The sequence below is a fragment of the Mytilus edulis genome, chromosome 4 (genome assembly GCF_963676685.1).
Source record: "Mytilus edulis chromosome 4, xbMytEdul2.2, whole genome shotgun sequence".
In the NCBI taxonomy this organism is placed as follows: Eukaryota; Metazoa; Mollusca; class Bivalvia; order Mytilida; family Mytilidae; genus Mytilus; species Mytilus edulis.
The window spans coordinates 23,925,670-23,997,758 of NC_092347.1; the positions used below are offsets into that span (position 1 = coordinate 23,925,670).

The 72,089-nt window shown below is 31.6% G+C and overlaps 1 protein-coding gene and 1 long non-coding RNA gene across 3 annotated transcripts; both read right to left on the reverse strand.

Annotated features, from left to right (window-relative positions):
- Window positions 1-19,445: 19,445 nt before the first annotated feature.
- LOC139519263 (uncharacterized) lies at window positions 19,446-23,540 on the reverse strand. The gene is made up of 2 exons (XR_011663547.1): window positions 23,372-23,540; window positions 19,446-19,887 (listed from the first exon to the last, which is right to left on the reverse strand). It is a non-coding gene; the product is annotated as an uncharacterized lncRNA (long non-coding RNA).
- A 531-nt stretch (window positions 23,541-24,071) lies between these two features.
- Window positions 24,072-42,661, reverse strand: LOC139519265 (photoreceptor-specific nuclear receptor-like). 2 transcript variants are annotated; one of them, XM_071311226.1, is made up of 8 exons: window positions 42,561-42,661; window positions 28,248-28,650; window positions 27,769-27,872; window positions 27,317-27,535; window positions 26,230-26,429; window positions 25,560-25,794; window positions 24,806-24,911; window positions 24,072-24,274 (listed from the first exon to the last, which is right to left on the reverse strand). In XM_071311226.1, exons 1-8 carry the CDS (start codon window positions 42,607-42,609, stop codon window positions 24,142-24,144), a joined length of 1,449 nt encoding a protein of 482 aa, XP_071167327.1. In that variant the 5' UTR covers window positions 42,610-42,661; the 3' UTR covers window positions 24,072-24,141. The 2 variants fall into 2 exon arrangements, with proteins under 2 accessions (XP_071167327.1, XP_071167328.1); XM_071311227.1 differs by lacking the exon at window positions 27,317-27,535.
- Window positions 42,662-72,089: the final 29,428 nt, after the last annotated feature.

Sequence of the window (72,089 nt, forward strand, 5' to 3'; positions counted from 1 at the left end):
TATACCCTTTATGACCCCCGAACACGATGAGTAGATACCAAATAATGTCAACTCGCCCCTGTGGCCAATTGGCTCACACTATATCGCCACTTTATAAAAAAATTCGCCCCCTCTTGTTTACCGACTCGCCCCACTTTTGAAAAAGTGTACAATCAAATTCAACAATCAGTCGGACAACTCACTTATTGACAAAAAGGGTTTAAACCCCACTGAATAAAGGTCTGCTAACTCGCCCCATTTATGAAAATATCTTGCTTTCTTTAAGTATGTTAATTTTCTGATAATTCGTATCCAGTCGTCCTGGTGTAGGGGTATGTGTCGTGGCTTAAAATACTTAAAGTCTTGAGTTCGAATCCCTGGATTTCTACGTAAATTGTGATAGATAGGCTTTTCCGTATAATTAATCATAAGTTTTATAGTGGATTTGACATTCCCGCCAAAATGTTACAGAACAAAGGAAAGCATGCATAACAAAGAAACTCAAACTGGGGTGATCCGGCTCAGATCACCCCTGTTAGAAAAAAATAAAATCACAAAAATACTGAACTTAGAGGAAAATCAATTCGGAAAGTCCATAATCACATGGCAAAATCAAATAACAAAACGTATCAAAAACGAATGGACAAGAACTGTCATATTCCTGACTTGGTACAGGCATTTTCGACATTTTTGACATATCATTACATTTCTCACTACAGATAAAGGAAAAACATAGATTTTTATCTATTTAAAGAAGGAGACAATATTTTGTTAAAGTTTGAATTTCGTAAAACGATTAGGAAGAGACAAATCTAGTGAGAAAAATAAAATCGAGAGAATTTCATACTATAAATATGGTGAGGGTCTCCTGTATCACTATAAGAGGTAAACAACGAAAGAATGGGATGTAAATTATAAGATACCGTTATCGTTGTCTGATATCTAACTATACCGATTGAGTCCTATTACCGATTGCGGTATTTTTACTTGGTGTAACTGTGGATGTCGAGTGATACAGGAGACCCTCACCATATTTATAGTATGAAATTCTCTCGATTTTATTTTTCTCACTAGATTTGTCTCTTCCTAATCGTTTTACGAAATTCAAACTTTAACAAAATATTGTCTCCTTCTTTTTAATAGATAGAAATCTATGTTTTTCCTTTATCTGTAGTGAGAAATGTAATGATATGTCAAACGGATTTACAAAAAAAACAAAAAACAAGAGCAAACGACAAACAACAGTATAAAAGACCAAACACAGAAAACCTTACGAACCCCATCAAGATTAAAGATGACGTGCTGTAGTTTTTGACAATGCCAACATTCTAGTCGTCTTCTGTGAAAAGGATATTACATAATGGCCAAACAACTCATAATGTGGTAAGTATAATTTGATCGTACAATCTCTTGTGAACGGATGCCAGCAATCAACTGTGGTATACCTATGCAATAACTATCGATAAAGTTATAATGATAAATTTGAACCTTCTGTAGGGAAGAAAAAATGTTAGCATCCCACTTATTCATCATTATTTTTTCGTTTATTCTGAGTAATATTGATTGCAGATTTCGTTTGATCATATAAAACGCAGATCATATGATTTGTTTGCATTATTAAGTTACCATGTAGAAATGAACTATTGTATTGTTTATTTGTGTATTTCTTTCTCTGTCCTGAATGTTCTTGCATTTATTTGTACTGTATTCCTGTCATGAAATGTTGTAATTTTAGTGTTATATCTAACATTGACATAAAAGCGCGAGGTTTGGCTAGCCACAAAACCGGGTTCCATTTACCTTTTTTTTTTAAATGTCCTGTACCAAGTCAGGAAAATGGAAGATGTTATGTTATAGTTCTTTTCTGCGTGTGTTGCATTGTCGGTTTTTTCTTTCTTTCTTTCGTTGTTTCCCTCTTATAGTTGATGTGTTTCCCTCTGTTTTAATTTGTAGCCCGGATTTGTTTTCTTTCTGTCAATCGTTTTGTTATTTTCTATTTATTATTTTATTTTTATTATGTGAATGTTTCATATTGTTCCTCGTTATGGATTCCTCCTTCTCAAATTTGCTGGATCCGTGCTTGGATCGGGATGGTAACAAGTTATTATTGTACCAAGTATATCAACGATACTTATTGTATTCTTTTGAGATTGTCCCTTGTATATATGTCTCAACTATAGACGCTCGACTTTCAATTGTCAACAATAGTTAGTATCTAACATATTTATTTATTGTCCTTGGCCTCGACTAAAGCATATACCTTTATCTGTGATAAGACATAGGTTTACTTTGTATTTCACATATGGCGCATATACATATTAAAAATATTATTTAATTTACAGTTTAACTTAACTTTGTAATAATGAAATGGATTCAAATGAATACAATTGGGAATAAAATATAATAACTTATAAAACGTTAATGTTGTGTAATTAATTTCATACGATGGCGGACATTGATATTGATAATCTCTGGATTTAAACAGGGAATTTTGGAAGATATAACAAGGAACAGCTTTCGTGTATGCTACTTCAATGATTGGACCAACTTATTCTATTCTAGTATATATGTTTGCAGGTAATTGTATCCTATATTCAATTGTATTTAATTATCAAATATTCAAATATTCGGAATTTACACAAACTTTGGAGTTTATTTTAACAAAATCATATGTATATAAACGCCTAAGAAGTGTACAAAACAACACCAATATTAAAAAAAGAAAACATTAACTGTAATTATCTTTAAATATTTCAATCTTAATTTTTAACAATGACGTAGGTTATAAAGCTACAAGTGTTTAAAACAGAAACTGCATAGATATGCTTCAAATAAAAAAAGTTGTGTGCTATATGAAGTGGTACAATTTCAAAGGTGGCGACAGTTAAGATGTTACAACAATGACTGTGTGTTACAACAACGACAGTCTTTTTGGTATCGTTAATGTTATTAGACCTTTGCAGAAAATATCGTACGCTTACGTTTAGGATTACAATTACACTTTCAGGTAGCATTTTAATCTTGGGTCGTTTCAAAGTGTAAATATAAACCGTCGGTTCAAAACAAAGACTAAGTTCTATAATGTTTTTTTCTATAGTTAAACAAAGGTATTTGAAAGAAATGTCAGTACCCAAAATGGACGTTTGGCGTCAACTTCATTCAAATCTATACTGTGGTTTGTCAAGTTATCTTAATTTGTCAGAGGTCTCAAATATTTTAAACGTCATCGTTGTAATAGGAAAAAATATACCATGATTCGTCAAAATCAGTTAATTTTTAAATCGTCATGGAAAAATAAACTCGATGTTTCCTTGTGAAGTTTTTGTTGACTTTGGTTTGTATTTTCTTCCCTTTTTTTAACATGGTGGAGTCCGACTTATGGATTATAAACTCCCCTTTGTATCGTTTCCTAGTTTAAAAAAAATAAAAGTAACTTAAAGTCATATGAAAGATCAAATTGAAAAAAATATGCATTTGTTTTTTATAACTAAATGGATAGTTTTCATTATATAACTTATGTACATATACTTTTTTCTGAAGAAATTCTTTTAATTTGTCCACATTAAGAAGGAGTTTACTTTTTTTTTATTTCAGGCTACCAGGAAGCAATTCGCCGACAAATTTTCCGTGTGCATAGTGACCTTAGCGTGACCCTCCTCGTAAAAATTCGGTGATCGCAATACACATGGATCTGTCATTAAAATAAACAATTATCTGATTGTACATGTTAAACACGTGCTTAATACCCAGGTTTTTTGTTGATTGATTACTATAAGGTGACAATCGGTAAACTTCGGCTTCAAAACACGGCATTTAGTGAGCTGCCATATTTGTTAAAACTTAACAGACCGAGAGAGAAAAAATTGACGATTATACGATATAATGCGTAAAAAAATGATACAATCGTGTACAGAAGACTAAGTTTATGATATCTACATGCATTGGTTCAAGAATTGGATAAACATTTTTTCACCTGTCACTCGTTTCATATATGAGTTTAAGTTGCATTCTACATATACATGCATTACATAAATCAAGCAACTTTGTTTGAATATTCCAAATGCAGTCAGGCTGGTTTTTTTTAAAGTACAAGGATGTTTGACAACCTTATTTCAGATTAAATGCAATCAAACAATTGTTAGTAAACGATGATCTTTTGTTTTTATCTTTCTAAAGAAATAAATTTGTTGTATAATATCAAATAAAACTATATTACACCCTTTTGAATTAAAATGCGCTTTGTTTGTATACATATTTGAATGCCCACGAATATCAATTGGATTTCAATCAAACACATAACACGTCATGTATATCGCAATGTTTGTATTTTGTATGTCTTATTCGGAATATATGATGAACTGATAGTCTAAAAACATCACCAACACGAAATTTACTACATGTATCGTTAACGTCATAACCAGTAAAAAAAATACCGTATACATCATTTAGCGAGATTTAAACGTTATTGTTATAAAATCACACAATATTTATGTCGGTTCATGAGCAGTTGCGGATATAAATGTATAATCGTATAAAAATGTATGACTCCTACTATATACCATCCGCTTGTTTAAAACGAGTGGAACTCTAAGTACCAATTCTAGGCCTGGTTTTCCTAGCTTGACCACCGACGAACTAATTATTAATAATCAAGGAAATGTCCTAGCCAAATTTCAACAACTAAGGATGTACACATACATATTTACCTACTCCAAGAAACGCATATCAGTCTTATTCATTTGCCTTCTTTGAATGATTTGCAGACATGGTCAAAATTTCCGTTGGTAGTACGGCTATCGACGGATAGTTTGTGCCCGATAACGGATCAATAAGAACAGTTTTTCTCAGGACACATACATTGTCGTTCCTCCATTGACACTCAAGTTGTAATATTGAACGAAGACGGGATAAAATATGTTGATTGCGGTATTCTTAGGCTCCAGTAACAAATATTGATGGTAAATATAGGATAAAAATTAACTTTCCCGACTGAGCTTTTTTTTTTGCTGTGTGGCAAACTATATCCGAATATTTTTTCAGTATTAACACTTTACATAAGACAAAACTTGGAATATGCAGAGAAAGTGTAGAAAATTAAAAAGACATACTTCATACTATTGAGTACGGGTTGAGCACTTCATCGTAGAATTTTTTTTAAAAAACTGCATATGAGTGCCGTGTACTTAACTACTTACGTGATAAAAAAATGTATATTAGTATTACTTATTTTTTTTAGCATACCGTCCACCATTTAATTGCAAACTTCCAATCAATTGCTCCATACTGTTAAATAAAGGCAACAGTAGTATACCGCTGTTCAAAACTCATAAATCCATGGACAAAAAAACAAAATCGGGGTAACAAACTAAAACCGAGGGAAACGCATTAAATATAAGAGGAGAACAACGACATAACACCGAAACATAACACACACAGAAACGGACCAAGCATCAGACAAAACACCACGAGAATAACAAATATAACATGAAAACCAAATACATGAATTTGGGATAGACAAGTACCGTGCCACGTCTTATCTCAATTTCTCAAAAATAAGAGAAAACACAAACGACTCAACGTTAAAATGCAACACACACAGAAACGAACAATAATATAACAATGGCCATCTTCCTGACTTGGTACAGGACACTTTTAAAGGGGAATAAAAGTGGTGGGTTGAACCTGGTTTTGTGGCATGCCAAACCTCGCACTTTAATGGCAAAGTTAAATATAACATTGAAATGACAACATAATATTACAGGACTACAATACAAATTAATAGAACATATTAGACAAAGAAAAACATGATTAATAGATAACAAAAAGCATCAGGTTTAAAATTCAATACGCCAAAAACGCGCCTTGTCCACACAAGACTTACAAGTGACGCCCAGATATAAAAGATCGAAAGTGAAAAAAGTACAAAGTTGTACAACACTGAAGATCAAAAGTTGAAAAGGTTTCGCCAAATACGGCATTGTTTTTATGCCCGGGATAAGAACATTCTTATTATATAGAACAATTCATGCTATTGCAAACAGTAAATTTTATCAAATGAATATGAAAGAGATATACATAAAGAAACTGAAGTATTAACTAATTACAGAAAACTTAACCAGAATACATAACGCCCAGATATAAAAGATCGAAAGTGAAAAAGGTACAAAGTTGTACAGCACTGAAGATAAAAAGTTGAAAAGGTTTTGTCAAATACGGCATTGTTTTTATGCCCGGGATAAGAACATTCTTATTATATAGAACAATTCATGCTATTGCAAACAGTAAATTTTAACAAATGAATATGAAAGAGATATACATAATGAAACTGAAGTATTAACTAATTACAGAAAACTAAACCCGAATACATAATGCTATTAAAGTTTAACACAGAATAGACACACCCGAATCAGTCCAGGCGTCAACGTAATTAAAAAAATGTGACGTCACATACGATGGCGAAAAGGCACAAACGTTATGCCACATTTGAATTTGTGAAATTTAGAAACAGCATGACGTCACATATGAAAAACTATCAAAGTGAGATAGAATTAGGATTGATTTAAGATTATATTAGAACTAAATACTGATAATTCATTTAAACAAAATGCATATTGCAATACTTATTAATAACAATTAACTGTAATAAATATATGTCCAGTTTGTTATGAATCCAACTTCAAACGTAAATAATCGTACAAAATTTAATATAATTAATAAAGGCGGTGATTATTTTTTCTATCCGTAACACCTAAATATAATAAAAAGACGTCAACACATTTGACAAAATCCGATGAGAATTACAAATATAACATTAAACATGTAAACTAAATACATGAATTTGGGATCAACAAGTACAGAAACACGTCTTATAGTAATGCGAATTCACATTCAGCAAAACAGTCACAATCGGGAATAAGTCACGTTTGGTAATTAAAAGATTAGACGACATAATGACAAACCACAATCTACCATGTGATAAAAATGTCCTTAGCTAGTTTGGTTAAAGAGACATCATATGGATCCACCAATTCGTGATGGTGTCCATAAAATTTACGGAGTGTCAATTTTAATCTGTCCTCCTCATAACTTTGTTGGAGCAGTTTCTGCGTAAGGAGCACACTCCTGTATATGAAGTCCGTATAGTGTGAACAAGCACGTGAATAACGTATCAATTGTGATATGTAAACACCATACGAAGGGGCAGAGGGTATGTTACTGCTGAGAAATGGGAAATTGATAATTGGGAAGTTGAAATCGTCCCGTTTATCATAGATTTTCGTGTGAAGTCGTCCATCTACGTCAATATTGAGGAAAAGATCAAGGTATGAAGCAGTCCTTCTAGTATCAGTAGTATCCTTAATTTCAAGTTCACTGGGATATATGAGATGTAAGTATTGGCTGAAGTATGGGTTGTTCAATGATAAAACATCATCAATATATCGGAAAGTAAAATTAAAGAATTTCGCAAGGTGCTTTTTCTTTTTGTCTTTTAGAAGGTTCTGAATAAATTCTGCTTCATACGAATACAAAAACAAATAAGCCAGCAGGGGTGCACAATTAGTACCCATTGGAATACCGACTGTCTGTTGAAATATAAATCCTCCAAACTCAACAAATATATTGTCGATCAAAAAGTCCAGCATTTTAATAATATCATCTTCAGTATATTTTCTAGAAGATTCAGTGTGATTCTTAACAAAATATGAATTATTGTATCCCAAAACAAGAAATTTGTATCTACGATTCCCATTTTTATAGAGAAAGCTCTGTTTTATGAGATGGTGAAGTCGATCTTTCAACTGAGCATGGGGAATAGTAATATATAGCGTAGAAAAATCAAAAGTTTTTATGTTGCTGCAAAATTGCAAAGATTGTGATCGAAGGTTAAGCAGTAGATCTTTCGAATTTTTGAGAATCCACATCTGGTTAACACCACTGGTAGAATATATCTCCTCACAATATTTTTGAAGCCCATCTTTAACTGTAGAAAGAATAGTAGTCAATACTTTAGAAAGATGTTTAGTCGAACATTTTGAAGACCCAGCTATGTATCGTTCTTTATATGGAGTTTTGTGTAATTTAGGTATCCAGTATAATGAGGGCAAGTTTTCTTCGTTTTCTTTGATGTTGATACCAAAAGAAAGAAGGACAGATTTTGTAAAATTTCATCCTTGGTAAATGATGTTAAAGAATATGTAGGATTACCAGTAGTTTTATCAATTCCAAGCTCTGTAGTGAGACATTGCAAATAATGTTTTTTACATATGAAGACAATATTATTGGAGGCTTTATCTACCGGAACAACGACATATTTGTCATGCAAAGAGGATAAAGCATCCACAACCTCCGGATTCTTGAAAGGGTTAGAAACTCTAGTACTCATATTACATCTTAGTTTTTGTATGCGCCTCTGAATGCATGATCGAATAGCTTTGATCCATTCAGACAGAGTGTCCAGGTCGGGTTCGTCTGGTTCGCGCTTTATCCATTTTCTTGCATAGTCCTCAACTGCATCCATCAGTAACTTGAAATTCTTTTTCCAGTTGATGGGCTGGGGGATTCTATACTTTGGTCCCTTGGCTAGCAACTCTCTTAGTTGTTCATTGGTAACAATACCAAGGTCACCAGTAATAATATGACCAGCTGGACTATAATTGTATTGAGAAAATGTACATGAGCAATCCGGAGGCCTGGATTTTGTATCTTTGAGGTTAAAAGCCTCTAAAACTCTCTTGTGGTTGAAAATCTTTGATGCAATAGACTTGGTGTAAGTATAAGAAATAATAGGTGTAGCTTTATTTTTGAAGTAATCAGGTATAGTTTTTTGTACAGATTTTTGATGGAAAATATTGCCAATATTTACAGCATCTAAACCTTTATTGGCGAATTCTACCTAAAAAAAGTAACGGTTTTCCTCACTATTGGATGTAGTCAATACGGGTTTGAATAGTCTATGGTTAGCAATGTCCATGATAATTGCAACTAATCTATACAAAACAGAACGAGAATCAGTAACGGAAGTATTTTTGGCATCTTGAAATAGTAAAGAAAGTTCTGACAATGGAATGGAGTATAATTTAGTTCTAATATGATGAATTCCTAAAGGTTTTTGAACAGACGTTAATAGACTATCAATTATCACGGTGTGTACAGCAGGTGGTATATATTTTCTGTGACCATGACTTCTATTTCGTCTAGCAGAAGTATTAAATAATTTTAATGTATTGACAGTACTACACCTGGGACTAGATAAAATACCTACACCATCAATTTTGTCATTGCATCCATAGGGAATGGCTGTTTCCAACTCTATAATCCAAAAGTCTTCTCTTTGTAAACGATATGGTGTACTCAATATGGGGTCATTTGTTGGATGATATATTTTCTCTATAATCCGGACTTTCATTGAAACAATAGAATGGTCAGGCTGATTAAAATGTTTATAGAGAAATTTGTTGTTATTAGGATCATTAACATTAGACCGATGATCATTCATCCTAAAATTGAGTCTTTGTCGAGTTTCCCCGACGTAGATCAATCCACAAAGAGTACATTCAATACCGTAAACAATATTGGAGGCAGTGCAATTCAAATCATCATGGCTATGTGTATTGTAATTTTTGGTGGTTAAATTACTTTGAAAGTGGGTATCAGTTATAAGAATATCACAGGTTTTACAAATTTTACGGTTACATTTGGAAATAGAGCAATATTGATGGTTGTCATTGAAATCTAAAATATCTGAAAGTTGAACAGTACACGGCCGAATATATTCAAACTTGTCTGAATTTTTATAGTACAATGAGGATTCAGAAAACTGCACATGTGTCATTTTCATAACATCATTTAAGATGATCCTGGGGACACCTGATAAAATCGGTGTTGTTGTATCCTTGACAACAGCCGATTGACACCTTTTTATCCTGGGCGTCGTGTCATCCAGTATAATATTATTTGTTCTACTAGTTTTCATGCTGTTAGGCTACCGGACTGGTAGAATCCTCGGGGGCAGATTGTCCACCAGCAGAGATTCCTGTTAGCAAGAGGAACGTATGGAAATAAATCTAATCCACACCTTATTACAGACTCTTGTATAAAATAAGTGTATTAAATCATATGACAAATACATCATCAGACATGCTAGCACTCTTACCATGCTATTATGGATACACTTACGGCACCAATCAAATGACAATTGCAACTGAGATTTGTATAATCTACTTTTATCAAAACATGTTCCCTCTTTGGACAAAAGAGACAATAGGGGTGGTTTCACACAATTTGTATTTTTTCAAAAAACTTGTTTGTAAAATATAATTAAGGCAACAGTAGTTTACCGCTGTTCGATTTTACATTTTCCTTTACTGTAAATTCAAAAAGGAAGACCCGTACCTTACTAATAAGTTATTGTTGATATCAATAAGTCAACGTACTGACAAAATTATGCCATCTATATTTCTGTTGAAAAAATATCTGTAACAGAATTGTTTTGTTTATTGAACTACGAGACATCACGGCAAACACGGACGTAATTCATCAAGTGAACTGAGAAATGCACTCTCTTTAAACAGATACATGTACAACGCAACATCACTACCAAATAAATTAAATCTACCAACAGGAAAGGAAAGGTACTGAATTGGATGTCCATTTAAGAAATAATTCTTTCATGCCATTCTTTAAGCTCATGTTGTCATCGGTAGGCATTATATTTTTCAATATCTTTATACCAAGCGTAAGTATGGCAAAATCAAAACTTTTTTCTGCAAAACTACATTTGTAGTAACTTCGAAATAAGCAAAAATCTATGATAGATGTCCGTCCTTAAAATAAATCAAATGCAAACTTTTACAAATTATATAAATGATAATTCAATTCAAATATTGCGAGTTGTAAATATAATTATTTAATGACAGTGGGATCTAGTGAGTACCCATGAACGAGACGGGGAGCTGACAAAAGTCAGTTTCAACTACTGGACAAATAGTCGGAGGAGTCATTTTTACACACTTAGCAAACTTATATGGTAGGAAGAAAATATACGTGTCAATAGGAATAATGACGCTGTTGTCGACAACATTGATATCATTATCACCAAATTATTATGTTTATTTGTTGATAAAGTATTTTTTATCCGGCGCCCTTCTGCAGGTATGCATTGTATAGTGAATATTATGATGTATTGTTCCATTTGCGTATGATACTATACAATTACTGTCTTTTGGTGAAATAAATGTGTGGTTTTATTGACTTTTGAAAAACTGATATTCACTGAGGACAACGGCCAACGGATCGTTTTATTATTAGTAATATATTCAAAGGAAAAGAGAAACTACCAAAACATATACTGACACTAACACTGATCAAAGTAACAAAGAAAGGCAACGAATTGGACATTCATAATCATAAAATCGAAAATGAAATGACATTACCATTGCTTTACATGAAAAAGAGAAAATGACTAACAGACATACAGACATACAGAAAAACAACAGTACACAAAACACAACATAGAAAATAAAAGACTGAGCGACACAAAATCGACCAAAACTGAGGGTGATGGTGAGCAGATCCTGTTCCACATGTTGTTCCCGTCGTCTTACACCTGACTTCTCAAAGAAAGGCAAGCAAAACAAAGTACAACAAGCATGACTAACATATATGGTTTTACCACATTTACGTGCACACAATCCTCTTCTTTGTGTAGTGAAGAGACAAAATGAAAAACCAATGGGAAATCTTAATTCAGTTTAATATAATTTGTACTTTTAATAAAAGCCGTAGTTTACTTATTTTAATACATTTACCATTGAAACAGTTCGTCTAATTCTGATTACAAACTAGTAACATGTATTTATTATCTCTTGTTTAGGGTTTTTCATTAGCTATGTATGTCTATGTCTATGAGATGATTCCTATGACATTCCGAGTATACATGTGTGTATTTGATGGATTTTATTGGGCATTTAGTTCGACGACTTTGTCTCTCATTGGTTTCCTTCTCAGCTTCTATTCGTGGAGAATTTTACACTTAGCAACACGACTTGTGTGCATCATCAATTTGTCTACATATTGGTTATTTGATTCAATCATATAAATCGTTTTACAAATTACTTATATTTTAAATTCCAGCGATTGAATATTAAATTTTATATTGAACTTTTACCTGCACTTTTGGGGGTGTTTTTGTTAAAATTCTTATCAAAATGAAATTGAGAAATTGAGAAATAAGTATACGCTTAAAGTCTGATGTCTTTATTTCAATTGTAGTGAACAGAACAAATGAAGAAATTCATCAACAAAATAGCAATAAAAAATGATGCAGATATTGACAAGTTGCTCCAATCTTTGCAGAAATTCAAAACTGATAATATAGTGCAGTCTTCGTCGCAGAAATGTACGGAAGCAATACACGGCAATGACAGTAGTTTACAGTTATCGACAAAGTGTTGTAATGACAAGGTATATCCTAACAGTGCATTGAAATTGATTTGCAAGGAACGCAAATTAAATAACTGTAAACTGCAATCACCGATGACTTGTAGTGAAAACAAATAATATATTGACCATACCCTGCGATCATTGCATAACTTTACTAAAGGACATCAAGACGATGACAAATTACCACTGAGATGCAGTGAAAACAAAGTACATGTTGTAAATGTATTACAGTCATCACACAAGTGCATAGAGGGCATTGTTCCAAGTACATATGATAATGAATCTCAATATGAAATAGAAAATTCAGTCTTAAATATTGATATTGATACTGAGTTATTCAGTAATAATGAAACTTCTTTTACCCAAAGTACAGACCTTGAAGAAGGAATTTTAATTGAGGAAATCCCACATACAGTTTTAAATTTAAACGAATACCTGACTGTTTTTGACATCTTCAGGAACAAGACCCTGCTTGTTGTGACGATAGTTTGGATGTTTACATGGTTGCAACCTTCAAAAAGAAGATACCAAGAAGAATTCAAATATCGTCATGGCAATACCGTTGTCAAAAACAAAACACCACTTAAAGCCAACAGGTTCACAGAACACTAAATACAAAACGAAAGACTACGAAACACGAACTCTATCAAAAGCTGATGGCGATCTTATATTCTGAGGAGGATAATATATTATAACTTTTCTTTACGAACCGTCCTTTTAAGCATAAAGTTCCAAATATCAATACTTTGTTTTGAACATTCAATGTATAGAAAATGCTGACTTCCTTATGGTATTATTTAAAATGCCTGTCTAGATGATGCCCATAAAATGCAAGTACATATCTACTCATCACATGTTAAATTGAGTCTGTGTTAATGTAAACAAAAAATAGGAATACAACATCGTACAGATTTGTTTTTTTTAAGAATATGTATTAATGCTTTTCATCATATTGTATGAGAGCCAATGAGACAACTCTCCATCTAAGTCCCCATTTGTAAAAGTAAACCATTATAGATCAAAGTACGGTCTTCAACACGGAGCCTTGGCTCAGAGTTAAACAATAATAATTACACCTCCTTTGTCCTGTTTTCTTATCACCTATTGTCTGTCTGTCGTTGTCGTCCGTTAACTTATGCAGAATTTTTTTCTTCTGACACTACTCTTGAAACAATTGATTAATGGAATGAAACTTTAAATAGCAAATTTTACAGCAAGACTTAACAGTCGCCATATCCAAGTAGATTTTTTTGTCCATGAATGTCAATTTTTTACCTTTTTTGTGATGATGCAAAACACTTTAGAAGAAAGAGTTACTAACACTGTTGATAGAAAAAAAAGTATCAACAATACAATTCAAACCAAAAGAATCAACAATGAAAGATAAATAAACAGAGTTTTTGTAAATTTCAATGAAACATTGGTTGTGTATTTAGTTGATTCCAATAGTGATATTTCCGGCATATTTGAATAATATTTTAAAAGCTGTCATTATTTTTTCAGATTTATAAGTAGTTTGACCTATTACGGATTGCTGTTATCTTCTGTCCAAAGGGAAGGGAATAGATTCCTCAATTTTTTCATAAGTGGTATTTTAGACGTACCGTCAATCATTTTATATTGGATATTCATATCTAGGTAAGTTTTATTGTAATTTAACATCCACGTTTCCTCTGTTGTTTAAAAAAAATCGTTCAGAAGCGCCCGAAAGTATAGATTATACATTTTTTTAAACTTAAAAAGGATACAACCTCCTCTTTTTTCTTATTTTTAGACTAAACAGACGGAAGGTTTTAGTTATATTTCAACTGCTGGCAGGTGTATCTTTGTATTTTTCTGCATTATTGTTCTATCTGAATGGTGAGTATAAGTCATGAAAGTAGCAGCTCGTAATAGAACCAAATGTTTAGCAAATTTTTATCACGTCTTAGATTATGGTTTACTATTAACGACGTCTGGTCTTTTGAGAACCGAACATGATCTATTCCCGAATATGACTGTTTTGCTGAGTGTAAATTCGCGTTGCTATAAGACGTGGCACGGTATTTGTTTAACCAGCATTCCTGTATTTAGTTATAATGTTGTATTTGTAATTCTGATTGGAAATTGTTAAATGTCTTATCGTTTGTAGTTGTAATATTTTTTCTATTCGTATGTAAAAGTTAAGGTAATCAATCACCCATTCCTTTATATCATTTTATGATTTTAGTTTAAAACAAAAACATGTTCACCATTTATTTGTTTTACAGTTGTTGTTTTTTTTTTAAATACCGACATGGCTGAATAATACTATAGGGTTATTGCATGAATACTGGGGAATATTGTCCCGAGTAGAATTTTATATTGCACGAGCTTGCGAGTGCAATATACGTTCTACGAGGGACAATATTTCCCAATATTCATACAATAACCCTTTTATTGTATAGCAATATAATATTTGAAAGTAAAATTGGGTTTAAACTAAGATTTTGTCATTGATGACGTCATGGATTTTGAAGATTTATTGCACTAGTTCAATATTAGAATTTATTGCACGGTAACTTTTGGTTACTTTCTATGGGAAATATTATATTGCTATACAATAAAATTAATTATCAAATTAGTTGCACAGTTCTATATTTATGATCTTGTAGTTGTTATGAAATACATCAAATAACATAATTACAAACTTAATCTTCAATTATATCCAATTTTTAGAAATTACCGGTGACGTTAGTTTAATGGGTTGATACGATTCTGTGACGGATAGTTCGTGGTTCTGTTGGGCTGTTTTGTGTGGTGTCCTATGTTGTTTTATATGTTCGCATGACAAAATGAACTATTGCATTGTTATATGTGTATTTCTCTGTACTGAATGTTTTTGCATTTGTACTGTATTCCTGCCATGTATTGAAATTCTTTTATTCATTTGCATAAAGATTTAACAGCAAAAAAAGACCAAATAATCTGAAGTGAAAAACAACCAGATTGTAGAACTTGTAATTGGGTAAAATGGAAAACTTGATGAATGAAAAAGACACTCGTTTTGACAAATGCATGTAACGACAGTCAACAATTTAGGGTGCCATTATACATTTCAAAACTGTCTATAAGAGTATAGTAGTGTTAATCGTATCTCTTTTTCTAGGAAATTTGAGTTTTCCTCTAATAGTTGATATGTTTCCCCGGATTTGTTTTCTTTGTTTTGTATGACTTTTGAACAATTGTATACTACATTTGCCTTTATTTATCCTTCAACTGTATCTTTAGATATGAACAAGTTGTTCTAGTATGCTGCAGTGGCTTGTAGATACTTTGGAAAAGTAGGATTTGGTGCAGTTATGTTTATGTTATATGTCTACACACCAGAAACATATCATACTAACCTAAGGTAAGTCTCGCAACTCTCTCTTTATCCGTTTCCCTCAACTTCCAATAGACTTGTTGAATTGTTTCACAATGATTTGGAAATCTGTATAAATAACTATTTGGCGTCAACACGCGTATTCTTTAAATTCTTCTAATTGACCAAGGTAAAACAGAGGTAAAATAAACCATATAGAAAAAAATAATCATATATCGTTTTGCTATGATGTACAGTTAAAGGAGCAGAAATATGTGTCTAAAAATACCTTATTAGTAGAAAGTAAAATCACAAAAATACTGAACTCCGAGGAAAATTCAAAACGGAAAGTCTCTAATCAAATGGCAAAATCAAAAGCTCAAACACATCAAACGAATTGATAACAACTGTCATATTCCTGACACCGTACAGGCATTTTCTTATATAGAAAGTGGTGGATTGAACCTGGTTTTATAGTCAACTAAACCTATCATGGCAGTCAATCAAATTACATTATATTGACAACGATGCGTTAACAAAATAAACAGACGTGATAGGTAAATATGTCAAATATACATCAGTCAACAATGTTTAATAGTCTTAATCTATATCACTCAACAAAACTAAGTAACATGTAACAAAGAAGCACAAAATGGTATATATCAAACCTAACAACCTCACCCATCGCTTTTCCATTTTTGAATTTTGTCTATGAACGCCATAAACGACTAGAAGTCTTAAAGTACTGGCACCAAACGGTTAAACCAACACTAACTCTAACGTGGAAATATAGATTCTTACACTGCAACAAGTGTATTACGATATTTCTCCACTCGAGACAGTTAAATTTTATTATTTAAAGCGCGAGGCTTGCCGAGCCCTTTAAATAATAAAATTTAACTGTCGAGAGTGGAGAAATATCGTAATACACGAGTTATAGTGTCGGAATCTGTTTCTCTAATGCTTTTTATCGTTCTTTTTCAAAGATTTTCAGAAAATTGTGCTCTTTATATGCGACGTCATCAGGCAAGGTCGCCTTTTTTCATGACGTCACAATAGGAAAATTGAGAAGAAAACAAAACATTTTGACGTCATAATCAAATTTCGACTAATCATTTGCCGAGAACAGATTTTTCACTAGTGAGGAGAAATATTTTTCTCACACCGGTCAGGAAATGTGAAAATAGCACAAAAATTAGAGAATCGTGTGTTTGACGTCGGATTGTAACGTCACACAGGTAGAGATTTTTTTCGTTCAAAGAATGAAAAGATTGTAGTTTTTGTTCTTTAGGCATATCCTTTGCAGACTGTAAATTAGAAGTTTACCTTTCCTTCTTGCCGCTTATCTATATGCTTTATGTGTATTTCTTCTGAACAAAATTGTTGGCCATAGGTGTCTGACTAAGAATAATATGAATAAGATACCATATCAAATATGTGAACTTTACGAGATGACACAAACCAATGTTGAAGCTTACATGATATCAAATGATCATTTGAAATGGAATCATGCATGTATCCCCATTATGTTTTAGGTAAATTGTATAGTAAACGGGAGGTAACTCTAATTGAAATATGTTCAATCACCATTATTGGTAGCTCCTAACGTCGCAGAGTGACTTTGCAATGATAAGGTTTGAGCGTTCCTGGTAGTTAAAACAGCGAAAACAACTACCATTCAATTACATGCTTCTGACTTAGAACAGCATGACCAGGCACACACAGAATGTGTCAGTTTATTGTCGAATTATGAGTTTGATTGTCCCTCTGGTATCTTTCGTCCCTCTTTTAAACATGATGATAGCACCTATCCTTCCCTAACCTCGGATATGTACATTTGCGAAAAATTTCAAAATATGTTGAAAAAGGTTCCACTTATTTTTATATAGATACAAAGCAGGAAAAAATCTAACAAAATCACAAAAATAAACGATGTCTTCAAAGCATATCTGATAGATCTATTATACTCACATCATAAATTATATCTGTATTCTATGTCATTATTCTTGACGTCTCAACTTACCTTTTTTTTTTTAAAGATTATTTGATATCAATGTCGTAACGTAAATAAACTTTCTGGCCGATTCAATGATTTACATAATTAAGATATTGTTAACCATTTCCTTCATTTGCGTATAAAAAGGAAGATGTGGTATGATTGCCAATGAGACAACTCTCCACAAGAGACCAAAATGACACAGAAATTGACCTCTATAGGTCACCATACAACAATGAGCAAAGCCCATACCGCATAGTCAGCTATAAAAGACCCCGAGAGCCCCGTAGTCTTTTATGAGTTTACGAGGGCTCAAATCAGACTTCTATAATATGGCATGTTCCATTCTTTTTATTTAAGGAATACAGGTATAGGACTTGCAACATCAGCGGGTCACATATTGGTGGAAACCTTGCTCCTTTGTCGTCATTTTTCGTATGTATCTTATTGTTTTGATTCTTCTGTACAATAAAGTAGATATTTAAAAAGCAAGTTCTTTGGAATACTTCAATTGTAATCAACTGTTTTCGGTATACGACGCCATGCAATACTCATGAATGTCGGTGGAGTATGGCGATCATACAATGCAGTTCCACTTAAAATTTAAAAAGTTGTTTAGGTTTCAGAAAGAAATTATTATAAAACAAATTATACGCAATAAAATTTTAAGATTGATATGATAATCTTGAAAACAATTCCATTGTTCTATTGAAGTCAAAAGGCATTTTTTATGTTGTTTCTATTTCATTAGTAAATGATTGTAATTTGCAGGCTTTGCATGTTGATTGGGGTCCCGCTGTAGTATTTGGAGTGTGCTGTCTTGTCGTTTCATTTCTTAGCGTGTTTTACCAGAGACGTGAAACAAACCGCTTCCACAAACATTTAATGAAGTTGAGAAGTTGAACAAAGAACATTAAAAAAACGGTCTATAAAACAAAATGCATCCACTGAACATCGAGACCCTGTTGTTTTAAAGAACCGTATATATATGCACAGTTTCATCTTGGAGATGCTATAATTTGACATCATAGTGATTCTATTTGACATACATGTATATAAAATTTATTTTATTGTCATGGTAATATTTTATTTGTCAAATCGATCATAACAGTTTATTTTTCATAACGACCATGAGGTTTATCTTAAGTTCTATTACAGCGACGTAGCTGTTTATGTCTCGAATCCAAGCTGATGGGCGTTGTGTTTTCCGACCGTGTTTCTGTACTTCTGTCTATTTCAGGGTTTTTTTCAAGGTAGGTTTATCATGTTTCTGTTTTGGTTTAGATAGTTTTTGTTAATACAAACTTGAAACTTTGTACGCATGTGCATTAAGAAGTGAATTATTTCATAGGTAAGCCGTTTTGACACATATTGCATGGTTTATTGAATATGGTAAATGTAGTACGAGCGGTGCGATTTATCCTATGAGCACATATTCTTGTTACTTAGATTTATTGGTTGAGTCATACACCAAGCACAATGTGCACAATGGTGATGTAAAACTAAAATTTTTGACAATTGTTATTCGCATGGACCGTAAAGAATGATTGGAGGCAAATACAGCCTAACATTTTCAAACTACTGTCTCTTCATTTCGGAAAGACGAGAATGATAGAAAATGGCATTATATTGAGAATAACGACCTGTTAAAATTGAGAACTAAAGCGGTTACAACATGTCCTATTTTAAAAACAAAACCTAACAGAATAAAGTACTCAATTGACTCTTTATTTAGTAGTCTAGTTTGGGCTTTCTAACAGAAGTCCCGTAAATGCCGACAATTTTCCTGCTCTTACATGTGTTCCGAATACTTCCCTCATCCAAACTGTGTCTCCCTCTACGAGTGGAACAATAACCATGCATGATCCGGTACTATGGTGAACTGCGGTACAAGCGCATAATGGTTGACCATTTTTTTCCAACAAAGCATGAACTGAATCATCTCCATCAACTGCAATTGATGCATAAAGTTGATATAGTCCATTCACTGGAGGATGAAAGACACCCGAACTGTTGTCATACCCATTCCCGATATTAGTATATACTTTATCATACTTAATAGGCTGATTATGGCTCGCTGTATTCTGTCCATGGGCGTCCAAAACAGCACTAAAGGCTACCTGAAGAGATGGTTGGAGGCGTTTCTGATCTGAAAAGGGAATTTCTAATTTTTACCATCATTTCAAGCTGCCTATTTTTATGTTTGTGTTATATTTTTTCACATGCATGAATAAAGAAAGATGCAAGGTCTACGTCAATGACAGATACTAATGGCACAAACATAGAAATGAAATGAGATGTTGAAATAATGTAATTTACGAAACATAAGCAAATAAATCTTGGCATTGCACAAGGTCATGTTTTTCTCTGATTGTATATGACTCCTTTACACTTAGTTCATTGGATGTTGGATGTGTACCGATTGATATTTCAGTCTTAAATCGTGACATGATTTTTATACGACCGCAAAAATTGAAAATTTTTTGGTCGTATATTGGTATCACGTTGGCGTCGTCGTCGTCCGAATACTTTTAGTTTTCGCACTCTAACTTTAGTAAAAGTGAATAGAAATCTATGAAATTAAACACAAGGTTTATGACCACAAAAGGAAGGTTGGAATTGATTTTGGGAGTTTTGGTCCCAACATTTTAGGAATTAGAGGCAAAAAAGGGCCCAAATAAGCATTTTCTTGGTTTTCGCACTATATCTTTAGTTTAAGTAAATAGAAATCTATGAAATTTTGACACAAGGTTTATGACCACAAAAGGAAGGTTGGAATTGATTTTGGGAGTTTTAGTTCAAACAGTTTAGGAATTAGGGGCCAAAAAAGGGCCCAAATAAGCATTATTCTTGGTTTTCGCACAATAACTTTAGTATAAGTAAATAGAAATCAATGAAATTTTGACACAAGGTGTATGACCACAAAAGGAAGGTTGGGTTTGATTTTGGGAGTTTTGGTTTGGTCCCAACAGTTTAGGAATAAGGGGCCCAAAGGGTCCAAAATTGAACTTTGTTTGATTTCATAAAAAATTGAATAATTGGAGTTCTTTGATATGCCGAATCTAACTGTGTATGTAGATTCTTAATTTTTGGTCCCGTTTTCAAATTGGTCTACATTAAGGTCCAAAGGTTCCAAAATTAAACTTAGTTTGATTTTAACAAAAATTGAATCCTTGGGGTTCTTTGATATGCTGAATCTAAAAATGTACTTAGATTTTTGATTATTGGCCCAGTTTTCAAGTTGGTCCAAATCGGGGTCCAAAATTAAACTTTGTTTGATTTCATCAAAAATTGAATAATTGGGGTTCTTTGATATGCCAAATCTAACTGTGTATGTAGATTCTTAATTTTTAGTCCCGTTTTCCAATTGGTCTACATTAAAGTCCAAAGGGTCCAAAATTAAACTAAGTTTGATTTTAACAAAAATTGAATTCTTGGGCTTTTTTGATATGCTGAATCTAAACATGTACTTAGATTTTTGATTATGGGCCCAGTTTTCAAGTTGGTTCAAATCAGGATCCAAAATTATTATATTTAGTATTGTGCAATAGCAAGAAATTTTCAATTGCACAGTATTCAGCAATAGCAAAAAATCTTCAATTGCACAGTATTGTGCAATAGCAAGAAATTTTCAATTGCTCAGTATTGCGCAATAGCAATAAATCTTCAATTGCTCAGTATTGCGCAATAGCAAGAAATCTTCAATTGCACAGTATTGTGCAATGGCAAATATTTTCAATTGCACAGTATTGCGCAATAGCAAGAAATATCTAATTGCACAGTATTGCGCAATAGCAAGAAATATCTAATTGCACAATATTGTGCAATAGCAAGAAATTTTCAATTGATTGGAGTTATCTTTCTTTGTCCAGAATAGTAGTTGAATCAACTTAAATCATTGTTTTATACGATATACAATGTATATTCACTTTTACTACCAACTGATAAATTAAAACAATCTTTACCATTCAGTGATAACAAGCACCTTTTGTTACATTTTAATATTTTATGATGTATTTAAATGAGTAGTTATTGTTGCAAACTCCATTAGAAATTTGAATTGAGATCAGTTTTGGAAAAAGGGAAAAGAAGATGTGAAAAAATGGGGGGGAGGGGGGGTTAAATTTTTCTCATTTCAGATTTCATAGATAAAAATAAAATTTCTTCAAACATTTTTTTGAGAGGATTAATATTCAACAGCATAGTGAATTGCTTAAAGGCAAAAAAAATATTTTAAGTTCATTAGACCACATTCATTCTGTGTCCGAAACCTATGCTGTGTCAACTATTTAATCACAATCCAAATTTAGAACTGAATCCAGCTTGAATGTTGTGTCCATACTTGCCCCAACCGTTCAGGGTTCAACCTCTGCGGTCGTATAAAGCTGCGCCCTGTGGAGCATCTGGTTTTTTCTTAGTTGTTATTTGATTTAAAACAGCCGTCAGTAGTTGCGAGTACTTTCAAATATGTACTTAGCCTTTCTTGTGTGAATGAATAAGTACCCGCCCACGGCCACTCTGTGTTATTGTTAGATGTTTTTTCTATTTGTATTCATCTGATGAGTTAAGCCTTTTCAACTGATTTTTAATACTTTGGTTTTATGTTGTTCTGTAGTATGTCACTGTCACTTAACCCCGCCACATTCTATATGTGTTTGTCTCAAGTCAGGAGCCTGTAATTCAGTTGTTGTAGTTTGTTGCTGATTACATACTAGTATTTGTTTTTCGTTCATCATTTTGGACATAGGCCGTACGATGACATATAATTGTTATTTCTGTGTCATTTGAATCATTGGCAATCATACCGCATGTTCTTATTTGAACATCTTCATTGTCGGGAAGTTGTGAATAAATGTAACAGAGACTAACACATTTCTGCCAACAACCAAATTCCTGATTCGGAACAGGCGAATACAAATATGGTGGGTTTAAACATTTTTCTATTGATTTTATTGCAATCAATGGAATAAATAGAAATTACTAAATTAAGATTATGAATAGTGCTTACTAATGATGCAACCGATATGAGTATTCGGTAAACAGGGAGTTGATGAGAAATTGATGTCAATCGCATCAAGCGGTATTACATGCCCAAACAAAGCTTGATACTAAACTTCTAATTTATAGTTGGTGGCTTAGGAAAAGCACCGACATTTTAATGAAAGGACAGAAGTAATTAATGTAGTATACCCTGCATCCTCGGAGCGTGGTTATAATTAGGCCAGAAAATGAAATTTATTTAAAAGCACTGGAATAATACACAACAAAATCCATGATGAATATTAAATAGTTCTAACCTTATGGAAGTTTTTCGATATTTGTTCTCAAAGCAAAATGAATATCAGAAATTGAAATATCGCTAAAACATAAGTCGCACAATCATTTAGTACGTATTTCTCCAAAAAGAAGCCTATATCAATTTTATAACTGGGCCATCTAAACTTACATCAGAACAAATTTGAAGATGTAAAAAAAATAATTAACAGCAACAAGAGTTTGAAATGGATGATATTTGATATCATTTACTCATTAATTCATTTCATTCTTTTGTTTTACTGTCCCCGGATTGGTAAATGGTATTTAATACACAATCATAACCATAACATATGTGTGACTATTAACAAATTACATACCATTTTTTTCATGAGTAGATTTTAACTCATTGAGTTCATTTTCTAGTTTTTCCAATCTTTGCTTTAACACCAGATTGTTATCGGCAAACACCACTTGGAAAGACAAGAGTACAACAACAAACGCTGTATGGAACATTACCATTGTAGATATAATTCCTAAATGCTAATGTAGGTTATCTTTGTTTCTGTTATCTATTGTAAACGCAATAGTTCAAAGGCAACGGTCTATTTCAGTACTGGATCGCTTTTAACTGGGTTTTAATCTGTCCAAAATTTAATAACTGTGAAGTGTTTTGATGAGTATTGCTTGTCTTTTCGTTTGTTTGGTTTTTTTTATTTATTCCGCATTCTTTTTGTCTAGGATGCTGTTTTGATATTTCTCCATGATTAATGTTTTATTTATTGACTTTTCGTAAGTTTTCAATCTTTTTATGAAATATTTTTCAGAGCCTTTCCACTATTCTCAAATGAATTAAATTGTTGTTCTGTTCTCCATATTTTAAAACCTACGTTGACCTTATTTCAAATCACGTCTTTTTCGTTGTTTGGTGCATCAATGTATCAACCAGAGATCAAATCAATGTTTATTACACACATGCAGCTCACATTCAACAGACAGCAATGCGACCAGATCAAAATTCCAATTAATTCAAACACTTCATTTTTTGAATTTCATTTTATTTATATGAATTAATTTGACATAAATTAAAATTAATAACAATGTTATTTATATTTATGTTAACGTTTTTATCATTTTACAGATGCAAGGTTTAATTTCGAAACATATCACACAATAGTTTTTCCATAGGAGTATTTCCAATCGTTCGTCCAAAGAAGATTTTCTCCACTTTATCTGAACCAACAAACTTTAATGACGGTAACATAAGCAGCAACCTTCCAAACCTGTAGAAAATAAAAATATTTATTAAAATTGTTTAACATCGAAAATGTTCATTTATATTTTTTTTGTCACGTTAAATTGATACTATACAAATCATATAATTTTATTAGATAATGATTTTAATCCGTGATCAAGATTTGTTTTCAGTGACTTTGGGGGCTCATGTTATATCTATAAATTCTGTATGTGAAATTACAGAACTCCTTCATGCGGAACAGTTAACACTCGACAATTTACGGCTTTATTTGTTGTAAAGACATCGGAACTATGATAACTTCTGGATGTTATTTAGTGTCGGATGGTTGCTGTCCCATTGACGTTCACTTCACAACTGTTTTAATTTTAGGAACCATTTCAGCCATTATATTCAGCTTTACATAATATAATATATGGGTAATATTTCAAATACAGCCTTTACTTCATCGTTTTTATACACATCGTACACCGTCCGTCAACTTTTAAAACCATCTTCTCCCCTTAAACCATTCAATAACAATGTCTTTTTCATATTTACTTCACAACAAAGATATTACCTCATGGGATGTGTTGGATGATGCGTGCGCACATGCTGTCCTAACATGATTTGTGCTTGATCTTGTAGACTCTCGACTTGATGTGGATCCTTCAAACCTCTTGTTTCTGAAATATAAAACAACCATTGTTGTTTAATTACAATCAATAATATAGATAATTGAAAGTAAGACTGATATTGAGTAAGTAATTGTCATTTTTTGGTTAGTTTTTAGGGTAATATCTTGATTGTTTTTGTGTTGATATTTTGTTGCGATATTTTTATTTTTATTTTATTATTTTCTTATATTGGTTGTGTAGTTTTGTTTTGCTTGATTCGATTTTGGTTTCGTATTTGGGTTCTTTTGGGGAAAAAAGGCTTGAAGCATGACTTATCTGCTTGGTTATAAATGGGCAGGTATTTGTCTATTTTGTATAGAAATTTCATACGGATATTTGATGAACACTGTTCAATAAGACAGCAACTAAGTGAAACACAAAAACAAAGGATATCACTATTATTGACGTTGTTATCTTCTTAAAGGTTATGAAGATATCCGAGTATTAGAACGAATGGTTCTTCTACCTCCAGAGAAAACAGTCTGCTCTAGATAAATTTGATAATTCTTTGCTACATGTACAATGTTATATCTTTTTTTACATGGCATTTTGAATGTTTTAAAATGTTATATTAACAGCCGAATAAAACATACTTTAGAAGAAAAATAATAATATACAAATGTAGGGATTTTTGAAAACTATTCTCATCCAACAAACCTGGTTTGAACAACGCTACCGCTTTCATACAAGCAAATTCAGCTGGGTCAACTTGTACTGATTTAAATCTGGCAAAAACGTCTTTAAGAATCCTGATATCAGTGGGACCAGTTTTACCATTAGGCTGTTGTTCATGGTCTTGGGCTACAAGTAGTGGTGACGAATCCATAGGCATGGACCATTGTATGGCACACAGTAGAAATATCTCACTCCAAGACTCTTCCAGAAGTATCACCTGAATAAAACAGGATGTAAACATAATCTGCATTCAATACATAACTTTTTAAAATGCAATAAAAAAATATTTAAAATATATTCAAAAATTGTGCTGTCGTGTTTACCAGTCAAATTCTCGATATAAATGATATAATGTGAAGTATTTGTTTAGAACTTAATGCTTGACTCATGTATCATGATTTTTTGTATAAAAAGTATAAGCAGATAAAAAGTCAAATATCTCAATACAGGTGGGTATTTTGATAAGAGGTCACCAATTGCAAGTCGATCATGTATGTTTTATTTCGTAGTTGAAAAAAGGAGAAAAAGTGTTTATAATATTCTGAGAGGAGACAAATATATTCACCAATATATGCTACCGGTTCCAGAATTTTTTTTACGAACAATGACAAAAAGTGTGTATAAAGAGCCTTTAATCAAAAACATATATTACCTGGTCTCTGAACGGTAAATTAGCAAACGACGGAAGATTTTTAGTCCATCTAACAGCCATAAATAGAAGCCTTGCTGAACATTCATATACGGTCTCTTGACCTGGAGAATAAAGCGACACATCCTGAAACTGTCCAGGTGGTGGATGTCCTGTTCGGTCTTGGTCAAGGCTAGTCACATCTACTTTCTCATCATGGACAGCTGAAAATACAAGACAAATATTATTCATCAGAATGAAAATCCTTTTCAATCTGTTCGTTTAGTGATTGGTGTATTCCCTGTACCATGCAATTGTAATACTATGATTAACAAGTTGGTGTTGAAAGGTAGACCACATTTACATGCAAAGCATTTGCACGTTATATATCCACAGTAGATTGTGCTACTGCTGTTTTATTCTCTTTCAATATTTATGTTTTGCTCTTCTACATGTTGGGTCATTCCGGCGAAATGTTCATATATTTCAAAGAAAGGAATAGACTGTAATTACTTTTTATATATCATTGAAAATGTGAAACAATCCGGTGCTCTTATTTCTCTCTTCATAAAACCTGTATCCACTTCTTACAAGTTTCGTATAGAGTTTAACAAAAAGTTATGACCGACTTACTTGGTTATTTAAAAATATGTCAAAATTGAATGGTTTCTTTTTGTGGGCCTACCACAATGTTTTGACTAATTATTCAATCCCGTTCAGTCAGTTTCAGTACCCTGTAAATTGTAACCTGTATTAAGACAGATAGGAGGTTCTAGATTTGGGTTAACAGAATAAATAATACAAGTTGAAAAGTGCACAATAAGGGGCAAAAATATAATAGTCAAAGAATAAAGAAATGAAGGATCGCCCATCAAGAACCTCAGATAGCTTCAAGTTTATATCAATCTAAATGTAGTAAAATTGTGGCAGTGTTTTGTTAAACATTACCCGTCCCATCACAACATATAATGTAGCAGTACTTTATGTTCATAAAAATAAGTTAATACTAACTGTCATTAATACAATCTGATTAAAATATAGATGCGAAGCTCACAACTATACGGATACTCCGCATTTTATCTTTATCGTAATGTGTGTTACTTAAACTTACAAAAATGCGATGAACCTCTTTCGTCATTTTCCAGCTTAGTGCTGGTATTATCTGAGGTCATGAGTCCAGTTATAAACCTGTTGTTCAGTCCAGGGCTGAAAGCTGGATGTGTAGCAGATACTGTTGCATTATTATGTGGAAATGGGCCATCAAGTTCGCTTATTAATTGGTCATGTCGCACCTGGGCCGTGTTTCTGGGCTGCCGCTCATTTTGAACAGCTGGAATTAAAAAAAAATATATACTTAGTATACTTTAAGAAGTGCATTTTATTAACATGTTTTGGATATGTTTTTGGACAATTTACTGACATGGTATTTACACTGTCAAGGTGCAACAAAACGATAACTTGAGAAAATCGACTTTTACAGAAGATATTTGCAGGTACAAATTGGATAAATGAATAAGCAATATTTCATAAAGGTACATTAGTAACTACCATTCTAGAACTTACCATCTTTGTTCATTCCCATTTGGATACATTTCTTCAAACGACAAGCCTGGCATTGGTTTCTATGTGCCTTGTCTACAATACACAGTCCCGAACCGGCCTGGCATCTATAAAATTAAACCTTTTTCATCAGTTATGTAAGAATGAATTAGCAAAAGGAATTAATTTACATTATGTCTTTATTTTCTTTTTTTTTTTGTTATATTGTTTTCAGTGAAAATTTATAGCACCACACCGAGACAGAAATTGTTGAAATATCTTAAAGAAATTTAACCGATTGACTGTCATTATACATTAGCTGTCCATGTTAATAACTGGAGTCAAAACAGTATTCCATTAATGTCAATGACACAAAATCTTCTATGTACGAATTAGAATTTGGCTTACATTTACTAAAGAAAGTTTATAATAACTCGTTATCAAAAATGTTAATAGATAACACGAATTGACTTTGTGTAAGGAAACTTATGATGTTGACGTACCTGTAAATCAGCTTTCTTCTGACGCTTCTCTTGAAGAAACCACTGCAACCATTACATGCCAAGATACCATAATGTTTACCACTCGACGTATCACCACAGACAACACATATCAGACCAGGCGAATTACGTTTCATTGGTCCACATGAACTTCCGGGAAGTCCTTCATGATCAAGAGACATGTGTGATGACGTCACAGTTACGCCATGAGATGGAGAACTATTTATCGATATCATTGGTGGAGAATGTCGAATGTCATCTGTGTCGTAACGATCAAGTCTTTCAGAACTTCGGTCTTCTTGTGATGTATCGTCAGATGATAGATGCCTAGAATCATGGGAAATTTGATAAATGTCTTGAGGTAAATGTCTGCTAGTAGTCGGCAAATGTCTGATGGTTTCTTTGGCTACAATAGAAAGCGTTATCTATCAGTGAGACGTTCGAAATCACCTTCCTTCTCAGATTCCCTTAAACGTAACATGCATCTGGTCTCCTTGAAAAGTGTAACTTATAATAATAAATATGTTTGTTTAAAATTGTTCACAGCTTAAGATATAGTATTTGTTTTAATTGGTTATATTTGATGAATGGTTACGAGTATTTTTACACCAAAGAACGACATGCATTATATACTGCTTTGAATTCCACTATTACAAACAAGCAATAATCATTTATAGATGTGAGGAAACCAAAGGCCACGAGGATTCTATTGGCTGGATGATATTTCCTATATACCGCAAACATTTTCTGTGAGAGTTCTCAACAATTGATTTGCAGAACTAAATTGCGTATTGAGCTAAAAGAAAAATATTGTCACTCAATCTTGAAAACTTAAAGAACCTTAAGTTTTCATAGACGCATTATTATTTAAAAGCTAGGTTTGAAAAGAGTTCAAAATATTTTTTTTTAAAATGCTTTTATTTACGACTTTGAAATGAACGTGACAAAATTCCACTCATCATTTTGTTTCAGCGAAGACGTCAAACTGACTAGGGAATGATATTATATTAAAGGGTATCGTGTTTCTTTAAAATGTCAGCATATTTCATCCGTTACCGACTTATCTTATTAATATAACAAGTTCTTTGTCAAATAATTCTATAAATTATACCTAGTGTAGACCACTTCTCCTAAAACAAATGTATAATGTGGTTAACTTATTGATTTGAAATTTATGAAAAAATAAGCAATACGAGGAGGTCGTAAACCAGGAAAATTGAAGAGAAAAAAACTTAACAAATATCGTTAAAAAAAATGACAATAAGACAGAGGCATTCATTTGCCCCGAAATTCACCAAAATAGTTAACTTCTTCAATGTCCTTAAATAGTTCTGATTTTGTTAATACTAGTTAAATGTTATGATAACGAATATATAGGTGCGGAAAATTCGTTTTAAATGTTCCTGTGATATCATTACCAAGTTATTATCCGCATATACGACCACACAAAACCATGTTACATATGGCATTTCGAAAAATAACTAGTCTGATTACGGCTTTTCAAAAGTTATGCTTTCAAATAACAAATTATCATCATTAATTTGTATTTTACAAAAAAAAAAATCTCATAATAGTATCTATGTTAAAAATTAGTATTTAATTTTGCTATTCAAATATGTCTTTGTTATCTTTGTACTGCTTACATTTTCAAGAAACTCATTTAATAACCTTGATTTGTTACGCACATATGTAATCGAGAATAATTGTGCTGTTGTAATGATTTCAATTTGGCTTTTATCGCTATAACCATTATACCTATTTAGACTAAAACTTTTACAAATTTGAAAGTAAACTGCAAAATAGGTAGTCAAGTAGTAATTCTGGATGTCATTGTGTATATCTGACAAAATGTCTTATTAATATTTGAAGAATGTTATCATTTAAAAAAAAATGTTTTCCCGAATCAATAATATAAAAAAAAGAGTGTACAATAAACATAAATTATCTATATCTAATGTTGTATAAATTTCAAAATACAAAATACTCCTTGTAGATTGTTACCATTTAATAAAAAAAATGTTTTCCGAATCAATAAAAAAAGTGTACACTAAATAAAATTATCTCTATCAATGTTTAATATAAGGAATAAATTTCAAAAATACAAAATACACCGATTAAACTTCTTATGTAAGACATGTCGTGCTAATATCTTTTTGCGATAATTAATTATTCATTATCCTTATTAGGTATTCATACCCACAATTCAAATGAACAAATGTCAGGCAGCTAAAGATTGTACTTAAATAAAAACCTACGACTTTCGCCGGAAGTTGTTTTAGATTGGATCACATTAACTGCAGATTATACCCATTTCCTACAAGGAAATCTATAACTTCATTTTTGTTTTAAATTGGCACTACAAAATGGCAACACGCACATTTGGACAGTATGGTTGTGTAAATCAGCTCGAAGTGTGCCTAGATCGGAAATGAAGCCCAAAGATTGTGACACATCACGCAAGAAAAATCAGCCATCATTTTAATTCAAAAACAATTCATAAAAATCGATAAGATTTTGATATATCAAAGGATTTAGTATAAAATTGTCACGATACTTGTAACACATCCTTTCAACATCTTTGTATGTGGTGCTTTGTAGATTGCTGTCTTTCTTTTCATCGATATCTTTTTTGCCATGATTTTTTATCCGTATTCTACCTTTTCTTAAAAATTCGTTTTAAGTGTTTGGTACCTTATAATCGAGAAAATTTTAAAGTGAATACTTAAAGAAGTACACATATTAAAATACCATATAATATATACCCTTTCTTAAAATTGTTATTCTAATATGACGTCCTTATTACGCTTTGTAAACCAAAGCCGTGTTCTAATGAGCACAAAAAAATGTTTGACACATGCGTACACATTTACTGTTGATATTAAAGTTATTTCCATCGTTATTCTATAAAATATATACATTCAAGTATCTTACATAAACTTTTATAATGTATGTTATATCAAACAACATATATTTACCCTGCTCGTAATTTTTAAACTTATAATCAAATATGAAATGTAATGTACAGACTCCTCGGGGAGGAAACGGGAACAGCTAAACATTTTTACTGTATTTTCGTACGCTTCGACCTATAAAAATACTGTATTTGTCCTATAAGAATCGAAATAATTTCTTCATGTTATGCTCTATGTTCATTTTAACATGGGTAGCATGTAAACTGTAACATCGCTAACGCTCAGTGTAAAATATCGACAAATATAATGCCTACCCATGTTAAAATGAACAAAGAGCATGACATGAAGGAATTATTTCTTAAACAGAGACGGATTTATTTTAGTTTTTTTCAATTTCCGAAGCCATTTGCTCATGTTGTACAATATGTATGTTTGTTATATTTGCACTTTTGAAAAAATAATAAATGAAAAAGCTAACTTATTTTTGCTTCAAAGTCAGGATTGGTGTATAAAATCTGTAAAAGTTGGCTTATACTTGCAATGCGAAAACGTTATAATGTATTTCAAATTGAAAATGAGAGCGATTTTTATGGAGCGGTTTGTGTGCGAGTGTAATTAATTGCTGCTAATTTCATCAATTAAAATCTCATATATTAAGATTGCAAAAGATATGCGATACTGTGGTCATTTAGACGTCAGGTGGCGCTGCTTTTGTACTTAAAAACGTTTTACGTAGACATATTGAGTTTATAGATCACCTTTAATGAAATATAACATAAAATGAAAATTACCTTCATCACTATCTAATAAAATAAGTGGTTTCCGACAAATAACCATTGTGTTCTGGAGAGAGCACGTGCCAATCAGTTTTATGGTCCTCCTTCATGTGAATAACTTTATAGGCTCAAATTTATCCATTAACGGCTTTAATGAAATGATATTCAAATACAGGCGTTATCCACGTAAAATCAAGAAATTAAAAAGCAATATAATGATTGTTTTATTAAGGACTGTGTAAGCAAACCCGACTAAACAGGAAATTTAGCTTACTTCCCTCAAAATCTTCGGGTTTATATAGTCGAATGTAAATGTATATAACGCGACATTTATTAGCTTATTACATCAGAATATTACTGCTCTTCCTAATTTAGCGTCGTCTTTTAAAACTGTTGCACTGCATTTATTTATTTAATTGTTTGTGAATTTTGCTCTTGTGTTACGCTGTCTTGATATTTTTCATTTTTATGTCCCAGTTAGTTGTGAAGTTTTTATTTCATCTGTCCGACTTTGAAATTAAACACCAATCTGTTAGACATTAAGAATTTTAGAGGGACTCGGGCCAAAAAATATGAAACTATTGAAAATGAAAACAAAGGTGTTTTAAAACGAATAACATACATCTGATATGTGGTATAGGCTTTGCTCATTGTTGAAGGCCGTACGGTGACCTATAGTTCTTAATTTCTCTGCCATTGGGTCTCTTGAGGAGAGTTGCCTCATTGGCAATCATACCATTTTTTTTTAAATGTATGTAACAATGTTTTAAACGAGCTTCTTTTAACTGATACTGAAAAAATAAACTTTTCCATCAAAACTTAATATGACACTAGAACACATATTGTAAATGAATAAAGATGGTTTTAGTTGTATATGCATCCAATGGTCAGCGGTATGTGTCAATCCTTATACAGTAGTTCAAATTCACAATTTACACTTCTTTGTGAAGGTTGACCAGGGTATGACATATGGCCAGGTTTGACAGATTGACTTTTACTTTCAGATTCTTCAAATTTATGAACAGTCACATCTCAATTAAATTTTATTATTTTCAATTGTCGTGCCTATTAAAATTTGTTTATATCAACGATCAGATAAAAGGTTTTATTTCCACCTGGGTGGAATAACAGGTGTCAAATGTTGGTGGTCGCTTTAAATGTATAACGATGATCGCGTATCAGTAGTGGGGTTAACACATAGAAGAGGTATGTCCATCGTTGAAACATGAGAAGGTGCTATTGGAAAACCATGTTTTAATTATACATGTATTGTGTTCAAATTAACCATCCCATTTAAAGATAATGAATATTCGAGTTTGTTAAGAATTTCTAGTTATATTTTCATGTTGATATTGTAGAAAGAACCATCTGAAATTCTGTAAACTGTTTTTGAAACTAAAAAATGCCACACCTATCTAGATGCTATATTGGCGATAATATCTTATTGCTGTAAATAAGTATCTACAAAAGTGACCAAGATATATGTTAGATAGTGCATATACACTCAAAACACTATTTACCGTTAATAATGTTTGTTCATTTTTTGCTGAGATATTTTTGTAAGAAAGGTTAGAAATATTGGATAAAAATGTTGTGTTTTTTTTAAATATTTGTATTACATAAGATTATGGTAACGTGTAACGTTATATGGTTATAAAATGAACTTCAGTTGTGACTGACAAATCCAATTCAAACAGTACTGGAATACACAATTGCAAGAGTCTACAAATTTAAAGCAGTTCATTAGACAATTATAAAGTAAGAATTACATTTGGACATTTGGACAAACAAAATATTTTGATATCTGGGATCTGCACGAAAGTATTATTTTATGTTAGATATAAAACTACAAACCATAGACTACGAATAGAAACAGGGAGGTTGAAATAATTTCGAATGAAGTGATAGAAATGTTATTTTTGTAACCTTGTAGCATTTGATGAAAGGTTCATTATCTGCTAGACTGTCCATTTTTAATGACAGTAGAACATTATATCGATAAAGGAAGATGCGGTATGAGGGCAAATGAGACAACTCTCCGTCCAAGTCACAATTTGTAGAAGTTAACCATTATAGGTACAGCCTTCAACATGGAGCCTTGGCTCACACCGAACAACAAGATATAAAAGGTCCCAACAATTACTCGTTTAAAACTATTTAAAAGGGAAACCAATGGTCTATTCTATAGAAGAATACTATACGACTGGTGTAAATACATTAAAGTTTTTAAAACTAATGAATAAAATTAAAAACGTCAGAGCTAAAACGATAATGCGAGTTCATATTGTGTGTAAACACACTTGTGGGTCCTTCTGGCTTAAATGTATATTTTTCGAAACCACTGTACTGTATTCAATTTTTTGTAAAACGAGGCATATTCTTGTACATATTTTGCACTCTCTCTCTATCTGTAATAGTTATGAGAATTATAAATATATAATTCAAATTCCCTAATAATGAATATTAGATCGATATACCGTAAAAAAAAAAAATGATATCATATAACTTGCAAGATAATAAAAATTAAATATTCGTTTTTGACTTTCTAAGACTTTTAAATGTCATACACATGAAATAATTGTTTGCTTGCTATTGTTTCTTGCAATTGTGAATAAGGTAAACTGTATTAATTAAATATTATTTTATTTTTATGTATCAAATGGTAAATCAATTGGATCAAATGATAAAAAATCTTATAAGAATTTTGTCAACTGTATTAGCAAGTTTACATTATATCGTAAATCCCTTATTTCTGCTTTCTATATCACATCCACATCGTCAGGGTAATTCAATAATCACCGGAATCGATAGAAAATCTTAAGTGAGGAATAACCACTTGATTCTGTACATCTTCTAAGGAAATTGAAAATCAAATAAAAGAGCTAACCCCTAATTGAATTATCTTATTTTCCTGATCTTTATAGCATTCTGCGAAAAACAAATTAGCTGGGCTAACCCTGCCTTTTTATATCTAATTCATGACAATTAAAATATATCAAGTGATCTCCAGACAGGGGTGATCTGACAGGAAAATTTGTGAAGAGTCATCGAGCATGGCTAGGTACAGCTGCGTTCAATGTTGTAGTATGGGATACATCAGCGTCTCAAACAAGCCAATTCATTACATTTGGTATGGCGATGGAAATAATCACTGTATCAACCCAGACGTAAACCATTCAATTGAGTTCTAACTGATGACACTTTAATAAAGTTATCGGATATCATTAGCGCTACAATTGTCACAAATTCTATTTGTTATGATTAATTCTAGCGCTGAAAATGAACAATCTTGTGAAAATGTTAAGAATGGGATAATATCATCAAAACGGTAAATTGATGACAAATAGTTCCGCTGAAAGAAGTAACGAAAGAGAAAAGAAGCCATTTAAGAACTCAACCATGCAGCAGGATAAATCTAGAGTCCTTAATGGCACGGTTCCAATTGTATGCTTTACAATAAGTCTAAAATAGCAGTAACAACATTTAAATTAGCAGATTGAAGTTCATGTACCAATAAACGCAATGGAATGTAATACCACAAGGGACATAGAAAGGACAGTTGTCTCATTGGCAATCATATCGTCTTCTTTTTAAATAATATATCAATTCATATCACAAAATAATTTTTCCATTTCTTTTTACAAAATATATTTTATTATGAGGTAATATTTGTATCTAAATGATCGAGATTTACGTTTGCCGAAATGGTTCCTAGTTCTTTATTCATTATCAAATCAAATTAAATGATGGTTACTTTTTATTTCTGACGTCTTTTTATTTCTGACGTCTTAATGAGGTAAGTATAATTATAATGGAGAAAACTGGTGAACGCCATTGCGGGTGAAATCCTTTATTTTTTTTAATATGAGGAACAATAAGGTTTCGGTTTTTGGTTCAGCCAAAAATAATTCAGAACCATTTTAACATATAATTTGGAATACCTGCTCAAAGAAAACATCGATATTCAAAGCTACGAACTTTAATCTACATATGAAAAAATAATTAAAGATTGGTAAAAAAGTTCTTTGGTTATCTTCTAAAGTTTAAATACAAATAGAGGTATTGAAAATACACAATAACACTGCAGCAATTTATCTGTTTTGCACTGCCTCTTATTATGATTATATTTCTGAACAAATGATTTTTTTTTTGAAATTATTGTACAAGAGCAATTCTTTGATAAATTTCTCGTCCTTATGTGTATTGCTTATATAGGGGAGCATATTTTTCGCAACAACGTCAGTAAAAATTATGAGGGTTGTAATATGATTTTGTTAAAATATTGTAACTTATATGATTATATGTTAACATTGTATTGTAGTAACCATAATGATGACTATGTATTTTGCCTCTTGCTGCACATGTAAATATGTGTCTGAGTGTTTCCAAATAAAGTATATTGTTGTTATTGTTAATGACGTGTAGGTAGGTGTCTGTGTTCGGTTGTAAAAGGATATAGTGCACGTGGAAGTTTTAATGTCCTGAAATAATCTTAACTTAAAATAAAAACAAAAATTACAAATGGAAACAAACCATATTCAAAGAACGTAATACGGGAGTACAATGAATGAATAGGACGAAAACCAGTATACTGGAGTTAATAAGTTACTACGAAATAGAAAGGGGTTGGCGATATTCCGAAAGGCCATGTTAGCTTTTGTGCATGGATTTTTTTTTTATTTTTTTTTTTTTTATTCAACAATATATTGCTTGGATTTTTTTAATTGATCATCCTTTCTTTTTGCCACTATTGGATTCCAAAAGTGCTCCTTTGGCAAAATTGAATATTCTTAATTTGAAAATGCTGTAATGTATGTTGTCTAGATATACATGACAAGTAACGTACGGGACAAGGTACATTTTTTAAAGAAATGTCAATTGTTTTATACAGTGAATTAAGGAAAATCTTTTACTGTTGTCATTATGATTATATCAAAGTCTTTTATTGATGGCATTTGAGTGTCATGAGTCCAGTGGAAAACAAATATGATAGTGAAAACTATCGCAAAAAAATCATTATACATGATGTTTGTCCTTTCTTTTGTGTAAATTTCAACATTTTGTATTATGGATAGTTTTTAGTTTGTAGCTTTTTTTTCAATCGATTTGTGACTTTTGAACAGCGGTATTCTTCTGTTGCCTTTATTTGGTAAAGATGTCAGATCGTCCATGATAAATAATGAATTTATCTAGAAACATTGCAATTTATAGCATGACATTTATAATTGGTACCTAAATATTGTCAAAAACAATTGAATGTTTACCTCTACCTATAGTACTGTTAACTTATATACGTTCAAGTACTAAGGTTGCTAACGTAACAGTATCCAAATTGCACCGAGTACCCAATTTGCACCCATTTTTTTTAAAAGCGGAGGAAATTTACATGTTTTCTTTGGAACTGAATTATTTGTTATACCACAATTTTCTGCTGTTATGCACGTCTTTCATGATAAATTATATACAATGTAGTAAATCTACACCGAACAATATATCAACAGAGGAAGGATCCAGTGATAAAATAAAAACCTACAGAAACGTCGAATTTCGCCACCACAAAACGTCACTGTTTAAAAAGGAACAATCGAAATATGTCGAAGATATACTTTACAAAACTCCTGGTTAAAATATTTATTATAATTGTTTTCATAATCTGAAAATTATAACAGAAACACGACAGGTGGCAGTAATGGTTACTACTTTGCCTTCCATGGCATTTCACTCTCGATGTTCGATAGGATTTGTGTTTGTAGTTTTCTATGATGTAGGTTTATGGATTGTTGTATGACATTTCGACTTGTTGCTATAATTCATATTATTCAAGAGATTTTGTTTTCTCTCCACTTTTCAAAGCTTTTTGAATATATATTGAAAACAATGTAACTGATCTTCAAATTGCACCGATGATGTTTTATAGGTACAGAATCATTACCTTATTTTTTTTTATAATTAAAAGTTGGCAGATTAGTACTTGAAGATATTATGTACTGTTATAAACGTCGATGTTTTAACATGTATATCTTTAATCATTGCATTGCTAATTTATTGAAACTGTATATTAGAACAGTTTTAAGCAGCAATAGTGATGCTTACAGCTTACAGCAATACTAAAAATGGAATACAAATAAATTCAAAATTTATTATGGAGTTCGAGTTGTTTGGAGGTATATCATTATTAATGTTATAAAGATTTCGGCTGACAAAATGGTTCTCTGAAACAAATCGATCCCTTTTATGTAACACCACAGTATTCAAAGATCTAAGCAAATGTACCCACTGCACGTAAAACATAAATAATAACTCTACATTGTTTCATGAATATTTAAAGTAAATGTTACTAGCATGTTTAAAATTAATGATACATAAATTCTCTCAAAAGAACAAAAACCAACATTTAACAGTTTTATTGTCAATCTGTATTAAATCGTTGACATCTCCCACAAAGTGAAATTAAGTGTGTGATTTATGTGTCAAGTTTCTCCTTCATACACGAATTTTATTTAGCGACAAACAAGCAACTGTTTAGGTGTTTTGAATATGCATATTAGCCAATATATTTTAAATAATTAAGTTTACACATTATAGAAATGAAATAATAGTTTAACTGGTAAAGTGTTATCACTGAAGATACATTTATTATCGAAATGCGCATCTGGTGTAGAAAAATTGATACCGTTAATTTTATTACTACCACTGGGCCAATGCCTCTGCTGGTTGACTTTTAGTGTTCGAGGCTATTACCAGCCCGGTAGTCAGTACTTTGATACTGGAACGAAAGTACGGCTTTTTTGTTATAGAATTTTTCTTTAACAAAATGTTAGAAATGATTTTAAATTAAGGAATGTATCTCCCTCATACAAAGCTCTGATTCCTTGCACAGCTTTAGCTATAATATGTGTACCTTGTCGGATTATAGCTCTTCATGTTTTTATTTTTTCAAATATGTTGGCCTCAAATATTACTGAAGAGACATTTATTGTCGAAATGCGCATCTGGCACAAAAAACATGGTACTGTTAATATTATTAACACTTCTTCAACTGTCAAGAGTTTCATTGTACTAAATGATGTCAGTTGAAGGATCGTTCACAAATGGACATAACTAGCTGTAATTACACCTGCAAAGTTACATTTGAACATTAAAATTTTCTTTTGAAGAGGATGTGGTTTTTGTACCGAAAACTCACTGTTCAATTATCATCTTTTTTAAATCTTTTTTTATCTTTCTTTTCTTTTTAGTTTGTTATATTGATACAAGAACATTTATTAAGTTCGGTCTGTGTTCAAAGTAATATCTTTGATATTAAATATTTCATTTTAGTTGTAATCGAATTAAGAGATCTGTAACACGAAGTACCTATTTTCAATGATAGTGTCAAATTTTAAATAATTTGTTAGATTATCAATACTATAGATAAAACTTATTTATCATGTATCGGTAGTTGGCGTTTATTTAGTATTGAAAGTAGATAAGAAAATATTCAAAACATTAACAAAATAAAATACAACTAAATCATATTGAACTATAATTCTGATTTTGTTTGCAACACCATATACCATACATGCCATATATATTTTCAGACACTGTTGTTATTTCATTATTCATTACTGTTCAGACCCTTCGCGTGTAGTCAATTTAAAAGATCTGTTCAGTCTATAATCAGACTGTTCAGTAGTTATAAACCTGTACAGATTATTAAAATACTGAATATCTGAAAAGCAGTTAAGATCAAAGTTACCGTTTCAGTCAAAAATTTGTTAACTAGGGTGTGTCTTTGGCTAAAATAATAGTTTTTTAATCGATATAATGTTATGCATTTTGACTGTTACTGTACGACTGAAATGCTTATGACAACAGAAATGAAAATAACAATCATACCGAACTCCAAGGGAAATTCAAAATGGAAATTCCATACACAATCAGTAAAATTAGAATCTCAAACACATCAGACTAGAATGGAAAACAACTGTCATATATTCCCGATTTGATGCGAGACATGATACCCTTCTCAAAGACAGTTCACAAGCAGTGGTTTTGTAACTAAGATATCAAAAAATGTATCAATTCTACTGCGACAGAAATGCACATTTCGACAATTATGTCTCTATAATGATGATCGAGACTAACATTCTTAACTTGATACCGAAGTAACTTTTTTTGGCATATTGGCACTTGGCAAAAGAAAACTTGTGTTATCGAAAACACCGTCGACCTATTTGTCATAAACCCTTGAGATAGGGGACTATCTTAAATAATATTTGAAATTTGAGAGCGACTTAAGAGATAAATGTATTGTATTTGAAGCTTTAAGGACGTCCATCGGTAGTTTTACTGTCGCAAATTTAGTTTACCTTGCGACGCGTAGCGGAGACAGGTAAACGGGTATTTGCTACAGTAAAACTATCGATGGACGCCCGCAAAGCTTCAAATACAATACAGGTATCTCTATTCTAATGCACATTATTTTAGTGTAAAATCTTCATTAAAGGAAATTCCGCGAAAAGATGTTATCTTCTTTGGTCCCTTCACTAGGTGACGTCATAGGTATGCTTCTGGCGTCAAACATAAACACCGGGCGTTTTCTGGCTTATGTGCCGTTTCAGAATGTAATCAAATTTGATAAAAAGAAGACTTTAAGATGCAAGATGTGAGTTTGTTTTTGCTTATTATTGTAGAAATTAAATGTCAATACATTCAGCAATTCAAAATGTCGGCTTCCTTAGTTACAGACAAGGAGATAGAGAATTTTACGCTAACTGTCATCCAATCAGAAATATTGATACAAAGTTATTGCATTAGAATTATATTTACAGTAGCGTAACCTTTGTGACGAACAAGTGATCCCTACTAAGGGACTTTTGAAAGCACCTATATATTCAGAAAAAGTCAGATATGTTGAGAGTCTGTCAATACGAAATAACGATAAATGAAAACATATAATGATAATGAACTAACTCATCATAGTTACCGTGCTTAATTAAGTACGCCAGATGTATGTTTCGTATATATAAGATTAATTCTTTGATAGTTGAAAGGCAAGATCAATTACTAAATTGAAGAGCATTAAGAAACGAAAATTTTTTTTTTAAAAATTGAAATATAACACTACGGAAATATGCGACGGGCAGCAGATTATTCCTTTCCTTAACTGGTACGCTTATGTATATTTTAAACAACATTGAATAACTATACTCCGGGGCATACCACCCGTCAAAGGATAAATAGAGATATTCAGGAATAGAATAAATGTAACAGTTCAAAACGCACAATATACAACTATTCAAATTGATAATAAAAAGATAAACGAGAATATAATTTTAAAACCGAAGTAGCGATCAAAAATACGACTTTTTCAATTCTATACTACATTGTGTATAAAACACCGGATGGAACTAGGATTATCCTTATTCTCAACAAAAAATCGGTGACCTATAGTTGTAAACTTCTGTGTCATTTGGACTTTTGTGGAGAGTTGTCTCATTGGCAATTGTACCTCATCTTCTTTTTTATATTAAAACACCATGTCTCTACATATGTTGTTTTACATGTAACGTGGTGATATGAAAACTTGCGATTTACATTGGAATTTATGCCGGAAATCGATTGTTCAAATTAGTGGAAAAAGGGGGGGGAATAACTATTTGATTTTGCTTAAATTAATTAAAACATTTTATTATCAATTTTTACTTCTAGTTTTATGTTGCCAAATCAAAGTTCTTAAAGTCAACTAATCAAATTCTGCGACAGTTAAACCAAATAAGGAACACAGACTCTTTTTTTTTTAACTGTATCGATTTTTAATTCAAAACTTTTTGTGTTAGATTGTTTTATACTTAAGAAATGTTTGACATAGAAAGGATAAAGTAAAAAACGAAAAAAACGAAAAGCCCAAACAGTATATTTTTTTAATTACAACAACAACACATGCGATTTTGTAATAAAAATATATGTATAAGAATTAAGTTTGTATGACAAGTTCCAACGTCAATAGTTATATATACAAACTAAATAAACTTAACATTTTTCATAGGACGTAAGTCGTCAACAAGCACACTAATATTTAAGTCTGTTATATTCGCACCAATATTTCTGAAAACATTGTTTTTTTACTTATTTATCTCTTAATTATTACATTAACAATTCACTTTATCATTTCTGTGATAAATATTTTATAGTACATTATCAGAACTATTGCACTATGAATATTTCAATTTTTACAATTTTTATTCAAGCAATGTTCTCTATTTATGTTTATTTAAAACGAAACGTAAATAAGGTAACCAAAAAAATATTTTTTTCCCAAATACTTACTCAAAATATGCATAAGAAGAAAACAGATAATTATTCCTTATTTTATGAAAGACTTTTACCAGTATTTTTGTAATGCAAACAAAACAAATATTTAAAAAAAAAAAACTAGTTGATAATATAATGCATTTGTTATACTTTAATTTCCATTGAGTTCAAATATTACATCAATAAATTTTTAAATGCTAGATTCGAATAAGATTTTTTTTGTGCAAAATTTAGCAGATTTTTAATTAATAACTAAATAGTAGAAACATATTGAAAATATCAGAATTAAAAAAAAATGGTATATTAATAATAGTTAATAAAAATTAACTTACGGGTATTTTCCTCCCCGGGGGATACACTTCTCTGTGTTGTGAGTTCCATATCGTCCCCTGATAGTGACAACAAACCACACTATTTATTGTACATTATGGGATCAAACTACCAGTCACTTATTGTGGTCTCTAATCAATTCAATATGCTTCTATTGTCATTGACTGACAATTGTGTCGTCCCATCTCGATATTTAATGTGTTAGCCAATTGCTTGATACTGAGAGGAGGGTACTCTGAATAATGAATATTAAGTAAGACAGTTTGCTGCATATTTTATGCTAGATTCATCTAATTGTAAAAGTTGCTATTTTTCTATTGTAATGTCACGTGACATGCACGTCTTGGTTCTTCTAAAGCAACGTAATTGTCAATCATAATTAAATAAATTTATCAAACATAGTTTCAATGCAAAAAGTGTTTTGTATTGATCATTTTATTCAACATTTGCAAGTTTTTGTTCAGTAAACAAAACGAGTATACGGAAAGTTTACTTTAAGACTAGTCCATTATTAACATCATTGTTTTTACTTTTATATACATATAATGTAATTAAATAACTTACGGGTATATATATATATATTATATATGTTTATCAATTCATTTATATCAACATGAACACAAACAAAAAGAATTATATCGTGTCATTAAACAGTTATTTACTTTTTTATCAGAAGATGTTTATATTTTTCAATTCAATTATTCATGTAGTGAAAATCTTTTATATGGATTATTATAGAAGTGGCCAAGACAGATGTATATAAATTTCCTTTAATATTTGGTGACCATAAAATAGTTTCATTTTGACTATGGAGTCCTTTCTGTGAATCTTTATTGTGAATCAAAATATTAAGCGACTGTTTTGTATCTATAAAATGGTTTTAATTCCAAAATCCATCATTTTCAGTAACTGATTGTAATTTGAATAAGCATAAAATTTGCTTCATCTCAGTTAAAATGAGTTAAAGGTAATCATTTCGTCAGAGACAAGGAAGCACATGCATATTACTGCAGCTTATCAACTCTTCCGGGTTTTTTTTTCTTTGTAAACTGTATTTTATTGGTTTTTGAAAGAAGACAAATTATTGTTGTCACTTATCAACATTTATATATGTTAGACTCAGATCGACGTCCGGTCTCTAATCGACGTCTGTTCCTCAAATCGACTTCCAAATCTGACGTCACATTCTCAAATCGATGTTTGATCCTCTAATCGACGTCCAATGTGCCGTCATGTATTGCCAAAACGACGTCCGATTCATAATAATTTGATATGAGCGTCACTGATGAGTCTTATGTAGACGAAACGCGCGTCTGGTGTACTTAATTATAATCCTGGTACCTTCGATAACTATTGTAGTCTTCTTGATTTCCAATATCAATGAATAATAAAATAATAAATTGCTGCACTTACATTTATACATGCATATTGATAAATGGCATGCGAGTATACGTATATAGATATAGGAACCCAACGACAAAGAAAACAACACGACATTTATTTTGGGCAACACTCAGTTTTCAACAATGGACAAAACGAAGGAGAAAATACCAACTGTGTTTAGGGTATTATAATTTGAACTCTGTAAGATAAACTAGTATTCAACAAATTCATTAGTTTTACACCTGGAGTGAAAAATGTACAAAATAAATTAGCATTATGTTTTTATGTTGTGCTGTTACACCACTGTTCCAGGTTAAGGGAAGGTTAAGCGCTCACAAATATCAGGTTAAACCCAGCCAAATATTTTATGTGTCTGTAGTCTAAGGGATCACCGTTGTCGTTGGTTTATGTCTTGCATATTTGTTTTTCGGATTTTTTGTTATAAGTCAGTTTTTAGTTTTATAATAATTGTTTTATATGTTTCATGTTGTGGTGGCCTTTAATTGCCGACTTTATCATTGTTGAAGGACGTACGGTTGCCTATAGATATAAGAAGATGTGGTATGAGTGGCAATGAAACAACTCTCAATCCAAGTCACAGTTTATAAAAGAAAACCATTATAGGTCAAAATACGGCCTTAAACACGGAGCCTTGGCTTACACCAAACAGCAAGCTATAAAGGTAAAGGGCTATATATTTGCTTACATCCACTTTATTTCAACTCTGGTGTATAGTTGTCCGATTAGCTATCACACCACATCTTATTGTTTTTTAATAAGCTCTTAAATAACAACAAAATTAATATTACAACCTGTAAACATCGATCGGTAGAACATTTAAAAAAATATGTTTTAATACCTTTGATTTGTCACATATGTTTTGGTTGTAAAAATATTGACCTACAACTGTCTTTACTCCTCTCTCGGACAATTCAAGTTTTAGTTCTGAAATTTCGACAGTTTTAATATTCATTTGTTTTAGATATATTTCCGTATAATACGGCATGTAGGCCAAAAATGTCTGAGTCTCGGCGTTTGGATCTTTCCATAGGTCCACTAAACCGGACGTCGATTAGAGAAGTTAAAAATTGGACGTCGATAAGAGAAGCAAAACATTGGACGTCGATTAAAGGGTGATAGAATTGGCCGTCTATTTGGAATCTTATTTTATTATGACGTCAGCATTGGACGTCGGCTTGAAGAACGGACGGCGATTAGAGACCGGACGTCGATCTGAGTCTTACATATATGTTAACGCAATATGAAAATTAGGCTTTAAGCTTAAATTCTAGGCAATAAGCTAACGTATATGCAGTAAATGGTGCTAGGCGTAACTCTTTATATGTCCAGGCATGCATCGTAATGCCTTAAATTTAAATAAGAGAAAAACATTTATTCAAAGTTAGAATACATTTGGTCCATAATAGAATGATAAGAACCGAAGTCTGTAATATCAATTATCTGAAAAAGTCAATAATAAAATAGAAACAAAGGTAAACTTGTAAAAAATAATGTTAAAATAATATTTTACCACGAATTGCAGAGCTATGGTTATGGTACATATTGTAATGCAGTTTAAACTGTATTCAAAACATTTGCGATTTAGTTGTTCCATGTCACCTGTAATATCAGACTAAACATGATCATATTATACTCTCTGTTTCACTACTGGTCTGCATATACTTTGACGGTTACAATCCTGATACTTGTGTGTATCTGTATGTCCCAGTTTAACTTATTGGGGTTGTCCTCTGATCATACGCCTTTCATCTAGATATGTTATTTGTGGTGATTGTCTTGTGCTGTTTCTTTAGTTTTAATTATTGAAACGGTTGGATATTTTTTGTATAATATCTGTTGCCTAATCAGTAGTTTAATAAAATTGAGAATGGAAATGAGGAATGTGTCAAAGAGACAACAACCCGACCATAGAAAAAGCAACAGCAAAAGGTCACTAACAGGTCTTCAATGTAGCGAGACATTCCCGCACCCGGAGGCGTCCTTCAGCTGGCCCCTAAACAAATATATAATGTATTTTTCTCTTAATCATTGCGTTGTGTTTTTTTGTAGTACTTTGGATTTAAATTGCAAGAACTGTCATATTCCTGACTTAGTACAGGCATTTTCAAATGTAGAAAATGTGGATTAAACCTGGTTCTATAGCGCTAACCCTCTCACTTTGATGACAGTCTCGTCAAATTCCGTTATATTTAAAATAAATGAATGGTTTGAACAAACAATGCTCATCAAACTAAAAAAAAGATAAGCTTAAAGAGAAAATAAACAAATATCTTCAGTATAGTATATAATTGATCAAACCCGATGTAACAGCCATTTTAAAACATAAAATTAAAAACAGTTTAATAATATGTGACAAAATTGAAATCAATGAAGTAATATAAAATGTGTACGTAAACAAAAATAAAGATCGTGATAGATCGGTAAAGTAAAATTATATAGAAAATTAAAATCCAAGTACAGATATTCGGAATACAGTTTTACATTTTGTCTTCTAAAAGCCTTTTTAGATGATATAGATGGTTATAAATATGATTTATATGGAACCAAAATTAATGTAAAAAAAGAAGGCGGGGACGACCACCAGACTAACAAAATTTTAGTCATAGTATTGCTCCAGTTATTATTATGGCCTAAAGTAAAAGTTTGATAACTTTCTCCTACTGAATATCTTCCGACAATATTACTTATCTTACCTCCTATACATTTCTAGGAATGTGATTGGTCAAAACCGTCCTCGTGGAAACCGCGTATATTTAATATTAGGTTAGTGAGAGGCGGGGCTTATTCAATACACGGTTAGTAGTGGAGTTACGTCCCTTTATATTCCATATAAGGTAGAAGGGAGGCAGGGCTTATTTCATACACGGTTAGTAGTGGTGTTACGTCCCTTTAGAAAAACAAAACAGTACTGAGAAAAAATCTAAGGTTTCAACAGACAAAAAAATTGATGATTAAGATTGAAATAAATTCATAAAACACATTTAAATCCAACAAGTTGTCATTGTTGGCATCTGTTTTTGTAGGATCAATGGAAGTAGTTTCTTAATCATGTTATTGCTTACTGTATTGAAGACTTGCTCATTTTGATAGGTCACTAGTCTAAATTTTACACGTTTTAAAAGATAGTCGGTAAGACAAGTTCGTTACATTGTGTGCTAGTGACGTAATACGGTATTTATGGGGTCAGTAAATTCGAGCTTCGCTCTCACCCCATATGGAATTTACTGACCCCATATATACCGTATTAGGTCACTAGCACACTATGTTACTAATAATCTAACAATAATGCGTTTCTATTATCATACCAGTATAGTGATATTATCGTTCACTTAGACATTTAGAACGTTTAATCCTAATGTTGAACTCGCAGTTTCCATCACCATAAAAGGACAGGATTTAAGAACCTGTTTTGATAAGTGTTCTTTTTAAGGTAGCACAATACAAAGATTTTTTTACTTCCAATCACTAACCTTTGAAATGCTGTAACTTTCTTATGAATGCATAGAAAATAATAAAAGAGGTATATATAGATAGATAAAAGATTAATCTTTTAAATGAATTCAATATTTTTATTATGCAATCATTATGTAATCAATTATTATGTAATTAGTGGCAAAATCTGGGTAAGTTCACTTGAATGAATTTAGCTCTATCATCTCTTTAACTATACAGAAAATTTTAATGAAATCTTAATCAACACATCATGGGCTTCAAAATGGTGTCTCAGATTGTCTCTATGGTATTCCATTCTCTCAAAAATCACATAAAAGAAGATATTGTTTAATTAGGTGTTAAATTTGTTCTATACATTCTATCTGAAATCTGAGACACCCCTTTTGTAGATAATGACCATAGGAACAACATATAATAAAATCAACCCTCTAGGTATACATATGCAGAAGCTAATTTCATTTGAAAGTGGAAATTTGATGAAAAATATTTTAGACACAGTTAACATTATAATTAGTTACATAATTGTTGCATAATATTAATACTGCATTAATTGGAAAAAGTAGTCTGTTAGCTATCCAAAACTTCCACTTTTATAAATTTTCAAGCATTATTAAGAAAGTTACAGCATTTTAAAACTTGGGAGTTGGAGTTATACAATCTTTGTATTGTGCTACCTTAAATAGAGATATCATCTTTTGCATTTTTATATATATAACATAACTTAATAATGAAATACATTATATTTTAAGCTTTGTATTTAATATTATGTTCCTTAATTATATCGCTACAATTGCCATTTCTACTTTTTTTTTTATTTAAGGGGCACTAGCTACGAGATATATGAAAAACCAAAAATATTAATTTTTTTGGGCTCAATCAGTAGTGAAATACAAATAGTGAAATAATTATTCCTTTTTTGTAGCCAATAATTTAAGGTTCAACGTTGTCAAAATAAGCAAAAAAACATTGATTGTGACTTATTCACTTGCAAGTGAATAATTCGACCTCATTGATTCCGTATTCATGTGAACTTTAATTTAACCCCTTAGCTTGAGATGGATAACACGTGAGTTGTATGTGTAAAGTTATTTAAAGGAAGAGAATGTCAACATTGAAAGTGAAACACGGGTAAATCATTTGTCATGGTCGACGACTATAGAGGTCAACTCGATAAATAATTAGATGGCGTCTAGACTCAAATACACACGAAACGAAGCTACGTGTTACATGCCTGTGACTTGTTTATTGTTTTATTTAGACTTTTAATAGTTTGGATAAATGTTTTACATTGTTATACATCAAACAACAATGAAAATGCCTCTTTTATAATAGTATGATTTAACCTGCACCGATTTAACTGAAAAAACACAGTTACCTGTTTACAAATAAAAACATTGTAAATAACACGTTTGTGTTTCAGGAACTGTTTTGTGTGGGGGCTTTGGAGGGTTGACAACAATATTATGATACTTATTAATCCCGTTATTGTTAGCAAGTCTTATAATCTGAAACTATCTTTCGTTATTAATGGAAAAAGTTCTTTAAAATCAATAATTAAAAATGAATAGTATAATACAGATTCGGTTAAGTCAAACTATATGTTCCGATATAAAACGTTGTTCAATGCAATCGTAATGTTAAACAATTATTGCTTTTTGTATGCGACTGTGTTTTGCTCATAACTTTGATTTATATGATAATTTGTCAATATTACTTGGACAAAATTTACCTCTTAGAATATCATGTTTTACTTATTATTAGTAATTTTTATATAAGAAACATACATCATTTCTGCATTAAAAATAAGAATTTATAAAACATTCCCGATACGTTTCCTAATTTCAAAGCTTTGTGCAATTGAGTTTCGTTGTATATAATTATGGATTCCGTACACAGACATCAATGTTTTGCATTGTTCATGTTTGGCAACTTAAGAGGGATGTATATTGTCTCTGTCATTCCTCTATTTATTCTCGATGTTGTCGTTTTTCGAGTTTTTAAAAAGTTAAAATGTTTTAAAACGTCTGGGTCATGATAGATGATAAATAAAGTTTTACGACCAATTAGTTTCATGTTAAATACATGCATGCAATAGAAATATATGATTTCGATTCCACTTCAGAAGACACTTCATCTCGAAGTTATTTTCGGATTTGTACGATAATAAATGTGTAGAGTGCTGAATAGATCACATACAATACAACAAAGTACAAACACAGATTAAAGAATAAATTTCAAATAGTTCATACTCAGAGTTCATATAAAGCTACAACTATCATACAAGTATAAGTTTTATACTTATTTGTAACACACATTTGACGGCCTAAACTTTTTCGATAAGATTTAACTTCCTTTTTACGTGAAATAATTAACTGTGCTAGATACCAACAGCTCATTATGAAATCAGAGCACTTACATAGGAAGATTATTTTTTAATTTACTAGCAACAATGCGCTCATACTAAATCCTCTCTGACACCTCAAGGCATGTTCTAATAGAATACAAAGATATTTACACAATGTAAAAAACCAAATTAGAACGCAGAACAATCCAAGAATAAAAACTTGTTCTTTTCTGTTTGGTAATATTATTCCCTAATGGAATTAAACTTCAAATCCATCTGACTGATTGGTGGGTAGGGTGATGGACTCAAGCGGGTCGTGTACGCCAGAGTTCTATCACATTCTCGAGTGATGAGAGATCATCGGGAATTAATCATCTTCGGCTTTTTAGAAGACAAGTTACACGTCGACTCCATAAAATTAATTGTTTTAAGTTCAAAGAATAACACAGACGTTAAATTTCCTGTTGGAAACCGTTTTGTCAATAGCTTTTAATATATTAATGATTTTGTCAAATAGTAGAAAATTTCCATCACACTGAATGAAAATATTTGATAGGCAATCATCAGATCAGGAAACGATGTCACCACAAAAGCATTATTTACCATTCATGTCAAAGGAAGTCTCGCAATTTTGACAAGTGGCTTGAATGTTGGTAAAAATGAGCGCCATCTTGATACTGTTAATTTTCTAATTCTATCAAACTGTCAAATCCACAACTGTAAACGGCGGGAGAATGTGTCAAGGGAAAGTACAAAATAAAGATAAGTGAACAGACATCCTAAATAAATATGAATTGAAAAACCGATTCAGGCTAATAAAGTGTTGGAGGAGGACTAACATTAGTTAATTTGAACTTCCTAAATAGTAATATAATAATGATGAAAATTTACAAAGCGCCCATATACACAAAATAAAGATAACGCTTATGCGCTGTATAAACAGCAGGATATCTAAAAGAAATCATAGAGAAAAACACAATACATACAATACATGTATATCCGATACTTAATTAAATGAACTTATGTATCCCTATTATTAAAAAGTTGAATATTGATTTGGTCTTATTTGTGATTTATATTAGAATTCGTTTTTTCTCTCAATTATTGAATTGTGTTTTCCGTCTCGAATGTCTATCTAGATGGTTACGGTCGTCATGCGTTTATTTAATTTTATTATTAGCATAGAGATGGAATGGAATCCCTTCCAGAGCACATGAGTTCACCCCTGATCAGATGATTACTCATGTTTATATATCCTTAATCAGTACTCAGAGGTGAATGTCATTTATCAGATTAGTAATCGTGTTTGGTTCTACACCAGTTGAGTACTACAGGTAGGTACTTCGTTCATCCACTAGATACCTTGCATCTGATTATCTTTAATCAGATAAATGCATACACGTTTATTAATTGTCCTTAAAATCAGTGCACCAGTATGAGTATAGATTTTTATCAGTATACGAAAGTTTACGTTGCTTTAATATTTCCGTTTGTTAACCATTGATATGCTAATGGTTAATTTAGATGAAGAAACTTTACGATTACATTTTAGTTTGAAAATATTCCTAGAACAGAGAAGTAAGTGCTACAACCGTAGTATACCGCTGTTCAAAAGTCATAAATCGATTTAGAGAAAACAAATCCGGGTAACAAACTGAATCCAAGGGAGACACATCAACTTTAAGAGGAATTCAAAGGAACAACATAAATATACATACGGACTATTTGATAACAGCTGCCATATTTTTGACTTTGTACATAATATTTAAAGTTTTTAAAGAAAAATAGAGAGTTGAACCTTGTCTTATGATTAGCTAATCATCCCGCTTATATGACAATTTTGAAAATTATTGCCAAATGAAAACACTACGTGAAAGTGGCAAATTAGTTCAGGTTTGATTGTAAAGAACTATTTCCAGTCGCTCCATGCTAAAATAAGAATAGTATATTATTGACTTATCTTTTCTTACTTTCTTTTTAAAATTCTTTTTTTTATCTCCTCCTCTTTCAAACTTTTTTTCTTTACATCTATGATACCAGCGTTAGTCTTTTATATATATATATATATATATATAGATATATATATATATATAAGGTAAACGACAGTAAAGGGTATAATGTTTTTCGCTCTGTGCATCTGTCTGTTAGTCTATTCATGGAATTGTTCCATATCAGGTTAGAATATTTGTAAAATATAGTTAAGCATGAAATTGTGATTCCATTGTTGCTCAAGTTATATATGGAGGTCACATAAGTTGTGAAAAGGGAAGTGGATTGTAGTTACGACATAAGGAACATATCCGATATCATCTGTGAAGCGGTTATGCCATAAAAGAGGGACGAACGATACCAGAGGACAGTCAAACTCATAAATCGAAAATACACTGACAACGTCATTGTTAAAAATGAAAAAGACCAACAGACAAACAATAGTACACATGACTCAACATAGAAAACTTGAGAATAGGCAACACGAACCCCACCAAAAACTAGGGGTGATCTCAGATGCTCCGGAAGGTTAAGTATATCCTGCTCCACATGTGGCACCCGTCGTGTTGCTCATGTTATAACAAATCCGGTAAATAGTCTAATTCGGTAGGTCACATTCATGAAAGGGAAGGGGAGTGTAGTTACGACGTAAGGAACATATACGATACCATTTGTGAAATGGCTAATAACGGTTAACTCGTGACGGCGTCCGTATAATTTACGAAGGGATGATTTCAACTTCACCATTTGGAACTCTTGGCTTAATAGATTACTTGTCTTGTCTTGCAAGCCCTTTATATCAGTTTGCTGAATAAAAACAAGTTAAACAGGCCAATTAAAGTACTAAGCTGATAAGGATTCAGGACCAAAATTTCCTAGAAGTTTTGCCATATATTCCATGGGAATAGATTTCCTTAGCTTTATTTGGCAAAACCTTTCGAAATGTCGTGTCCTCAATACTCTACAACTTGGTACGTTATTTGTTATTTTTAATTTTTTTTATTCGAGCGTCACCGCTGACTTTCGACAGTATTTGGCTTTTTTTTTATTATTCAAACGTAACTGGTGAGTTTTTGTAAGACGAAACGCGTGTCTGGTATATAAAATTATTTATATCAATATTTGTATAAGTATCAAAAGTGCGTTGAAATTTAAATCTTTACCTCGCATGCTAGCTCCATTGAACTTTAGTACGTTTCTGTGTTTTTAGCGTTTCTAACATATTGACGCTAACTTAAATGCCACATTTAATTTTCAGGATTATTTTACGTCGTCAAGTGATTTCATTCAACAATTTGCTAAGTCTTTTACATCATAACAGCGACATCAATTTAAATTCAATACCAAATTGTATTTATAACAGTAAACATCTAAATACAATATTAAGCATTCATTGCCTCAAGTTTTGCTTAAATGTCTCACTTTTTTTTGTTCTAGATATAATTGTATCACATCAAAAAAGAAACTTCAATAATGAAATGATCACAGGGATTCTAACTTTACCGTTTATAAAATTAGCTGTCAACTAAGCTCTTTTTGTTGTTGTCTTAAACTCTGTCAGCAGCAGGTGCCAACGGTAATCACGAAAGCCAACATCTTCCTGATTAATATTTCTTCTTTTGCGGTTTGATATCTATTTCCAATCGCACGTGCTCCTGTCGTCTGCTGGTCACCCCATGTGACCTGTAACAAATAAGAGTACCTGTGAATATGATTACTATGGTATTTTTACATCAAATTATCCATGAACAGGATTCCGGTTTTATTGTATGATTCTGAAATGAGAATAATAACAATATAATAGAACTTTAATAGTTTGGATGGTGATGGGAAGAAGAAATTGAAATATAAAATGGTTAACAATATCTTTTCTATCAATCAAAGCAAGAAAATTAATGCTTAAAACAGCAATCTTTCACCAGTCCATTCAATCACAAAAGAGAAATAACCTGCGGGTTTATAATATGAAAAGAGTTTTATTGATAGTGATAGATTGGTAACGGCAGCCATTAAATATGTTATTCCTGAAAATATCATAAAGTGGTATATGATACCTTTTGGTTCTCATGACCGTTAGGTTTGCCGTTACTGATATTACACATTTATTGACATACAAAACAATTCATCAACATTTTGTATTAATGACGGACTACTAGAGAATTGAAAACGGCGACGAACAGAATTATCTTTACCACATTAAAATGCAAATTATGATTTCCTTTTTAGAGGGTTGCTATTAACAAGAGGAAGTTGAAGTCATCCTTTCGAAAATTTTACGGACGACATTAACGGTTGGTTGACGGTTATGGAATACCTTTTTCATATATAACGGCGGATACGTTTCAATTTTCCGTCACCCTTTCCTCAATGTAACATCATCGAATTAGACTAATCAGCCAAGTGTCACTTACATGAGCAACACGACGAGTATCAGCATGTGGAATTTGATATGCTTACCCTTCTGGAGCACCTGAGATCAACCTTATGTGGGATTCGTGTTGCTCAGTCTTTATTTTCTATGTTGTTTTGTTTTGTTTTGACTTTGTCTTTTGGTTGATTATGTCATTATTATTTTTGTTGTTTTTGCCATGTCATTGCTAGTTTGTCTTTGACATTGGTATCTTCTGTCTCTCTTTCAAAACAAGTGTGTTCATATGATTTGGATATCCAGCAATGCACCTATTTATATAAAAAAAGGAAAATGTGGTATGATTGTCGATGAGAGAACTCTCCACAGGAGAATAAATAACACTGAAATGTGTAGCTATAGGTCACCGTACGGCTTTCAACAATTAACAATATCCATATAGCATAGTCAGTTATAAAAGGGCCCGAAATCACAAATGTTTAAAAATTCATATGAGAATAGTAACGGCCTAATTAATGTTAAAAAAATTAACAAAAAACAAATATGTAACAAAGCAACAAACTTAAGACTGGCAAGTTTTATTTTCATTATCTAAACTAAAATTTCTTTAATAGATTTTGGAAAATTGTATTAAGTTTCTGGTTGTTTTAGAATTTAATATATTTGCATCAAAAAAATTGTTGAAAACCGCATGTTAACCTTTATATTTCGGTATCTCAGATATCTGCATTTCCTTTTTACAAGAATATAGTCTAGAAGTATATGATGCTCTTAGTCTATTCTAAATCATTGAAAATTAGTTGTGGAATCCAATAAATTATTGTAAACAAACTCAAAGAAAAGAAAACACATTTTAAAACCGAAAATAAAGACTAAAGCAAATTTATGAGGTTGGTTGAATTTTTCAAAATGGAACAACCAATAATAAACGGTTGGATGGAGATCATCTTTTGAATCGATATTTTCAAAGATTGTGTGTCATTGTTCAACAGGTTTACTAGCGCAAACTATTGAAAAACAAATATGTAACACATAAACAAACGACAACCACTGAATTACAGGCTTCTTATTTGGGAGTCACATACATGCATAATGTGGTGGGTTAAACACGTTAGCGGGATCCCAATCTTTCCCCTAACCTTGAAAATTGGTGGTATAACAGTTCAACATCAGAACGAACCATAAAAATCAGTTGAAAAAGTTTAAATCATCAGATGGATACAAAAGCAAATACTACACAAAGTGAACGTGCCCGAGTACTTTTGTATCCCAACAACAAAAAGACACGAAACTCGGTACATCTTGATATGTTACTTCTAACTGTTAACTTTAGTGTAAATTATACGTCAGAATATCATTTTATTCAATTGAAAATATACTCTAGCTGTCGATTCTTTATTATGTTCTGTACAACTAGAAGCTTAACTCTTTGTTACAAGGTCATTTGATGTATTTGGCAATACATGTTCTTATTAAACAGGTTATAAAGAAATTCCACTTAGGAAAATATTCAAATTATACAAAATGCACTGCAATGACGAAAACTATTTAACAATTTCAACGACAACGATTAAATATTAACACTTACACTATACACTATACACTGAATATGCAAAGCAAATAAACCATTACATGGAGAACATCTTTTAAAGGTGAAGTGTCTTTGTTCTAACTTCAATTCGAATTATATTTTTTTTTTAAAACATGATAAATGACATTAAGATAAGTACATTTACGTTCTTTTATAAAATAAGTTTCAGCCTCTAAGTGTAACTTTTACGTTCGATTATACAACTTGTGTTTGTTAAATATTTGATTATTCATTACAAATTTCGTTGCAAAAGTGGTATATCTCTCAGTGATACAGAAAACATAACCATCAGAGGGGAAACACCTTATCGTGTTCTATCATGCCCAGATTACTATTGCAATCATCCCGCGGCATTTAACAGCATCTGGTAATATGAACTTCGTTTTCTGGCACAATGAAGTGAAAAATTGAACCAGCTAAAAACCACAATTCCAAAACCCAACTGACTAATAAAACTAATTTCTCATCAGAGTAACGTACTTCTAATTCAAGTCGCAAACACCAATGCAATTTCTGCTTTCACTTTGTTTCTTCATTAAGCCTGGATTAATACGAAAGGCATTGTGGCAGGAAAATTCTATTAACCGTTTCTAATCGGTTGCTTGGGATAATATGTGATTTATTCATTGTCATATACTTCTGTAGTGACAAAACGATGTTTTACAAATCACAGATTTACTCAAATTAAACGACATCTTAAGAACACCCTTAAGAAAGATTTTCGATATGGCATTCATTCGTGCATTGATAAATTTTGATCACCTTAAATATATTTAGTCTAGTAATTCGGGTTGTAGTGAAAAATAAGGAAATTCTAATTAAAAGATTTTCGCCTGATTACAGGAAAAACATTTGTAAAGCAGAATGCATCTGTGAAACTTTATACCTTGTACCTAATCAGATTTTGTCATCGGGAAATGGCTATCCGACTTTGATCGATAGGTGAGGGGTGAGGTTTCAGGTGTTCAAAGCTGAACGACTCTCGTTGATAACTAATCAATTCTCTATTTCCTAAATCCGCATTTAATATCTATTAAATGCATCTTCGCGGTTATATAGATAAATGACGTTTTGTAACTTGATTTGGTATAAAATGCTCCTAGGGAGCGAATCTCTATTGAATTAATAACTGTTTTATTCGTAGGAAATTGAAGTATTGAAATAAAGTTGATATTTTCTTTTTCTGTCTGTGCACTGGGTTGTGCCTAATGATAGAGATATCCAACACAGAAAGTTATTCGCTCGTTGTTATAACCTTTCCATTGTAAAACTCACCCTATCAACTCAGTTAACGGTAATGCTAAACAAGACATCTTTTCATTGCAATAATATAATTTGTAAACTTCACTTAAGGAAATGTAAAAATGAGTGTTTAAATCAATGTGACGGTAATATTATTTTATCTTTTCATGCCACATTAATTTAACTTTATACTGTTTATTTCATTTTGTTTATTTCATTATCTTGTCTATAAGTGTCTAAAAAATGTTTCCAAATTGTGTTATACTATTTTAACGAGAAAGATCATGCCTATACTTAAGGGAGGCATTTGAATTTTAGGAAATGAAAAACAAAAATCTACTAAGAGGATCTAATAAAATACAACATTAGACAAAACTGAACAATAAGCTTTGTATAATTAATTTAGAAATATTTAACACCACTGCTGCCTTCATATTACTATTAAATCATGATTTTAAACATACACGTGAAATTACAATGAACATTTTTCTTTTTCTATATTAAATTAGTCATTGTAGCTTTCAATTTTTTACATTAGTGTATATTGTTTGTGGTGACAACTGGGTTCACTTGTGGTGTTGGTTACTATAAAATTGACTTTTACCATCACATCCTCTTTTATTTCTAAATTAGCAACATCTTTTTTCGAATATTTTATACTGTTATTTAAGTTATTGATTTTAAATACATCTATGAACGAGAAATCTTTAAGAACAATCTAGGACTTTCGTTTGGTATTTACGTATTGAGTAATCATGTTATACACTGTCATGATTTTGGCAATCTAAACATCAGAATTTTCGAAAATTACGTTTTGGCTACTTTGATGAAATTAAATGAAAGTATTTATGAAAAAAAACAAGAACAAAAACATACTGCCACAAAATTATTTCTGAAGAAGCTATATCTTAAATAGTTCGAAATGTTAGAAATAGCAGATGCTCAAACTTATGTTATGTAGAATAATATTAAAAGGTTTGGTTAAATTAAATATAGCTGTTATCAAGTTGTTGTGAATAAGCATTTATTTTTTGTTGATGACAACGACGCATGACGGCAGAATTTATCACAATATGTTGCTTGCCAATGTCGAGCTCCACAGAAGGTGGAATCTGTGTTCGGAATACTTGTGTAGAACTAAGTCGTCCTCATAGTTGCGTTTCATATTTAAACTGTTGTACATTACTGGTGAACCTGGTTGTCTTTTCTGTTAGGGGGTCAAACTATTCCGATTTTCCCCTTATCTCTGTCTGTTTTTTACCTAGAATTATGGGGTATCCTTGCACACCGGTATATTGCTTTTACATTTGCACCTGGTGAGGATTATATTTAATTAGTCTGCATATATGTATTTTAATTAAGACAGCTAGTATCATGCTATGATTAATAATTCCAATTGTTATTACTTTCCAACCTTAAAAACGTTTCGCATGGACTTGTTAAAAGCTAGCAAATAAACTAAAATACAATAGTTCTGTCTAAAAATTACATCTGCCTTTCCATTGATCAAAAATTCAATTCGTATGCAGTAGTTGTCTTTCTTGTAACATGTATTGTTCATTCCAGCATCAAGTGAAATTCTGAATGACAAAACAATTTTTTTTAGAGTCAATGATTTGTAGTTATAAATGGTTAAAAAAAGAAATGATTATGTTAATCAGTCTCTTTGCGTTATAGTCCGTTTGAGGTTTATAGATCTCCAAAAGATGATCAAAAAACGAAATTTCCTAAATCGAAGCTGAATGTTTGTTCATACTGTCATACGAATTCTCCACTTATTGTTGTCGAATTATTTTGTCAATATATATTTTATTATTAGTAATATTCCTATTATGTCTCTAAGGTAAATATTCACTTCACAATCCAACTGCGGGAAACATTGTAACAATTATCAGTTCTATTCATTCAAATACAAATAAAAGACCCTTGACCAAGATGATCCCTCTCCATTTTAAATTTTACTGTTTACAATTATGAATAGAACACTTGACCAGTTGCTGTCACAGTCAGCTCATTCATTTCATTAACTTTTATTAGCAAAGTTGTGTAATTTATTTTAACGAAGATCTAATCAACAACTTTATTATTACTTGAGCAAACAGTTTGCAATTGTCAAGGTTCGACTGTCATATAAAAGAGGGGAGAAAGATACCACAGGGACATTCAAACTCGTAGATCAAAAATAAACTGACAACTCCATGGCTACAAAAGAAAAAGACAAACAGACAAACAATAGTACACAAAACACAACGTTGAAAAATGAAGACTTAGCAACACGAACCCCACCAAAAACTGGTGTTGATCTCATGTGCTCCGAAAGGGTGAGTAGATCCTGATCCACATATGGCACCCGTCGTGTTCCTCATGGTATTACAAAACTGGAGAATAGTTTAATTCGTGAAAAGGGAACGGTATTGTAGTTACGACATTAGGAACATATACGATATCATCTGTGAAACGGATATTACATAACGGTCAAACAACTCCTGATTGCACGAAAATTTACGGAGGGATGATTTCAACTTCACCATTTGGAACTCTTGGTTCAATAGCTTGCTTGGTAGCAGCAGTCCTCTATCAAGGAAATCATGATAGGAAATATAAGCTGATATAAAGGAGAGGTATAGCTAGATTATAACACCAGTTTTCTACGTACCAAGTTAGGAGCATGACAGTTGTTAACCATTCGTTTGGTGTGTTTGAGCTTGACTTTTCGTTTTGAATTTCCTCGGGGTTCGGTGTTTTTGTTATTTTACTTTATACTACATACATAAATATAAAATGCAAAAAGAGTAATAAAAAGGTCATATATTGAAATATAGTTGCTAATTTAATTTCATGTAGTTTCTGACGCAAAGTTGATTCGTGAAAAATCATATCACAACTGTTAATTTTTAATAAGACGGAGAGACCCAACCCGTCTATTTTCTTTTAAGCTTTATGGACTTCGTTTGTCAATATATCCCAGGAAACAGTCAAAACTTGGTACAGTTATTATGATTTTCAAGACTAATGGTGTTGTTATTCGGTTTCAGTTTCAATTCTTATAAATGAAATAAACAGTCGATTTTGAAAATAATTTTAGAACGGTTCGATTGTTAACACGTTTGAATTCTGGAAAGATGTAACTGTTTTAAAGAAATTTGGTTATCAGTAATCACGTATGTCAATAGTTTTAATCATCAAAATAAACCCAAAATCAAATTGTCACTGCTGATTGAAAACTTGAACCTTCTTTCCAGTAAAATACCATATAAAACACATTTAAGAAAAAGATTTATATATATTGTAAGCACGGATTGGCTGTAATCCCTTATTTCTCCACTCTAAAGGTTTAACGTCCAATACATCAGTAAAAAACTTAGATTACCAAAGAGTTACCAATGACATTTTGATGAATAGCAATGATAGCGAAAAAGATTTGATTCGGATCTCAATCGTCTCCGGGGAGGCGTCAAATAGAATTATCAATCAAATTGGAAATCAAGTCAGTTACGAAGTAGCAATAAAGCTTATAAGAGGAATTAGGCGAGCATAGTATCAAAACAATTTGTTAATCAAATTTAAGAGATAACTAGCAAAAAGTCACTCCCCAAGCGGCACAAAATGATAGGTAAAGTGTAATTTGCAATTGCTTTGGCTGGCTAATTATCTGGGCATTTAATCCGACGAAAGACACTTTAAAGCAAATATTTTGAAATGAGACAAAGATTTATAGCTTGTGGTGATCGGAAATGTCAACCACGTTTTCTGAGCTAGACAGCATCAGTAAGAAGAATCCTCAATGTCAGGAACTTCTCTGGAGGAATATATTGTCTCCATTAGGAATGGAAGTCGAATCTATTTCAGTGCACATATACTATCGTGGGATAAATTTGTCGTACATCAACATTTGCTTACTTAATTTAAAAAACAATATATTGTGATTGTATCGGAGACAAATAATTGTCACCTGTACATAGGTGTAGTATCAATATGCTTTTATCTGGTTTCACTCTGCTGCAAACTTATTTATTTGTAAAAGGTTGTACGATATGCACAATAGGGACATGAACAGGTACCAGGGGGTAAGCTCCCGAATGTTTTCCGGATATTTTAAGATTTATAGTTTTGCCTATTGTTTTCTATTTCTCATTGATTATTTCCTTTGTTCTTATGAACCATGCATGCGTAGTTTTATGAGTCCCTCGCCTGCTTCTCTCTAGCATTTTTTTTTTATCATTTCATGAATAAAATATCCTCTACATTTATTGAAAATATTTCGTAAGTCCTTCCAATTTGTTGTCTTAGTCAAAATTTACAGAAAAAAAACAATAAACTAATGTATCGATTCACATTCAGTATGTATAAGCATGTACCAACGGTTTATATAGTTGGTCTCACATTAGTACTAATGTATTTTACCTTGCAAAAGTTGAGAATTTTTATTGTTTTTAACTTGAGTTACATTAAAATTCCTTTTTCTAGTGATAGTGGAACAGGATCTTCTAAATCTTCCAGATCATAATTTTAGTGTGCTTTGCCATGTTTTAAAAAGTTTTTGTCTAAAAGAACTAAATGAACACAATCGGTAAAATTTGGAGAAAAAAATGATTTGCTTTAACAAATTCATTAAAATTACACACTAAAATGGGAGATAACGTTACATGAAAATTATGTAAAACCATATTTGATGTAACCGATGAACACGTGTTGTGCACAATGAGTTTACATTGACCTCAGTCAGAGATATAGTGGATGAACTTGATTCTTATGTAAATATGGCATTTGTCGAGTAACTCAAGTAACCCTTTGTAGAGTGTTGTGGTTTAATTGTAAAGTAATGCTTTGATTCATTAAGTTGGTAAGATTTATTTTACTTTACAACAATGAAAATAATTACAATTTTATGTTTAGCCTTCTTGCAAAAAGAGACATAAGAAACCTACAGGGATATTTAAAACGTTTAACTCGAAGAGAAACAACGATCTGACAAAGAACCAAATAAGACCAACGAACTAACAACATAAAAATAAGCTGGTGTTGTAGGATTGCAAATAAGAACCTGAATACGTAAACAAGCAACTCTTTAGTACAATATTCAATTAACGTGATATAAATTGACATAGCTGTACTAAACTATGGTCACCTTACGGACTTCGACAATGCGCAAAACTAATGCTATATAGTAAGTTTTAATAGTTCAGGCTATGATAACATTTAAAACAAATCAAACGCGAAAGTCAACGAAGGGGTTTATATATACATATATATTATCAATAAAAGAAAATCATATATGATAGATAGCACAAATGACAACAACTGAGTTACATCACTCAACCCTCTCCTGGTCTAGGACAGTGGTGTGACAGCAGAAAATAAGAATGTACTGTACAAATCAGATAATGAGGCTTATGCATCAGATAAACACAAAGAAAAAAAAAGAACAGCAAGCAAACGACTTAAGACTAGAAGTTCTGATCTACAAGTACTCACACTTTCTAAAGGCAACCTTCGTCCGCAATTACAACTCATAAATGAATCATGATACCGGACTTTTTCTTCAACACTTGGCATAGAAAACTACAGACTACGCAAAATGAACCCCACTAAATCAGGGGATGTCACCTTCTGGAGGAATGAAAAAAAGTGCACTGCAAAATTCTAATAAGTTTCTAATTTTCTATAACTTAAAATATATTTAATTTTTTTTTTATCTAGGGCATGCTATGCCTTAAAACTTTTCCACATACACAGGTTTGTCTGTACTCAGAATAAATCTTAAGTTGGAAATGTAGCCATTGAAGCCAAAGGGTCCACATGAACCTGAACAGGACATCATCTAGCGGAATTTCAATTTAAAGCTTAATTCTAGCTTCTTGTCATTTTTCATCAGAGGCACTTTATAAAGTCTTTCTCATCTGTATAAAGTAAAAAGTTGACAAGAAAATGGTGCATATTAGACTCCTATGGGTATACCGATTGTTTGTTGAAAAACATGTCATATAAGCTAAACAATTATGTTGGAAATAAAACTATTTTTAGAGATTTTTTTAAATTATAATAATTATTGTTGTTTGCAGAATGACGTATTCCTAACAAAACCAGATATTTTTATCTTTGTTAGTCATTGATTTATTCTTTAAAATCTGTCATTAAGTTTTGAATGGAAGGGCCAAAAGGTGAAAAGTTTGATGTTTTTGTATACTTTTACAAGAAGAGAGAAACTTACTTGTATGTCCTGTAACATATCTATGGAAGTTTTAAGCATCCACATCAGATTCACACCACCTCTAGAGTCAGTGTTTGCTCTGTACCTTTGAAACCAGGCTGATTAAATTGATGTCGATAGTCTTAAAAGAGGTAAGTTATAGCAAATGATCGATCTAGCAATATAACGTTGTTTTATAACACTTATGAAACTGTTAATGTATGTTAAGTTCCTCATCTATGTTTGAACTATCAAAGGAATATAGAACAGTTGTATGATTGTTCATGATTTCCACTTTAGAAAATGTCATGGGTGTATATGTTGAGCTAACAAGTAATTTGTCGAATCACAGTTCTGTATTTTAATAAAATTAAATATACTATCGAAGCCCCTATTTTTTTAAACAAATATGGACGACTAGAATCAATGACAAATGAGATGATTCCATTTTTCAACAGTCAATTCTTGTCTTTAATTTTCTCTAATGTGCTTTACCTAAATGTCTTTTTTGTGCTTCTTTGTTACATATTTGTTTGTTTTTATAGTGATTAAGATTAAAACACAATGTTGACTGCTGTACCCCTATTTTTGACATTTTTACCATTTTATGTCTGTCTGTTTTGTTCACACATCTTATGAGCATGCGCCGGAATGAATGGCTGTGAAAATTTTAGTAGCAAAATATTTAATGTTTTGGATTATAACATGAGTTAAAGTTATGACACGAAGAAGAAGAAACAATCAAAATAAGCAATACCCTTTTGATTCTTCGTCGTCAGATCAAAACAGTTTTGCAGATAAACGACAGTGTATAAAACAGTCTACGGAAAAGAAACAGAAAGACAAGGTACATGTAAACACTAGTGAGCAGAAATCAAATGACACCTATAACGTTGTAAAAGATATGAATAATTCCTTTCAATACACACCTTTAACAAGCACACCTGGAATGACATATCAACAGAATTATTCACCTGTTTACCCCCCGCCATCCGTTCCCCCATTTATGACTTATCCCATGTCACCGGGAATCGAAAATACATTGAGAGAACTATGTCAAAAGGTAACGTGCATCGATCTCAAAATGTCAAAGCTTGATAAAATAGAAGAACGATTGGAGTTAATCGATAATAGGTTTAAATCTGTTGATACAGAATTAAGCAGTTGTAAACAACGGTTAAATCATCTTGAACAAAACGCCCAATTTCTATCAGATGTACACGACGAGCAAGCTTCGCTGAAAAAAAAACTAGATACAATGACAAGTACTATTGAAAAAACAAAAAACTTCAGTAGTAAACTTTTAGATATTGAGACACAAAACCTTGAAAAAAACCTGCTGTTTTTTTCATTCGATGAGGAACCAGTTAACATTAATAATGATAATAACACCGATAAAAAGGGGGAAGGTGACCAAAGTGGTGAAAATGAGCGTTGTAAGGAACAAATACTTGAATTCTTAGAAAACACTATGAAGTTAGAAGGTGCGACCAACATACATTTGGAAAAGGTGTTCCGTTTAGGGAAACGAAAACCCGACGCGATTAGACCAAGGCCAATAGTTGTGAAATTTAGTCAGCTGTCGGATAGAGCAAAAGTTAAAAATTCATCAGGTCGTTTAAAAGACACAAAGTTCGGAATTAGTCCGCAGTATCCCCGTGAAATCGTTGAACGGCGGAAAAAATTGGTTCCGATAATGCTGAAAGAAAGAAAACAGAATAAAACAGCGTATATTATAGGTGATAAACTTTATGTGAACGGAGAAATATGGGAAGGCTAGGAGTCAGCGGAGAGTGTAAATAAAATATCTGAGACCCAACAAAGTGCTATTAATATATGTGCTTGGAATATTTCAAAAGGCCTAGTGAGAAAGCTTCGTGATAAGGAATTTGTTCAAATTGTATCTGAATACGACGTTTTATGTCTAAGTGAATGTTGGGTCAAATGTCCAGATGAGTTTGAATTAGATGGCTATGAAAAGAAATATTTGGCTAGATCAAAATGTGGTGGTGGTGGAGTAGTATTATTCTATAAAAAATGGCTATGTCAATTTATTGAAGTAATTAAATATGAAGTTGATTGTATGATCTGGTTAAAATTTGACAAACAAATTATGCCAAACAATAAAAATTTATATATGTGTGTTATTTACATGCCACCTGATCGAAATGTGTATTATAAAAAGTATAATATAGATGTATTTGATGTTTTACAAGAACAAATTGAATTATTTGCAACTTTAGGAACTGTGTCTGTCATAGGTGATTTGAATGGAAGAGTTGGTATAGAACCGGATTTTATTGTAGAAGACACGCTAGATAAACATTTACTTGACACTATTGACTTTATAAATTATGTTTCTGATGTTAAAATTACAGATAGATTGTCCGAAGACTTAAAAGCCCCAAATGGTTTTGGGCGTCGTATACTTGATATATGTAAATCTACAGGTTTACGAATATGTAATGGCAGATTTGGTACTGATAGTAGTAAATTTACTTTTCAAAATAAAAACGGTTGTAGTCTAATTGATTATATGTTGATATCACAAGACAGTATTTTTACTTCAATTAAGGCATTAACTGTTAAAGATTTTAATATGTTTTCATGTCATGCTCCATTAAGTGTTGAATTGTATTTAAATTTTGATAGAAAGATTAATGATCAATGTACTTGTGTAAAATCTGTTTACAATAGATTGAAATGGAATGAAGGGTTTAAAGACGGTCTTGTAAATGACATGCTGGCGAATGTTCAAAAGTTTGATGATCTAATGTTAAATTTAACGGAACATGAGAACGATATTGACAAATGTGTTGGCGATTTGAATAACCTGCTTACGGAAATTTGTGAACAATACACGAAAACAGAAGTTGAATTTACAGATTATTGTGTACATTGTATAGATAGTAATGCTAATAAAAGTCGAAAATCGTTTGTTAAAATAGATAAACCATGGATTTCAGAAGATTGCAAGAATCTTTATAGACATTACAAATTAGCTTTGAATATTTTTAATGCAAACCATTCTAACGACAATAGAATAAGACTAAACTTAGCTAAGCAGAAATATAAATGTACGGAGACTAAACTAAAAAGACAGTACAAAAACCAACAAGGTAATATGTTGAAAAATTTGCGAAGAAAAAACCCAAAGAAATTCTACCAGAAATTCAAAAGACCAAAGACCGAAAACGGACATAAAATAACTTTGGAACAATTTCAGAAACATTTTAAAAACTTAATGTCAAATACCTCAGAGACTGACAAGGCAACGAATACAGAAACTTTACCAAACGTACACGAGGAACTAGACATTCCATTTACAGATATCGAATTAGAAAAATGCTTGAAGAAATTGAAATATGATAAAGCTACTGGGTTCGACAACATCATGAACGAATATCTTATTGCTGGAAAAACTGTACTTATTCCAATATTGTGCAAACTTTTTAATAATATTCTTAATTCCGGAAATTTCCCTGAAATATGGGTTAACAGTATTATTGTACCTGTTTTTAAAAAAGGAGACGTGAATGACCCTAAAAATTACCGTGGAATATCTTTAGTATCGCATGTTGGGAAATTCTTCACCTCGCTGCTGAATACAAGGTTGCTACAATGGAGTGAAAAGAACAATGTGTTGACAGACGCACAATTTGGTTTCCGTCCTGGATTTGGAACAGTCGATGCCGTCTTTGCCCTTTATTCCCTTATCACTAATTCTTTGAGTAAAGGTAAACGTTTATACTGTTGCTTTGTAGATTACACTAGAGCTTTTGATAGTGTCACACATTACAAATTGTGGCAAAGATTAGTCAGATGTGGAGTAACTGGTAGACTTTTAAATGTCATTAAATCTATGTATAGCAAATTAAAAACCTGTGTAAAACTTAATGGAAAATTTTCTGAATTTTTTGAATGTACAGTTGGTCTAATGCAAGGGGAATCCTTATCTCCTCTGTTGTACTCATTATATGTCAATGATATGGAGATAGAACTTATTACACAAAATTGTAAATCATATGAACTTAAAATGTTAAATTTGTATTTGTTAATGTACGCTGACGATATGGTTTTATTTAGTGAAAGTATTACTGATCTACAAAAGATGATCGATGCTGTAAATGTTTATTCAAATAAGTATGATTTGTACATAAATTTTTCAAAAACCAAAATTGTAATTTTTAGAAACAGAGGGAAAATTAGACCAGAAGAGCAATGGTATATTAATGGAAAGGCTATTGATGTATGTAACGAGTTCATGTATTTGGGAATTTTATTTTATTATACTGGTAACTTTGCAAATACTCAAAAGAAACTATCAGAACAGGGTAAAAAGGCTGTGTTTAGTATATTCAATAAAATACATGATGATTATTATAATCCTGAAACTTTGTTGTCATTATTTGATACTTATGTAGCAAGTATACTGAATTATTGCTCGGAAATATGGGGATTTCATATGGCACCAAATATTGAAAAAGTTCATTTGTATTTTTTAAAACGTATTCTTAAAGTCAAAATGAGTGCTGTAACTAATATGGTTTATTGTGAATTAGGTAGATTGCCAATGTACATTGAAAGGCAGTATAGAATGGTCAAATATTGGATTAAGATTTTGAGTACAGAAAATTGTATATTAAAGAATAGCTATGATGAGATGTATGACAGAAGTTTTATTAAAAAGAACGATAAACACAACTGGTGTTGTAAAATTAGAGATATTTTGTTAAGATATGGATTTAATTATGTTTGGTTGAACCAAAGTGTAGATTGTAAAGATATTTTTCTATCGCAATTAAAAGAAAGAATGCTTGGTGCATTCATTAGTGAAGCAACTATGTTTTTTGAGAATTCAAATAAATGTCATTTGTATAGATACATGTATTGTACACACACATTGCAATTTTATTTAGATAGACCTGTAAATTATATATACAAACCATACATTTGTAAATATCGTATATCAGCTCATATATTAAGTATAGAAACAGGTAGATATTATAATGTTGATAAAAATAATAGACTATGTACAAATTGTAATACTAGCTCTATTGAAGATGAATACCATTTTATACTTGAATGTAAAAAATATAGTCAGATTCGAGAAAAGTATATAAAAAAGTATTATTGGAGAAATCCTTCTACATTCAAACTTATCCAGTTGTTATCTGTCAGAAATATTAAAGAATTGAATAACTTAGGTATATTTCTAAAATCTGCTGAAAAACTTAGAATTTAATTGCAGTAAATAATATTTTTGTTCTCACTTTATTTAAGTATCATATCATTCTCCGCTCGTATTTTGTATTTTGTATTATGTATTATGTATTATATGTTCTTTCATGCACACCTTATATTTATATTTACTATATATCTCTTGTGAAATTCTTATATTGGTGTAAAATTGTGTATATGTATCCTATAAGCTGTATTGCTTTCGGAATAAAGTATTATTATTGTCAATATCGTGGAATTTGATGCGACTTTCATACAAGTAAGAGGTTTAGCTAGCTATAAAACCAGGGTTAATTTCACCGTTTTCTACATAATAAAATGCCATACCAAGTCAGAAATATGACATTTGTTATCCATTCGTTTGATGTATTTAAGCTTTTGATACTGCCATTTGATTAGCAGTAATATAATATATGCTGCATCGTTTGAAGTGTACATATGATAATTGATTTACATGTTGAAGGTTCAACATAGAAAAAAAAAGACTGAAACCGATACTACAAAAGTTTTAAAGTAACCATTACGAATAAGTTAGAAATATATATATATATATATATATATATGTGTGTAACAACTCTTTAGTATCAAGTCGTAGATCTTAAACCGCCAGGCCAGTCATGTCAATTGTACTAGTGTTTCCTAGTTAGTTTGAGCTTAGTGTGGATTCGCAATGCAGGTGCTGTATACATATCTCTATGCGGTTTTCTTTCTTATCTGTTTTTAAGGTTTGAACATCAGTAAACTACTGTTGCCCATATATTCCACAAGAAAAATCACAAATATGTAATTCCATTGGTAAAAACATGCACAAGCCAACTGAACTAACATTTACACTAGTTAAGGTGCATTAGAAAAGCATATTATTAAATATCGCTTTTCAGTTTTACTTATTTCTTTAATTTCTTTAAATAAATTATCATTTCAGCTTTTAGTGTGAGTTTGATGTTTAAAGGGAAGAAACTCAATTTAAAAAGAACCTCTTACATTTGTATTTATACTCAGAAAAGAAAAGTTGTCCTTATTTATTGGCACAAAGTCGATCCACCTTAATGAATTTTTACAATAGGAACAATTTTGTCTTCTGAGTCTTCTTTCAATAATTACATCTTTTTTCTGCTACTATATTTAATTTTCATTTTCTAATATACTTATCATTTATCCATTTTATTACTGTTATGTTAAATGGTGTTTGCATTTATGAACAAAATAAAGAAAACAGGGGAACGATGTATGCACTTGGGATGAGTTGAAGATCTGTCTAACAAATGAATTAAACCTCAAATTTCCTATGTCTTGTTCTTATTATTAGAAGTGTTTAGGAAAACATAATGTTCTTCATTCTACACTAAGTACACTATACATGAATGATATAGCACTTTATTAAACATAAAAACATATACTTTTTGATGCATGCAGAAGTTAGTTGTATGATATATTTTTGGGGAAAACCTCGAATGTCAGTTTGTAGTTTGATTTTCTTTTTAAACCTTTCTTATTTTGATATTCTCGGTCTTTATATACATTTCGTGCCCATGTCGAGAGTGCTTGTGATTTAAACAATATCTTTATACTTTGAATGGAAAATGACAGTTGTTATCCATTTGTTTGATGTGTTTGAGCATTTGATTTTGCCATTTGATTAAGGACTTTCCTTTTTGAATTTTCCTCGGAGTTCAGTATTTTTGTCATTTGACTTTTGACTGTTTGTGTGATGATTCTACGTTAATTCCATGTAATTTTTCAATCCCTTTACATGTACTGAAATCCTACTGTTCATGTTTAGGTCATAAATAAAGAAGTGAACATTTAATGATTAAATTTTGTCATATTTCAAACGTGGTTGCACTGTTGATCTGTTACATTCATTTAAACATACCGTACGTATTCTTCCTCTGATGATTTATACATATTTGATTTGTCCCCAAGATCTTATTTTGCTTGATATATGGTATGATTTTTTTTCATTTCAAGTCACAAAACTGATTGCTAATGCCAATATAGGATTGTTAATTTGCTGTTTAACAATGTGATGCATTGATTTACTCCTTACATATGTTTTGATAGTTTGAGATCAGTTTAGCGTCTGTTGCCAAAGTTCAGTCTTCAAATCAATTGACACTAGATAATTTAGACTGATTTAAGCTCATTTTTGTCATAGCTTCAAGTAAGATTATATATAATCGACTTTCCATTTTTTTTTTAATAATATTCATTCCGAGGAAAGTTAATCTTGAAAAATGGTTTGATTTAAATCTACATTTGTTCCGTCTTTTCATTACGTTTTCATCCCTGTCAAACCATATTTACAAAGTGTGCTTCAATGTTATAACAGTTGATTATAAAGGTTTATAGACCTCAGTTATATCAGATACTGATTTACAGGTAATGCATGTCCAATGTTTAGCAAGTAACATATTAGGACTTCTTTCCTCAGGAATAGATTGTCTTAGCTGAATTTAGCAAAACCTTTTAAGGATTTTTGGTCCGCAATGCTCTTCAACTTCGTACTTTATTTTGCCTTTTAAACATTTTTTCTTTTCTTTTCGAGCACCACTGATGAGAAAATTCCATACGAAACGCGCGTCGTCACAAAATCGTAATCCTTGTATCAGTGATGAGTTAATTTACTACTACAAAAATTTATAAGCTAAAAAAGAGGGGCGAAAGATACCAGGGGGACAGTCAAACTCATAGATTGAAAATAAACTGACAACTGCTAACACATGCATGTTTTCCAACTTAACAAAATGGGAGTTGTAAAGCATTTTCTTCATTTGATCTTTAAAAATTTGTATATGCATTGCATGTCAGGTTTGTTATAAAGGAATGTTATAAGATTTTGTGTTTGGTTTTCTTGAATTGTCTCCCCTTCCATACTAATGAATATAAGCACAGATATCTGAAAAATGTATAGCACCGATTTGAAAGAACAATTGATGAAAAATTGTACGTTAAGAAAGTAGCTTTTAATAGTCTAGTCCATAAATAACTCTTTCATCAATACATTTAAAAGTTTCATTAGGAGACATAAATATAGTGAGATCATTTGTCGTGTGCTTACAGATATAGAAATTCGTCGTAATGCATGATATTATTATAGTATCAATGAATGGGTATTTTTATAATGGCCCTGTTATATGTCCAAGGTCTGTAATAATGGTCGAGGCAACACCGAGGGCCATTACAGACATCCGAGGCCATTATTACTGACCAAGGACATATAACAGGGCCATTATAAAAACACCCATTTCTTAATACATTTATTAACCAACTGAAAAAAGTTTATGTTGCTGCCAACTTGATGTATTCTCTTACTCTTTTAATGACATTTTAGTTTGAAAAAAAATAATTTGTACTTCACCATGATCAAGCTTTAAATATACCAAATATCCAAGATATTAAGTTGAAAGAAGCTATGTGTTGAAAAACCGGATGAACAGTGATCCCTTTATATGGTTCTTTAATGTTTGTTGCTGGTTACTAAATAAAATAAAATACAAAAAGGTATTATACTCTTTACAGCTTAATTTTAATAACTTTATTAAAAACCATAACTTAATACAGACAAGCTGGGCATTAATACAGGGCCATTACAGAAAAACAGGGCCATTACAGAAATAACAGGGCCATTACAGAAAACAGGGCCATTACAGAAAAAAACAGGGCCAATACAGAAAAACAGGGCCATTAAAGAAAATATGTTATTTTT

Bases quoted from the DNA above. Each gene is read 5' to 3' on its own strand.
- LOC139519265 (XM_071311226.1), bottom strand. From the start codon at position 42,609: ATGGAACTCACAACACAGAGAAGTGTATCCCCCGGGGAGGAAAATACC. The intron at 28,651-42,560 runs GTAAGTTAATTT...TTTCTATTGTAG, and splicing joins CCCCGGGGAGGAAAATACCC to CCAAAGAAACCATCAGACAT. The intron at 24,912-25,559 runs GTTTGTTGGATG...TTTATATTTCAG, and splicing joins GGTAGCGTTGTTCAAACCAG to AAACAAGAGGTTTGAAGGAT.